At 40.9% G+C, this 72,089-nt stretch overlaps 1 protein-coding gene and 1 long non-coding RNA gene across 3 annotated transcripts in view; both read right to left on the bottom strand.

Annotated features, from left to right (window-relative positions):
- The window catches only part of LOC147830189 (uncharacterized), a 44,967-nt gene extending 27,861 nt beyond the window's left edge, over positions 1-17,106 (bottom strand). The window contains exon 1 of the long non-coding RNA XR_015440620.1: positions 16,480-17,106. This is a non-coding gene — a long non-coding RNA (uncharacterized LOC147830189). The remainder of the gene's footprint in view (positions 1-16,479) is intronic.
- Positions 17,107-44,036: 26,930 nt separating this feature from the next.
- On the bottom strand, positions 44,037-70,925 carry Alkal1 (ALK and LTK ligand 1). Of its 2 annotated transcripts, none has more exons than XM_087185689.1 (5): positions 70,569-70,925; positions 50,315-50,368; positions 48,777-48,857; positions 47,627-47,713; positions 44,037-44,859 (listed from the first exon to the last, which is right to left on the bottom strand). In XM_087185689.1, exons 1-4 carry the CDS (start codon positions 70,750-70,752, stop codon positions 47,649-47,651), a joined length of 384 nt encoding a protein of 127 aa, XP_087041815.1. In that variant the 5' UTR covers positions 70,753-70,925; the 3' UTR covers positions 44,037-44,859; positions 47,627-47,648. The 2 variants fall into 2 exon arrangements, with proteins under 2 accessions (XP_087041815.1, XP_004837574.1); XM_004837517.4 differs by having other exon boundaries at positions 44,050-44,859; positions 47,631-47,713.
- Between the last annotated feature and the right edge of the window lie 1,164 nt (positions 70,926-72,089).

Below are 72,089 nucleotides of genomic sequence, written 5' to 3'. Positions count from 1 at the left end.
GATGAGTTCATTGATGTCCAGTACCAAACAAATAATGAGTACCAGGACATAATTTTCACATCAAAATGCACTGAGTATGAAATTCCCCAAGTTTCAAAACAATCAAATACAAGGTATAGCTGTAGTCAAAAGGGGCCTTCATCGTGGTTTTTTTTCAAAGTGCAAGAACAGTGACTACTTTGACAGAGACATTTTGAAATGGTCCAACTTTTAAGGAAATATGGAAATTAAAATAATGACACCTAAATAAATTTAAATGAGTTAAATTTGAACAGTGTTTCAGATCTTCTAATATACTGCAGATTTTTTTTAACATTCAAATGAACTTGGTAAAATTGTCACTAGACCATATAGCTAAAAAACAAACAAACAAACAAATCTATTTTATGTTCTCTCCAAATTTAAAATGCTTAAAGTGTGCCCAACCTGTGGAATCAATGATCACATCAATGAGTGAACATTGCCTTATGATTATGTCTGAATGAAACACCGACTATTTGGTTTCCCTACCTGAATGCTCCCGTTATCAAATTCAGAAACACTCTGAGAACAGCACTCTTAGCAAAATTTAAATAGTATGTAGAGGCTGGGGCTCAGCTGTAGAGCACATCCTTAGCACACAGGATTCCTTAGGTTCAATCTCCAGCACCAAAAGAAAAAAGGAAAAAAGAAATTTAAAGATTGCATAAATACCAAAAGTCAATAAATTCTATCCAATGGCAACAAAGAAAATATTATGTGCATTTCTTCAACAAAAGCTGCTGGTGAGGTTTACTAGTCTCGTAAGATCTGAGCTAAATTTCTACAAGATAGATCTATGAGATTTCTAAATTATTAATCTAGATGGAGTGAAAGACAATGTAGGAAGTGGTCTAGTGCTGACTGCAGTTTGGATAGTGTTGTTAGACCTCATTGGTTGCAGAATGTAGCATTTAAAACTCTATGGTCCAGTGGTACACTGCAGTTTTTGGTGATTTTTCACATTAATATGCCACTCACCCCAGTTCTATGAACTGCTGTGGTTGATAACATCATCAGGTAGCCAGAATAAATCTCTCAGAAGCTTTAACCCCTCTTTTTATTCAATCGTGTATTTGCCATACAATCCCACAAACTTAATCCATGAAGTGAATTTCCCTTACGCTATGCTTCCCCGTCTCTCAACTGCTTTGATTCAAGCCTCATATTCTCTCACCAAAACTTTGCCAGAACCTCATAATGGACCTGCCAATCTCCTTCTCCTGGAGCTAATGATGATATGGATGTGTCACTCAGCTGGAGAATAAATCTACACTTTTTAATCTCTTGGTAAATCTATTCCATTATCTAGATCCAGCTTACCCTTAGGCTTTTCTTGAAGGACATATCACCTGCTCATCACACTGCAGCTCACTGATCCCAAACTCTTTATCCCTGTGCTTTGGTTTGGATGTGGTTTGTCCCCTAAAAGTCTATGTATTGGAGGCTTGGTTCCCAGGATGGCAGTATTGGGAGAAAGTGCAGACCTTTGGAAGGGAAGAACTGGTGGGAGGTCCTTAGGTAAATTGGAAATGTACCCTCAAAAGGGAGTCAGGTTTTTTCTCTGGTTCTTTCTCACAAGATTATTATAAAAGCCTGAGTCTGGCCCCACCCAGTTTCTCTCGCTCCCTGGATGGAGATGGGCTCCTTTCGTTCCCCACTTCCTCCTCTACACACGTCTGCTGGTGCCATCCAACACAGTAAGACACAGCCAGAACCGAGACGATGCAGGTGCCGTGTCCTTGCACTACAAAACTGTGAGCTAAAGGAACTAATTTTCCTCATAAGTAGCTTGCTTTGGGTGTTTCATTATAGGTACAAACAAATGACTGGTACACCTTGCCTCTAGTGTATGCTATGCGAGGGCCTCACAAAGCAGAAAATACACTTAATTTGTATGCAAGCCATTTGTTTCTGCTTGAAACTAATAAAGCAAATAAGGTGAAATTTATATAACACACAAAAGGTTATATAATGCAGATTTTTTTCTAAATAGTTCATAAAATTTAGACTGGAGGAAGAGAGACAGAGCTTCTAATTTTTAGGAACGTTTCTGTTATTTTGGTCCATAAAGCCCACCCTTTTTCTCTGCAGTGCTGGGCATCCAACCCAGGGCCTGATGCATGCCTATCAAGTGCCCTACCACTGAGCTACATCCCCAGCCTTGAGGCCACTTTGTTATCTGTCCTACACAGATATTTTCAGAGAAAAGAACAAGGTAAAAATAGAATTAAATTGTACCAAAATGCAGTTGGACAGAAGGAAGAATGTTCAAGAATCAACATTGAATAGTAAATCCTTCAACATTCCATAGTAAAATCAATTGCCAATTGCCTACCCTGAACAAGGCCTTGGGTTTAATCCCTAGCACCACAACAGAAAAGAAAAACATAGATAAAAAGGAAAGGAAAGGAAATCAGTAACGATTAGAAGTATAACATGTAAAAACTCATAAATTGCATTAATAAGCCAGAAATGCATTCTGCCCAATTATCAAGTCCATTATGTAAAATCACCAACAAACTTTAGAATGAAGATGTCTAGGTGGATTTGAAAGATCTCACTAAAAACTATTTTCCTCAGCAGTTTTCTCTTTAATTGAATATTCTTAGGAAACTGACAAAATTTAAGTAATTTTACACCAGTTACCAAATTGTCTTTTGTCACTTTCATTTGATAAAGAAGTTAGGAGGCCGGGGATTTATCTCAGTGGTTCTGGCGCCTGCCTCGCAAGCTCAATCTCCCAAGTTCGATCCTCAGTACCAAAAAAAAGTTGAGGCAAAGAAGTTAGGCACCTAAAATATTAATCAACTAACTAAATTTAGATATATGTTCAAAGCAATTTTTTATAATTTTCCCAGCTTATTATCAAATTATAATTGAGCTAATATGATCAGTTCACATTTGCTCATATTATCCCATATTATCAACATCAGATAATTTCCAAAAGGAATTAAGCTCTAGTGACAACTCTGAAGTTTGCATTCCTTTGGGTTCTTCTTTAAATTTAGGTTAATTTCCAATCAAAATTTAGCAGAAGTTCATTATAATTTGAAAATGAAAACTATCTTACTTTTCATTTGACCAACCTTGCCACTGCTTCCTCCAACAGATAGACTTGCTTCATCAAGTCTACAGTGCCACAGGCTTTCCGTGGAGATGGACTAGGTCAAGCTCTCAGTCATTCTATCAACTGCCTTCAGAAATTTTTAAATGTTTTATTTTGAGAAGAGGAATGTTAAACTTGCCATGCAGAGTACAGAAATTATTAGATGTTTGATTGTACCTATTTTAGCTTGTAAAGTTATAGACTGATAAATTATGTATACCATGGCCATTCTATAATATTCTATTTTTTAAAAAGGTTTGGGCTGGGGGTATAGCTCAGAGGTAAGGGGATGCCTAGCGTGCGTACATCCTGGGTTCAATCCTCAACATTGCAGAACAAGGAAACAAAAGGAGTCTTCTTCATTCTTTAAATTGTAGCACACTTTAAAAGTTAAACAAAAGACATTCTCAAACTGTCCTTGCATTGTTCTTTAATGTAATAATGTATGCTCTGCTCAACTTAAACTCTGCAGATTTTTCTGTACCCTTCTTTTTAAAGTAGTTTATTTTACCCTACTTTGAAAGTGGTTATTTTCCTTGATGATAGAAATGGAAAAAGAAAGCAAGGTTTTTGTTTCTCCTGAAACAGCTGAACACTTAGTCATTTGCCTAAGAAGCCACTTCACTGCAGAACAAAGGAAAACTTTGGCCTGGACAGATGGCTTCATTTACTTAGGTAAAGTTCCGGTCCGGAAAGCTTGCCCAACTTGTAAATCCACATTGTCCAATGAGGTGGATGGCAATGACACATATTCTTGCTGTGTAAACAGAGGCCATTGGGTGAGTGTCTGCAAGGGGAGAAGGTGCACTGACACGCCCACTTCCTCTCGTCCTCCTACCAAGCCTGTGTGGTCTCCTGAATGGGGAGGACCGACCGCCAGCCATTGTGCTAGGCAGAAGGACTCATGTAACCAAAGCTATCACCTCCTGTATTCATGAAAAACCTCGAAACTCCGCCTCTCCAAGACCCTTTAGTTTATGTCCTCCTGACCCCAGTTTCCTTTCTAACAGCTTGGCATTGTTTTTCAAGGAGGGCTACCTGCTGCTGCTGGGGGTGGGGAGCAACGGTGAGTAAGAAAGGGCTTTCCAAAGAGCTGACTCCAGTACCACATCCAGGAACTGGAACGAAAGATCAATTATGCACACCTGGTGTTGCCCACGTGCCCAGAGACCAACAGGTTCCCCTAGGTGTTTGCAACGCACTTCTCACCATGTTGCCTCAACTCCCGTGCATCCTCACTCCAGAGAGTAGCAAACTAAACTGAACGGACATGAGCAAACATTTTTTTTCCCTTTTCTCATAGCCATGTCTTTAATTATATGTATTTGACATGTATTAACTGTGGTTAATTATTTAAGTAGCAAGTGTTTCTATTTCTAAATATGCCCTTGTAAAAGGAGAAAATTACAACAAATCTAGTTTTGCTGTGCTTCATTGGCTTTGCTTTTATTTCTAGAGTCAGGGAGCACCCCGGACCAAAAATGGTTCAGAATGCCCCACTTCACCATGTAGGTGGGTTGTATTTACAGTCAGAAAAAAGAAAGCGGCAGATGAGGTGTAGAGACAACCCAATGGTTACAGCTCCCATCTGTTTCATTTGAAAGCGATTTGAACACTTGGGTGCTCCTGATTGGCTGAGACTCTGCTACTCACTAGGAGAGAAGGTTGCAGTCTTCTTATACATGAAATTAGGTTGCAATTCACTATTTACTAAGAAATTTTTAGGCCAGCCTTAACATGTTTACAGAGGCAGGTTTAGTTTTAAAAATGATAAAAATCATGGTACTTTGGGGGGTCAGGGAATAAACTTTGTTTTTTGATTCTTTTAAGCTCACAGCAAAACTGAGTGGAAGATACAGAGATTTCCCATACATTTCCTGCTCCCATGCATGGACATCCTCCTTCATTGTCCACATCCCTCACTAGAGTGAGACATTTGTTAAACCCTGCATGTATTGACCCACCATCTATAGTTTATATTCGGGTTTACTTTATGTGCGGTACATTCTATGAGTTTGGACAAATGTAGAATGAGATGTATCTACCGTAATAGTAATGTGTTTTGGCTGTTCATCCCTCCTCCCTTTTAGATCCTGGGAACTATAAATCTTTTCCTATCTCCATAATTTTGCATTTTCCAGAATATCATATAATTGAAATCTTAAAGTCTTGGAGGATGATCAATCCTCCAATTGCCTAGAAAGGGGGACTGCAAGAGCTAAAGAAAGAAAGTCAGTAGAGACTTGCATAATTTCAAAGTACATGGAGGGCTAAGAGCCCAGTGCCTCAGAGTGGGCAAAGACTAAGCTAGCACTCCCAAGCTAGCCACTACTTATTGGGTACGCACAATAGCTGGAGGGAGTATTAGGTGAGGACTCAGAGGAGGGCAGTAATCTTGTGTTGATGAGGGCAGTAAGGACAGCATTCTTACCATAGTAGGTGGGACAAGATAGCAGGCTAATAAAGAATGTGTCCTTCCCCCAGGTGAAAGCTTTCTCTGTTTTTATTACTACTCAATTCTCAAAAAACCAGGATGTCTTCAGTTGATGTACTCTTGCCCTTGAGTGTCACAGTATCATGGGACCATTGAGGTCTCAACTTGTGACTGGACGCAAAGTAAAGTTATGTTTCTGCAGGCCATAGCTGGCTTGCAGGCAAGGTGACATTGGGCCTTAGAAAGCTATAGTCACACTTTAATTATAAAATGTTTTTCCCCCAAAATTATGTAGAATGGCTCCTGACATTAAAGTAAGATATTTTTTCAAATTGGCTACTTTCACTTAGCAATGTGTGAATTTTCCTCCATATTTTTCCATGCTTTGATATTTTCTTTCCAGGGCTAAATAATATTCCATTGTCTGCATGTACCATTGTATTTATCCATTCTCCAAATAAAGAACATCCTGCTTGGTTCCAAGTATTGGCAATTATAGACATCCATGCACAGCCTTTCTTGTGGACCTAAATTTTCAACTTTTTAGGTAAATACCAAGGAGCACAATTGCTGGAGCATACAGTAAGAGTATGTTTACTCTTGCGAGAAACTGACAAACTGTCTTTCCAAAGTGACTGTACCATTTTGCGCTCCCACTAGGCATGAATAAGAGTTTCTGCTACTCCACATCCTCACCAGCATGTAGTGCCCTCTTAGCTAAGTAGCAGTATATCACTGACAGTTTGATTGGCACTTCCTTGATGACATCGTATGGAGTCACCTGTACAGGTACTTGGCTTACACTGCACCCACTCATCCCATGGATTAGCTATCTTGACCTTTATTGCCTAGAGGAGGAAGAACACTGGAGAAGGCATGTGCCTGCTCCAGGTCACACATTTGGCTAGTAGTAGAGCCTGAGCAACCCAGAAAAATCTTGGGAAATCTGGTTTGCATCATATTTCTTCATCAAACCTCCTGTGCACAGTAACATCCATGATCCCAACTTGATTTCTCACCTAATGTATTAGTAAACTCTAGCAGCTTTGCCTTAGAAATGTCTATAAAATTCAACTCCTTTTTACCGTCTTTACTGCCACCTGCTGATTCCAGCCATCGTGGTTGGTCTCTCACTGGTTAGAGCAGAAGATTCCTAGCTGTCCCTTGCTTTATTCTCTGTAGGTCATCCTGTACACACCTGCCATAGGATCTATTAAAACAAAGACCAAGCCTACATTCTGTTCAAGACCCTTCGGGGGCCCCCTGTTGCTTCCAGGATGCAGCCCCAGGTCTTTACCATGGGCTGGAGGGCTCCACCCATTTGTTCCTTTGTTACTCTTGTTCCAGCCTCCTCTGACTTCTCCTCTCCTTCCTTCAGGTCTGATCAGTCCCTCCAGGCTGCTCCTGGAGCTTGTCACCAGGTTCCATTTCAGGGACTCTACAGAGCCTGCCCTCCCAACCTAGACTGCTCCTCTAGGCATCCTGGGGGCCCACTCCCTTCTTCTGCTTAGCTTCGCCTGGCAAAAAAGAGCACACTCAAGATGCAGCTTTATCTTTCTATCTTTATCATCTTTTGCCCATAAGACATCTGCATGTTTGATGTCTGCTTTTTCAATGGAGCAAAGGCTCCACAACAGTACCCACTGTATCTGCTTCATTCACTTTCCTAATTCCAGTGCCTAGAAAGTGATTGACACAGGATAGACTTCCAATTCAAACTGACTGATTGAATGAGTAAATCCATACTTCTGACCACAGGGCAACCCCAAGGGCTCACTAGCTACTGTAGGCCAGTGACATCGATGGTGGAGCCCACAGTGTGTCACCACAATGCTGGCCTCATCCAGGCGCCCATGATTCTCAGCTTCTGTGGGACCTATTAAGTGGCCTATGGCCAAATAAATTTGGGAAGCTCTGGCTTAAATGCAGTTAAGTAGATGTATTGACTGCAGAATTTCTCAGCAATTTTAATTAAAGTATTTTTTGGCTCATTTTGAACAAATTTTGATTTTTTTATTCATTTGATTTCAATCAATAAAGATTAGGTTCCATTCCATTAGTAATAATCATTCTACAAAAAGAGCTGCCTAAGGCTTCTCAGAAAAGACCACTGACGTGGAGAACCATGGTGTGGGTTGCTGTGTGTCATGAGGCTTCTCCTCAACCTTTGTGCACCAGGTGACACCCCACCGAGAGACTGCCCCGATCTGCTCTCCATTTGGGTCTCAGTGCCTACCCTCAGGACCCCAGCTCCTCTGGGTCAGGCTTCCCTAATACTGCACCGTTTAGATTCCCATACCAGCAGAATCCCCTTCTCTCATCTCTGAGTCTCAGGCACCTGAGAAGAGCTGCACCTATCCAATTGGTATTCCTAACTAATACCTGGTCAAAATCCTTCCCTTTCTAGGTCATTTCATTATTTTTCTCAGCATGTTTCAATGTCTAACAGAAAGGACTCCACCGTGTAACTTTTTAAGCTCAACAGTAGGATGGGAAGGGAACCTTGGTTGGAGGCAAAAAGGATTCAGTAGTTCCTCAGTATCCATAGGCCATTGGTTCCATAACCCCCACAGATATCAAAATCTGAAGATGCTCAAGTTCCTTATATGAAGCAGTGTAGCATTTGCATACAAACTATAAACCTCCTCCTGTACGCTTTAAATCATCTCTAGATTACTTATATCTAATACAATGTAAACACTATGTAAATAATTGTTATAGTATATTGTTTAAGGAATCATGACCAAAACAAAGGATGCACATGTTCAGTACAGACACACATTCCTTTTCATGTTTTCCATCTGAGACTGGTTGATCTTCAGATGCAGAACCCAAGGATATGGAGGGCCAGCCACATTCCACCTTGCTCCCAAGTGGTTACTATTTGAGTCCCTAATCTCCTGCCAGCCGCTGCACAAAGCTTTTGCTCTTTACAGTCTAATTCCCACAAGAATCCTCTGTAAATATTATTTTATCTATTTTTCAAAGAAGGATACTAAAAAACAGAGAAAACTTGTTGGAGGTCACACAGTCAGTTTGGAATTCTGAACCCACTACCATCTCACTCAAAACTTGCTCTCTATCCTAAAGATATCCAGGTCCTACTGAGGGAGATTCCACCAGTAGGAGAGCTTACTATGTGCCAGGTCCTGCACAATACACTCTAGCCATTCTCTTGGCCAGTGTGATTCTTCCAAATAGTGAATAGTGATAGCTGGAGAGTAAAGATAGCACCTTCCCTAATATAATTTCCTATTTCACATATGAGGAGAAACTGAGACAACAGACAGCTAGAGGAATTTGACACCAGGCACATGATGATATTTTCATGGCCTCACAAGGTATGGCCTCTGGAAAGATGAACTGCATGTTTGATGAGCTAACAATGATGGATGGGTAGCTAGATAAATGGATATATGTAAGACTACTTCTGCATTCTGCTCTCAGAAATATGAAGAATGATTTATTTGGTGATAAGCTGAAATTAAAAACCAATGGAACATTTAGTGAAAGCAATAGAGATTCTTCATAAATAAGCTTCATAATAAGCTTCTTAATGAATGTTCATATAATTATCCTCATTCCTTTTTCTTACACACTTTGTATCTGTTCTCCTCCCATCCTTGGTATATGAGAATTTTTCTCACCATTCCTGTTCCCTGCTGTGTTGCACTATGGTATTTCAGCTATTAGGGAATTTTGTTAAAGTACATCAAATCACATCTTAGAAAATGTGCAAAAATAAAAACTATTGAAAGGAATATGTGGAGGAATTGTGTGTTCATATGATCAAATTGCTACAAATAGAAGCCTAGAATTAATATTATATTTGCCAGGAGGCCCTTTGATTGAAGCCTGGGGTTTCAATACCTTTGAGCTTTGTTTGTAAGTGACAATTGGGATTCCAGGTGGCCAGGATGCACAGCAGAAGCGAGAGGGATATATATCAGGGTGTGAAGGATACCTATGTCAGGGTGTAAATACAATCCTACCATTCTCCTCCTCCTGGTTTCTGGATGATGGTTTGCTGCTGTGGAGCATATCTTTTTTCTAAGTAGAATTCTGTTTTAAAAAATAGACTGCCAAAGAAAATTCAATGCTAGTGTCAAGAACAATTAAATCAACCTCTTCTCTTATGATGAGGCACACCTCTCACAGCTGCTACACATTTTGAACATCCTCTGCCACTCAGAATCCACATCTTCAATCTGGACTCAAACACCCCTGAAAGCCCAGGCGGACCAATCTCCTGACTGCAGAGATGCTGTGGATATTTGCCCTATTCCACTCACAGCCAGCACATGTGGTAAGCCGAGGCATCACTGGACTCAAGTGTCTCATGTGCACCATCAAACATCACCCGCACATTTAAACTTTACCGTCTACCTCAGCAAAGTAATGGAGAATCTTTTTTAAATGACGCACATGTGACAAAGCCCCCACACCTCCCCTCATAATAAAACAAAATTTGTTATGTAAGAGCACCTAATAAAAGTACAAAATGAAGTTGCTACATAAAGTTATTTATCTGGTAAGAAAATAACCAATTTCTTTTGTTTTTCTTTTCCTTTTTTTTTTTTCTTTGGTACCGGGGATTGAACTCAGGACCTTGTGCTTGCGAGGCAGGCGCCAGAACCACTAAGCTAAATCCCCAGCCCGAAAATAACCAGTTTCTAAAGTAACAGGTCAGAGCAAAGGCAGCTTAGGTAAAGCCAGTGCTCAGTGTCCCATGCCCAGTGCAGATGCACCCCTCCTAAACACAGCCTCCTCCCCTGTACAACTCACTGGGGAATGCCTGGTTACCCTCCAACCAATACCAGTCCCCACACCACCTGCTGGAGCAACTACCCTTGCAAAGCCCTGCCATTCCCACCAGAAGTTCCATCCTCAGGAACAAGGGAGCTGGAAGCTAGAGGCTGGGGATTTAGCTCAATCAATGGCAGAGCGCTTGCATAGCATTCATCATGCTGGGCTCAATGCCCAGCACTGCAGTAATAATAATAGTAATAGTAATAGTAATAATAGAGCTGGAAGTTGCTTAGCATAAGACCTGGCCTGTAGTGAGTCCTCAATAAATGACATTCAATATCAAGCTCTCTCTAATCAATTTCCGGTTGTCAAGGATATAATATTAATAACAGTATGAAACCCAAATTTGACTTTTCTGCTAAATCTAGTTGTAATTATGAACTTAAAATATATAAAACTGCCAGGTGCAATGGTCACACCTGTAATCCTAGTATTCTGGAAGGCTAAGGTAGGAGGAATGGAACTTTGAGTCCCTGCTGGGCAAATTGTGAGATACTGTTTAAATTTTTTTAAAAAAACAGGGCTGGGTGTGTAGCTCAGGGGCAGACTGCCCTTGGAGTCATCCCCAATGCTGAGAAATATACATGTGATATGTGTGTGTGCATGTGTGTGTGTGCATGTGTGTATCTGAGCCATTACCACAAATGCCCTATGCACAAAGGCTCCTGCTTGTGGGAAGTGAAAGTGTGATCTGAACATGTGTGTCATGGGTCACTGTGGCAGCCCAAGCGCCTGAAAACCTTTCTGGCACATCCTGAGTGTGCGGTAACTACTTGTTAAATGAATGTCCTCTTGAACACACTACATGCAAAACATCCAGGACTTGTTACTTCAAAGATTACCAAGTACAGTGGCCTGAAATTGATTCTGATATTGGCAGGACTACAGCACATGGTACATGAACTTATTAAAAGTGGACAATTTTCCACAGGACTTAACAAAATGATACAAACCAAGAATTTTCAAGTCACATATATTCTCAAACCATTGAATAATTTGCCAAATATTATGTAACAAAACAGGTCCAACTCCAGAATGGATTGTTTTGCTTGGGAGACTATTCCTCCATTGTCCAGTAACCGCCAATGAACGTTTCATATATAACAAACACAGAACCCACATGAAATAGAGTGTCAATTGAGGTGTGCAATATTTAAAAATTCCCTGTGAATCCCCTCAGTAGCCATTTCTCTTTCTCTCTGTCAAAGATTTGTTCTAACAACTTCCCACCCAGTCCATGTGACTCCAGGAAGACAAATCTAACCCCAGACTCAGGGTGGACCCTGATGAGTCTACTGTAGTTTTTTAAGTCCACTTAACTTGCTACAATGGCTGCTGGTTATGGTGTAATTAGAGCCCATGAGGCCTAAGGGCTTCTAGGAAGATCATACTAGCTCTTCTGCACAGGGACAGGGACAACTCTCTCCTGGATGCACTTGGAAAGCATGGAGCTTAGCGAGCAGCCTACAAAGATCCTGGAACTCACAGGCAGAGCCATGTGGGGATGGCAGAGTGGACAGTAAAGAAGAGCCAGGCCTCTGTCACAGCACTGAGCTGCTGGATGAATGAATGGCTTCTAGAGTCCTCCTCTGCCTTTGGATTTCAAATTTTGTGAGCCAGTGAGGAGCATTAATGTTTAAGCCATTGTGAATTTAGTTCTGTGTTACTTCCAACAAAAGCACCATAAAATACTAGACAGAATTTTTAAATTCCATAATTTGACTCTTGCAGGGACTATTAATTGAACAATTACAATTTAGAGATTATTGTACTGCCCTGGGGGAGAATAAACACTAAAGAAATATAACAATTTAAGAGCTTTTAAATATTCCCAGAAATGGATTACTTTGTTTATAACCAAATGTAACTCTGTTTGGTGAAATAAAAATTGAAGTAGTTGAAATTCTACTTGACAAAGCAGGTAGAAATTAAAATTTAAGATTACCATGTATACAAATATAAAAATAGAAATGGGAGATGTAGGTGAGTTTTGGCATGTCACCATGTTCCTCTGAAACTCCAGCTGGGTATGCTGATGACACTGCTTACTGGGTAGACCAACAGTCCTGGTGCCCATGTCCTGGGCTCATCACTGACTGACTGATCTGGAGTTTGCCTCACCTGAGAAGTAAGGCCAAAGACACCTGTGCCCTGTCCTGGATGGACTGAACTGAGGATCAAGAGTGTCTGTAAGCCGAGTGTGGTGGCACACATCTATAATCCCAGCACTCGGGAGGCAGAGGCAGGAGGATGGCCATGAGTTCAAGGCCAGCCTGGGCTACATAGTGAGTTCAAGGCCAGCCTGAACTACAAAGGGAGACATGAGACCCTGGCAGGGTGGGGGTGGGAGGAAAGAGGGGAAAGAGAAAGAGAGAAAGAGAGAGAGAAAGAGAGAGAGAGAGAAGGAAGGAAGGAAGGAAGGAAGGAAGGAAGGAAGGAAGGAAGGAAGGAAGGAAGGAAGGAAAGAGTGTGTCATGTGTGTCTGCAGATCTATCTGTAATTGAAAGGGTCTCGGAAATATCAAGCCTCGCCACAGAGGATTCTCAGCCATGCTTCCCAGGTCCAAAAGTCTGCCCTGTTTCGTGTTAAGACTTTATTCCTTCCTGGTAGCAAAGATTTGAAGTCCAGAGAATCTCAAAAGCTAAATCCTCTCAAGACAAAGCCTGTGGTCACTCTCTCTGAAAACAGTAGCCCATGAGTCTCTGGCAGCAACAAAGCTAAGGGCTGCTTGGAGTTTTGTTCTTTTCTCTTTCTCCCTTGTCACTGTTAGGCAAGTCCTGATGCAAAATCAGCAAACCACGGGTTTGGGTTTGTGCACAGGACAAGGCACAAGGTGAAAGACTATAGCTTTGAGGAAATTATATGTTTTAGTTGTGATTTCTGCAAGTACCAGTCCCGTTGGTACACAGTAAGTCACAAAGCAGAGCAAACAGAATAGAGGCCAAGGGATTTCCTCAAGAACCTGACAGGAATAAATGACCCAAATGTAAAGTTTCTGATTTGGAAAAAATGTCAAATAATGTTTTATGTTTAAAACACTTCATCTGGGCCGAGGACTTAGCTCAGTGGCTCCGCCGCCTGCCTCGCAAGTGCAAGGACCCGAGTTCGATCCCCAGTAGCAAAAAAAAACCAACAAAACCCTGAAACACTTCATCTGGGGGTCTTCACAGGGCGCAGTGACCCCTTGGCCCATGGGGAAGAGGTGCTCTGCTGCGTTCAGATCCAGCCTCCTCTGAGAGCCAGAGACAGCCCTAGGAATGGGCCCACTGTCAGGTGGTCCCTTTGATCACACAGGGTCATCTCAATCTGTTTGTCTGCATTCTGATGCGGCAAGTGCAGAGCACAATTCTGTACAAAACTGGGCAGGGAAAGAGTGTACCTAGGCCGCTGAAAGATCACTTCTCTGATCGTGGACAATGCAATTGTCCCTGGGAAGACCAAAAGCAAACTTCACAATAGAAAAATGCTCCAAACAAAACCAAGATGCTCTTGGGGATGGCAGTGAGGAGGGAACTGATCTTACCTGGGTGGCACTGATCATCCCCGAAACCAAAATGCAGCATTTCTATTGTATGCTGTCTTCTTTTTTGCCTTATGTAAGTAGCATCATCCCCATTCTTCTGGAGATAACAACTAAACAAATAACCCTGGGAAAATAGGACTGGAACTTGACAGAAACACCCACCCCAGCAGGGATCAGGGGGCTGGCATTGCTGCAGCCCTTTAATTTGTATTCTTCTATTTGATCTTGTTCAGTCTTTACACCAACCCTGTGAGAAGAAATAAAAGCTTAGAAGGAATATCCTTTTATAGGATGGAAATTGTCTTGAGTCAGTAAAATTCAGTTCTTTAACTCTTTCTGGTTCTAAATTTGAAAATAGAATCCAATTTTTTTAAAGTACCCCTTAACCCATTTTAGGGATGAGAAAACCGAGGACCTGGACACTTAGAAGCCTGCCCTAGATTATGCAGCTGACACACATCACTGGTTCTAGAACCACATGACTCCAAGTTCTGGTCTTCGCACTCCCTGCCCTGTAACTTCCCATCGTAACACTAGAGAAATAGCCATGCACACGTATACACAGAAGAGTGCTTCCCATCAGGGTGGGAACGGCATGGCCAAGAGTTCTGCACCTTTGTTTTTTCTATGTCATTTGAATGATTTATAATTAGAATACATTCATTCATTACTTGAGTTTTAAAGGGGTAAAAAATATTTTTCCAGCTTTATTGAGGGACAATTGACAAAGAAAAATTGTATATATTCAAGGTGTACAATGCATACCTTTCACACCTTATGTACTGTGAGATGAGTTCACAGTCAAGTTCATGAACATATCCGTCACCTCACATAGTTACTACTGTGTGTGCACATGTGGGCACAGTGAGAACATTTAAACATCTACTCTCTTAGCAGATTTCAAGTGTACAATACAGTGTTACTAACTCTAGTCGTCATGCTTTCCATAAGATCACCAGAACTTTGAAAAAGGTTAAACATTTTAGTTTTTGAGAACTCTCAGATACCAGGGGTTTATGCTCATTTTATGATGTGCATGTTGCTCTCTTTTTCACATACTCCACATGTGTGACTTCATTTGATTCACAAAGTAGCTATAAAACTCCACACCCAAGATATAGAAAGCAGCAAAGAGAACAACTATCCAATTTAGTAATTGGGTAATCCAGCTCAAAGATTAGTAGTAGTCATTTATTTTGTGTACTCATTGGGGACCTAACCAAGTTCATGTCTCTCTTCTTCTGCTATACGTTCTGGACTACATAGTTGACTGCTGTAACTACTCATTCACACACATTTGTACTTCCTTCACATCGTTTTCTTTCCATCTATCCCCAGTGGAGGAAACTAGAAAGTCACGTACAATGGTACCATTAAAATATGTGGTCTCCAACACAACGAGACAAGCATCACTACTGGTCAGACATTTTTCTTATTCTTGATTTGTTCCTTTCCTCATCTAAATATTCCAGACTTTGACGACTTTCCTCAAGTTGTCAGTGTGACCCCCTACTTTCTTCACCCCTGAAGATGGACTGTCTCTGCAGTAATTTTGTCAACAAGATAAAAGGCTTTGGAGGAGTCACCCCGTACTTGTACCCCATGCCTTACCCATTGCCAAACCCACCCCAGTGCTCTTTGGCCCAGAGGATCCTCAGCCCTCCTCTGCCTGCTCACCTCCCTGGCCCCAGAACCACACCCAGCACCTTCCCTACTGATACCTTCTTTCTCCCAGCCCTTATCTTTCACTCATAGATACGCTTATTTATCTCCAGTCTTCATAAAGAATTTTCTTCTAGGTGCTGCCTAATTTATTCCTTCTCCTTCTTATCCAAAATTCCAAAGAGTCGTCTTTCACTCTCTCCTCCTTCCTACCTCAATTCCTGCCTTCTCACTGTCTTCCCCCAGCTCCACTGAGCCACGTGTTTGTTCAACGAACCTGTCAAAAAGCCAGAGAATATCTTCCAGCGCTAACCTTATTTCTTTTCTCTGCCACTCGGTCCATAGTCCTTTCTTGGAGGGCCTGCCTGCCTGCCTCAGTTCCTAGCACAGCCCATCTTCGATCTGACTCAGCCCTTGCGCTTCTGCTGCTCCTTCTAGGACAGCTGTCTGAGTTCCCTCCTCTGCGCATGTATCTTGACAATCTATTCCCTCTCCCCAGGTGCTATGGTCAGATTTCCAAATACATGTGCTGTTTTCAAATCTACACAGGGTCTCCAGATCCAAATATCAGACATAAGCTAATTACTGAATATCCCCATCTAGGTGACCGCTAATCCCACAGACCCAACTATTCTACCATGTCTAAAACTAATCTCATCTTGGACAACGCCGTGTTGGTACAGCCATCAGCATCGCATGCCCTAATCTAGAAACCCTGACTCGTTTCTCTCACTCCCTAATGTCAATCATTACGCTTTGCCAATTTTAATTCATAAATGTAGTGAATGCTACTTTTGATAGATACTCTCCCACACGCTCTCCCATCAAGCTGCGGATTCCTCCCGACCTGAGTGGAGGTCTTCCCTGGGACTCTGACCAACAGAACGCAGCAGGAGAAGGAGTGGGTTCTGGGCTCCACCTTACCCGGGCCTGGGGCTTGCACTTCAGCCAGTGGACGGCGGCTGGCAGGGATGTCCAGCCAAACATTATGGTGCCAGGCAAGGCCCAGCTACCCACGTGCAGCCAGGGCCTTAGCAGAGGAAACGTCACAGGTAGAAAGAAAAGGGCGCAGAGCAGAGAGAGCACCTGGGAGGAAACCGTCTTGCAGACGGTCTTCTGTCCCCAGCTTCCCTGGACGCGCCCTTTTCCAATGGTCATCCCCACTGAGTTTTTCTAGAAGAGGTAGAGGAGCGTTCAGTCCAGGGGAGGTAAACAGCCCGGCGTTTTCACCTGAGACGGCTTCACTAACACAAAGCCGGGGGGCCCTGCGCTTGCACTCCTGCCGCGATCGCCTCTGCCCGCCGAGCCTGCGCCGTCTTGAGGGAGCGCGGCCTGGCTGCAGCTGACCTGCGCGCACCGCCTGCCTCCCCTGCCCCGGCCGCGGCCAGAAAGCGGACTTGCGCTCGGGGCTGGGAAGAGTCTCTGCGCTGCGCGCTGGAACCTGCAAAACCGTCTCCACCAGCCCTGGGAGGCGAAGGAGAAGTTCCAGGTCTCCACTTGGGCGGCTTGAGCAAGACCAGGCCTCGCGCCTCGAGCCCTCAGCTTCCTTAGTCTGCTAGAGAGGCCGCTCCAGGAAGGCCAAGCTCCTTCCTCCGTGAGATGCTGCCACCTGCTGCCCGCGACGGTGTTTCCGGGCCACGGTATCTTGCTCACCGTGCGCAGGAGGAACCTATAGTGTGGCCTAGGTGCCCACTTTGGAAGCCCCTTCCTTTCCCTCTTTTCCGGGGTGCAGCCCAAGAACATGCTTTTCAACAAACTTCTCAGGCAAGGTTGATAAAGGTACTTGATGACCCACCCTGTGAGATACACAGTTCAAATGAAGTGTCAGTCGTGTCCCCTGCTTTTTAGGGGTTTGCAGTCAGATGGAATATAGATAGACAGACAGACAGACAGAGAGATATATAGATATGTAGATATATATATATATATACCAGGGCAATCTAGTGGGCACTAAAAACCAAGAGAGACATATGAATGTCAACGAAGAAAGTGAAGAAACTGAGCCGCATGTGGATATTGTAGAATTTATCTTGCGCATAAAAAAGGTAAGATTCGAGTAGTTCAGTGTTTCTCAAATTGTGATTGCCTTTCAGCAACATATGCAATTCCTGGGCATTTGTTAGAAAGGCACATTCCTGGGCCCCACCCAGGACTCCCGGGGTGCCAGCCCAGCTGCGTTTTGACAAGGCCTCATTGTTGTGATGCTCCTGGGGAGAGGCCTAGGCTAGGAAAACGTCCACGGACCAGACTACCCGTGATACTTTCAGAGGACACTGGGTGCATTATTAGAAGTACAATGCGTTCTGCCGCCTCAGCCCATGACCTATGTGTGCTGGTCACCTGCAGTGCACCAGCCCTTTCCTCTGCTGCGACTGCCAGAGCTGCTGTCTAGATCACACCACGCTCTGTGCTGGTGGAAAATGAGTCTGAGCGGAGCAGGTCTTCTGCTCGGTTGCATATTAAGCATAGCCATCTGAATTAATCATGGCGGATATATAAAGACCACCATAAGACAGTGTTATGTTTTACAGTGTTTGTTTAGTTTACATTTAGCATTCCATCTGTACCAATTAAATCATAAATTTGCTCAGATACTGAAAATAAGTGTGTTCTTTGAAAGTGGTAATAAGCCAACAGGTTTCAAAGCAGTAATGCTTAATAAACTATATGCACACCCAATATGTTCCACATACAGAATGATAGATCATGATTAAAGAAGAGTCACAGTTAGTAATAAAATATATGAAAATGCGTTCACTGAATTGCAGGATAGAGGTACATTAATCACTAAAAGCTTTATTTCAAAAGCCATTTGCACTGTTTGAACTACTAATAAGAAATAATTGGAGGCAAGAATGTGGCTGACAACTTCTCTTATTACAAACATATGGGATAATGTCATGCTCTATAATTAATCTGTTCTCAAGAACAGAAAGAAGAAAGTACTCTGCCCCTCTGAAAGGCCTGTTTAATTTTGTGAGCTAGAGGCATAGAGCTCTTCTTCTAACACCTCATTTTACTACTTGTACCATAGAGTAAGCTACTAGATGAAGTCTGTCCTTGGTCACCTTGTGGTAACGTCAAATCTGTTTCACTGCTCGGGTCAGATACTACAGGGGGAAAGAAGATGGTGCTGTAATGTGGCAGTAAATGCAGGCAAAGTAAAATTTGTAGCCAAGGATCCACAATCCCCTTCATGATTTTACTTTACCTGTCTATTAAATAAACTGGAATTTGGATAAAATACCCAACAGAGAGTTACGGGGAGAAGCTACTCATGATCCATCCAGCGGAGTTAGAAAGAACAAGATCTGTGTCACTCTGATAACTACAGCTGTGTTACCTTCTTCCACTACATTTGTTGCTTTCAAATTAAAACCACTCAAATTTATTTTATATCTAATATTTCCGAAATTATAAACAGTGGTTGATTGCTTTTATGTTAAAGTTCTATAATTTGACACAAATTAAGGGAAAAACCTTTTACAATCTTTGCCTGACGGTAAGAAAGTGTCCAGAGGGTAGGTTTTTGACTGAATAAGTATTAGCAGGGGCTAAGCATGTAGTTCAATGGTACAGCAGTTATCTAGCATGTGTGAGGCCCTGGGTTCCATCATCATCCCTGGAAAAATAAATAAACAATTTTTTTAAAAAATTGACAGCTACACGTGTACTCTTTAAAAATCAGATATTAAGCATTCATCTGGCTCTATAATTGTTTAAAAAAAACCTCTTAAAGCCATTTTCCAAACATCAAGAATGCACCTAAAAAGAATGCTCATGTATTCATTTATTCATCTGAATAATTCTGTAATTAGAATTATGAGTGTGTAACTTTCCCAAATAAACTAACAGTGTAAAGTAGGTGGTAGTCATAGGTTCGATCTAGATTGCTTTGATTACCAGTAGTTGCTTCATATGCCTTGTATGTCCTTTCAATTTATTCCATAATGGCATAAATAAATGTCTCTACATCACTGGGGAAAGAGAGCAGCTATTAGAGTGTATCAATTTTATGTCTTAACTATGCTCATGACTTTCTCTGTGAATGTAGTAATTCTGAGAAACACCATTAGGAAGAGATCTTGCTACAAAATAAAACAAATTATCCGGCTGTTTGCTGTCAACCCTTAGAATTTCCCTTACCTTTTCCTGTATATTCATATTGAAAAACAAGATGCAGCTTCCACAGGCAGCAATAGGAAAATATTCAAAAAAGTTTACCTAAAAAATAAGCAAAGATGGTAATGAAGGCTAATTCTTATAAATTTTTATTACCAGAATACCAAAACCATGTACATTGGAAGATAATTAAATTTGACTTAATATTCTTCAAAAGAATAACATATTTTAACAGTAAGATACAATGGTAAGATCTTTTATCATCAATTAAATATTTCCATTTCCCAAATATTGTATTTCTAATTGCTAATAGTTCTTAAACTATGATAAAGTATGCTCCTGCCAAATGCTTCCACAGAATTTAAAAACTGACTTGTAAATTAGTATCACTCATCAATCATACAACCTTGATGCTCCTTTATTTTGTTCAGAGATTGAACCCAGGATCTTTCCACTAAGCTACATTTCCTGCCCTTTTAAATTTTTTTTTGTTTTGAGACAGTCTCACTGATGGGCCCAGGCTGGGCTCAAACTTGGAATCCTCCTGCATCAGCCTCCCGTAGTGCAGAAAATATAGTTGTGTGCCACCATTTGTAGCTCTATGTTTTGAATATATTGATTCTCTTCATCTCTTGAATGAGAACTGCTTTTTTGTTATGAATTTTATGTTGACATTTTTTAACAGAATAAAAGTACACACATAGATGGTCTCACCCACATTTTTAGTAAAATACATCTTTGAAAGGTCTCTGAATCAGAGTGTGCTTGTGTGTTATGGTGTGTGTTCGTATGTGCATGCACATGTATGTGCCCACAAGCACATGGCATGTGTGTAAAGTGTTCCTGTGTGTACATGGGCTAGCATGATCATGATGGCCCAGTCATATTACAGGAAGATCCTCCTTATTATTTCTTTTCACTTATTTGAGTATTACCAATAGACGTGGCTTCATTTTAAGGAAAGATCGCATCGAGTCATCTGTGACAGGGTAGACAAAAAGGTAATAAACGACCACACAAGAGAAAGAGTGAAGCCACATTTTTAACCTTTTCTGGCATTGTGAGTCTGACTTCCAGGCCTTGCAAAGGAGCCAGGCCACCACGAGTGAGGAGCAGATGGAACAGGCAGTAGTAAGACATTATAAACATTTTTGAAAATGATTCTACAAAGCCAAGTGGCCTGTGGAGTTGCAGTAGGGGAGGGAGGGGGAGAGAGCAGCAACCTGACTTTGAAATTTTTCAGCAGGTGGCAAACACTATCGAATGATGCCAGTATTGAAGCCGTGGAGCTGGGCGAGGGGGCAGAGCACTGAGAGGAGGAGCAGATGCTCCTCTGTTCCCTGGTCCGGCGTCTGCCTGAGTGTCTGGCAGCCATTTCCTACACTGCACCCATTGGTTTGACTGAAACTCTGAGCCAAGAGCTAGAGCGAATCAGCCTCGCCAAAGGCAGGATGTTCCATAGAAGTACCCAAGATGCTACTCAGACTGGTACTAAAATCCTCATTACCTGCAGGATGGAATCCAGCTCCTTAGGCTGACATTTGGGGAGTCTCCACAATCCAATCTGACATCGACTTTCCAACATGGCTTCCCACTTCCTTTCCTAAAAGCCACACTTCACCTAAGTAACCGTCATGCTGTACTCTTGTCCTGGCTCCTGGCAATCCATACATGCGACACTCTCCTGCCCACCCATCAAAATCCTCTGAGGCTCAGCTGAAAAACCATCTCCTGAGACAGTCTCTCCAGTCGTCTTTACCAATGCAATTGCTCTCTTGAGTGCCCCAATGCACTTTGACTATTTCTTCATTACATGATTCAGCTCCAGATATTTATCTTTCCTATTAGTCTGCAAGAACTTTAGAGGAAAATTCCCAGCCTTGCTCCCTGCTGTATTTGTGTCCCATGCAGGGCCTTACTGCAGCCACCTTTTCTACTTATCATCTGTTGAACCTTTACTATGTGTATCACCTCATTTTAATCTACCTAGGTTTGAATTCTTGATTCACCAGCCTTGTAACTTGGGTGTGTTGCCTAAAATGCCTATGGCTGTGATGTGAAAATCACTGGCATAGGCATTTGGGTGAGATTTTATATATATATATATATTTTTTTTTTAATATATATTTATAATGCCTGCCATCCAAGAAGTTATTGAACCCACAGAATATTTTCAAGTCACCTAACCTTAAGGGACAAGCTGTGCTGAACTCCTTAACATGAGAATGTTGGACGGAAAAATGTTGTGCTTTTAACAACTCTACTATCCGAGAAGCTCGGCTCTCTTCTGACAAGCTTGATGGTCCTGAACACGCCTGGAAAAAGTAACATTTATAGATTTCAATATTGAGCCAAGCCTCAGCAATTAGTGACAGAACGAGGCTCTGCCTCAAAATAAACAATTTTTAAAAAGGACTGGGGATGTAGCTCCGTGCAAAGGCTTTGGGTTTAATCCCAGTACTGCAAAAATAAATAAATAATACCACCTTCCCTTGTCTTTATACCTTCTGTGATTTAAAAGATAAATGCATAAAACATCAACTATGAACCTGTCAATAGGTATGGAACATATAGAGATATAATCTGTGGCGGTAACAATATAAAGGGTGGTGGACAGATGGAGAGGAACAGTGTATACACCATTATTAATTCAAGCTGTACTGTTTAAAGGTTAAGAAGTTATTTGCAATCTCCAAGATTACCTAAGAAACTGACCAGAAAATACATAGTAAAAGAAAGGAGCATATGAAATAAAATTAATAAAAAAGCAATGAAATCAAGAGACTATTCTAATATTGAGAAGTGATTTTTGTTTTTTCATTACCGGGGATCGAACTCAGGACCTTGCACTTGCGAGGCAGGTGTGGTGCCACTGAGCTAAATTCCCAGCCCAAGAAGTGATTTTTAAGATAAGATCAAAACCAGTAATTCATTAAGAGAAAGAAATAAATTTCAAATAAATCAATAAATCGGCTTCTTCATTCTATGTGTAGAGAGGTGAATAATAAGAGGATTAAAAGAGATCTCTGCATGCTTTGCTGATTTGAAATAAAGCATGAACATCCGAGAGCATGTAGGCAAAATAAGGGCCCCTAGATCCCTGGAACTGCAAGGCCTGAGCACCGGTCACAGAGCGAGAGATTCTCCAAGTGTGGTCCCAGGACCAGCTGCCTCTGATCCCCCGGGAATTGTTCCACCTGCTGGAACAGAGCCTCAGCGCGGGGTCCCGCAGTCCTTGGTTTGACAGCCTCTCCGGGTGATCCTGGTGCATGCACACCAGCATTTAGGAGCCGTGGCTCTGGAACAGAGCCCGGAAATGCCATCCACTCCCTGCTTTCCCGCGCGCACACAGTAACCTCCCAAGGAATTATACTTTCTGTGCGCTTACTGAGGGTAAAGGATTATGCAGAGTACCAATCTACTGGCTAAGGATTGACGTTCTGCTCTGACCTGTATCTAGAATATCACAGTTACAAAGACAAGTTGGAAGGCTGTTCACATGCAAAATTTCTCCCGGTTTTTCAACAGCAACTCTGGTGGCGAGGCGCCATCTTGTGGAAGAATATGGCCACTGCATAAAAATAAGAATTTGTGGGTCCTAAACAAATTTACTTGCTTTTTGTTTTCTTTTTGTTTTGGCTTTATTTTTACTCCAATCTGTCACAGGCTAAACTTGCTTTGGCAAAAGACAATGACATTCTGGAAAAATTATATATTATACATATATTTCAAATGTTTCTTCTCATCTGTCCTCATCTGGGCCAGTAATAATGTACAGAAGAGCATGAGCCCACTGCACTGTTTACTCAGGAGTCCAAGGTGTACTGCTAAAAAAACCCACTTTTATTTTGGAAAGAGGGTTTCATGTTTTAGATGGCAAAAAGAACAAGCTTGAGTGTCTAAATGCAAACATGTATTCTGCATTGGTTCTGAACTAAGTCTAAAAGATGACTCTCCCTCTACCCCTGTGTGCCCATATGATTTTTGGTATCTATTTAAATTTGTATTTGTTTTTTTGCATTTTGTCTTGTTTTGTTTTCTTCTTATAAATATAATGAGTTTATATTCCTAAAGCAATCTGTTGCTATGAATTAACATGAGGATATTTAAAAAGGAAACTCTACATATGCTTTTTCCTTTTATTATTTACTCACATTTAACATTTTGCTGCCATTTACACAGTGCCACCACAACAATTAAGTGATGAGCAATTAAAAACTCAGTACAATGGCTAAAATAAAACCAGGTGCTTTGAGCTTTGTTTGTAAAAATCTAACTGAGAAAAACCAACAAAAACGTAAAATCCAGTCAACATTGTAATGATCAATTTGCATCGCCAAGTGTTGAAATGGTGTCTAGAAGAATGAAAAATTGAAACTTGAAATAAGGATCAATCATTAACTAGTTGCCTAAAATATATTTGAGCTGAGTATGGTGGCACATGCCTGTAATTCCAGCTACTCTGAAGGCTGAGGCAGAAAGGTCACAAGTTCAAGCCCAGCCTGGGCAACACTGTGAGACCCTGTCTCAAAACAAAACAATAAAAAGAGCGAAGGATGTAGCTCAGCACTCCCTGGGTTCAAGTCCCAGCAGTGAAAAACAGAAGTATTTTAAAAGATTAACAGAAGCAAATTGCAAGTAATCACATGTAATATTATTTAAGCAGAAAATTTATTATGACTCTGTAGAGATGATTTTTAAATGAATTTTCTCCCTTCTCATGATCTCCAAAATGTAATGATTCATCATTTTTAAAGTTTGCCTCTTTGGAAGATGACTGAAGCTCAAAGTTACTCATCTATGACCTAATAACCTTTTAAAATAGTTTTCTCATTTGCAGTTTAACAAATTTTAATCAAAATTTCTTCTACTTTTAAACTGTTAATAAATTTTAAAGAACATTTAATTCATCTTAATTAAATAATTTCTGGAGAAAAGTGTTTCTTTCTCTTATAATGCATTAACTATTAAAGAAAAAATTTTCAATACTTCTTGTTAAAGTATAATAAGGAAGACTATTCAAGGCCTTCTCAATAGCTATAGATCTCGATAGCTATAGATTCGGTCTTGAGTGGGGGAGAGAGATTGAGTTCAACTCCAAATACAGCATAGGAAAGTAGAAACCGATAGCTGAGGAGCAGGGAGGGGTCAGTGGATGAAAAATTATAGGAGGAAATGTCAAGGGCAGGGAGATTATGGCTAATGTGACCGGACCGGATTCATGCTGAAGACGGGCCATGATGGTCAGAGTCCTGGTGAATGGCAGAGGGTAAGGGACTGGTCAAAGACCAAGGATGATCAGGTGTCAAGGAGGGGGCAGGGCAGTTCTGGCTGAACTAGCTGAGCAGGGCTTTTTCTAGAACTGTAGTTGACACAGGGCACAGAGGAGCCTCGGAGAAGGTTGAGAAGCCCTGACAAAAGGATGGACAACCTGACAACCCAATTATCTCCCCTCTTGCTCAAGGGAGGAAGGAAAGGCAGAGAAGAAAGAAGAAAGGAGAGAAGAAGTAGGAAGAGAAGAAGTAATGCTACAGTTCCATGGTCTTATGGAGTGGCCTTTGCTCCTTAAAGACCTGCCATTTGGGAGGCATTAGAGAAATCTGTGGGATGGTGCCAGCAGTCAGGACTTCACTGAGAGGACTCCCTAGGAAAACAAGAGGAAAACAAAGATGCTAGCTGAGTGTCTGAGTCCAGAGAGCAGCCAGACTTGAGCGTCAAGCATCTGTTGGTAATGGAGTGAGGATGACAGTGACTGTCTGACAGGTTTCCTGCTTTGCAGTTTGATGTCTCTGGTGGTGGCATCCGCTACCCTGATGGCCTGTAGAGGAGGCCACACAACAGCAGATGTGATGGTCACTGTCTATACCTTATTCGTTGTGGTGGTTTCTCTTTATATCAAGTAGCCCATCTTCAGTTCGCAGGGCTTGAGGAAAAGGGCAGTCTTGGTTTTTAATAATGCCAGGTCAGGACACCAGGATAAAATTAGAAATGTTATTTGAGAGAGTTGTAGCCAGACATTGGAGAACTCTAGAAGAACTGAGCAGGATCCATTCCAGTTCATAGATTGCTCACAGGTAGATAATAAAATTTCAATAAACACACAGAGAACCTAATAACCCATAGGGTGTGCTACAGTTTTCCATGGAAATGATCTTTATCTCTACAACCGCCTCCATTTCTATCAAAGTAAGTGTTATGCTTTGGATCTTGAATGTGTCCCAGAAGCCCAGATGTTGAGGGCTTGGTTCCCAGCCTGTTGAGAGGCTGGGGGAACCTTTAGTAGGTGGGGCCCAGTGAAAGGAAGCTACATAGGTCACTGAGGGTGGTGTGCCCTCTGTCTCTCTCTGCCTCTCTCTCTCTCCCTGTTTCTTGACCACCGTGAGGTGAGCAGGTTTACACCAACACATGCTCCCCACATGACATTCTGCCTCCCCACAGGCCCAAAGCCACAGGGTCAACTGACCAGACTGAAACCTCTGACACTGAGTCAAAAGAAACCTTCCCTCCTTTCAAGTTGGTTTTCTTAGGCATTGTGTTACAGTGCCAGAAATCTAACATAACGCTATTCTGATTGCAAAATAAGCCCAGGCTCATTCACCTTGACCTGATGCTTTGCATAAATGCAGCAAGATTGATAGCTGACCTTTGCTTAGTTTGCTTTGTTGGAACATTCCTTAAGAATCTCACATCAGAGAGAAGCTGAGCGAGTCCCAGCACCTAGAAGGAAGCTCCCTGCCTCCATCCCAGGCTCCTAGGGCAAAGAAGGCGAGCCAGTCCCAGCACCTGGAAGGAAGCTCCCCTGCTGCCATCCCAAGCTCCTAGGGGAGAAGGTGAGCCGTGTGGGCCCTAGAAGCACCCCCACCCCATGGACATGAGAAGACATGTAAACAAGCCTCAAAAACAGACTTCTGGATCACCTACAGCAACCCCAAAGGGAAATGAGATGGAACACTCTGATACTCAACCACCTGGACCCACTGAACTGGCAACAAAGAGGGATCTGGAAAAAATGAAATCAGAAATAATTTCTCAGACAACAGGAAAAATTGTGCCCCTACTGCAAGACATGATTAATAAATCTAGAGAGGAGCTCAGGAACATGATGGAATCCCAACATAGGAAACAAATGGAATCCATAAAACAGATGCAAATAGATTCCCAGGAGATTAAAAACTCCATTGAAAGTCTGCTCAGCAGAATGAACCAATGTGAGGATAGAATTTCAGATATAGAAGAAAAGATTGCAATTAGCGACCAGGAAAAGAAAAATTGCATTAAAATTTTAAAGAAACACGAGAAATCAATCCAGAAGCTGAGAGACGATGCAAAGAAGAATAACATAAGACTGATTGGAGTCAATGAAGAAAGAGGAGAGAGTGCAGATGACATAAAAAGTCTGTTCACAGAAGTGATGGCAGAAAACTTCCCAAGGAGGGGAAAAGAGATTGACATACAGATAAGTGAGGCATACAGGACTCCAGCTAGCCTTGATCAAAAAAAATCTACACATAGGCATATAATAGTTAGGATTCCAGAAATCCAACAGAAGAACAAAATTCTACAAGCAGTGAGAGAAAGAAACAAATCACATACAAAGGAAAGCCCATCAGAATCACAGCAGACTTCTCAATGCAAACCCTCAAGGCAAGAAGAGCTTGGAGTGATACATTTCAAGCCCTAAAGGAAAAGAGCCTCCAACCCAGATTGATGTACCCTGCAAAACTATCTTTCAAAATTGATGGAGAAATAAGATACTTTCATGATAAAGAGCACCTCAGGAACTTCATGGATATCAACCCGGCACTCCAAAAAATTTTAGACAATGCCCTAGGAAAAGACAATGAGGATCACAACCCCAGGAAACCCAGCAGGATGAATCCATTGGGCATAACAAACTAAACCCAAAGGGGGAGAATCCAACAAAAAGAAAAAGTCATGGCAAGGCTTTTAAAACTTTTAACTTCATCTCCCTAGTAAGTGTATAATTCAATCTTGTTATTGTACTGATTAGTATTTTTCTGATTCTAGAGTTGCACACCTTTCCTTGTGCTATACTGGCTATTTATCATCTTCTTATGTCTACTTTTTAATTGGGTTGTCTCTTAATGAGCTCTAAGAATTCTTTTTTTTTTAAGAATTCTTTATATATTCTGGTCATAGGTTATATGCATTGGAAATATGGTCTGTTTAAGGACTACTTTTCATTTTAATGATGTCATTTAAAGTTCTAAATTTTGATGGAATCTCATTTGTCAATTTTTTTCTTTTATACATCATGTCTTTTGTATCCTAGGTAGTTCTTGCCTACCATGAATTCATAAATATTTTCCCTTATAATTTCTTCTTAAAGTTTTATACTTTTAGGCTTTCATATTTAGGTTCATAGATCCCTTCAAGTTATTTTCATGTATGGAAATAAAGGGTTGAGGTTAATTTTTTATATACGGATACCAGGTGTTCTAGTCCCATTTGCTGAAAACACTATTTCTTCCTTGGCTCTTGAATTGAGTTTATATTCTATAAAATGCTAATATTAAATAACTTTTCAAAACTCAGTGGACCATATATGTGTGGTTCTATTTCTAGATTCTCTGTTTTATTCAGATGATCTATATGTCTTTTCTTACACCAACACTGCCTTGATTACTGTAGCTTTAGAAGAAGTCTTAAAATTAGGTACTAAACATCTTCCAACACTGTTTTTGTTCGTTGTTGTTTTTTTAACTTTTCTAGGTCCTTTGTACTCCTACATAACTTTTAAATTTCAATATCCAAGTCTTAATTTATAGCAAATATACACAGACCTGAATTTTTATATATACCTTGTGTTTTCTAATCCTGCTAAATTAAAATATATGTTCTAGGGGCTCCTAGAGATTTCTTAGTATTTTCTCTGTAGATGATCATTTCATCTACATATAAAGATTTTGCTTCTACCTTGCCAATCCTATCCTAATTGTGTCATTTTATTGCCAGCCTATTTTGGTGGGGACTAGGTTTCAAAGTGTAATGGACAGATGAAGAATAAGCATATCTGCCCTTGTTCCCCACCTTAAGGAGAAAGCATTGTATCTTCTCCATTCATATAAGACATTCTCACTGGAAGTATGGAGTACATGTCTTTCATCTGTTGAGAAGGTTCTGTTCTACTTCTAGTCTCCTGATAGCTTTTACCATGAACAGCTGTAGAATTTAGTCCAATACTTTTTCTCCAACTAATGACAGGATCATATGGCTTTCTCCTTTCCTCTATTAAAATGATGACTTTTGGGGGTGGATCTTCCAATGCTGAACCAACACTGTCATTCCTATAATAAAACCACTTTCTACATACTGCCAGATCTGACTTCTAATAGTTTGTTTTGTTAAACAAATTTCTATCTATGGTCATACCTTTTTCTTCTGTTATCTTTATCCAGTTTTAGGATTAGCACAATGTTGAGTTCCTAAAATGAGGGGAGAAGTGTTTCTTCTTTTTTCTACTTTAATTGTTTGATATAATTTATCAGTTAAAATGTATATGAGCCTGCTGTTGTCATATAAGTAGGTTTTTAGGGTAGGAATATACTTTCTTTAATAGGTGCTATTCAAATTTGATATTTCCTCCAGAGTTAGTTTCATTAATTTGTCTTCCAAGGTACTTCTTAGAAGTTGTCAAATTTATTTGAAAACGTATTTTTGAAATATGCTTTCTATATCCTTTTAAATTCTGTAAAATCTGTGGTAATGTCTCCTAGATCTTGATTTTGTAATTTTAAAAATGTATAATTGATATTGTGTAACAGGAAGAAAAGGTCTAAAGGTGCGGGAGAAGTGGGAGGGATAGGGGAAAGGAAAAAAGGGAAAAGAAAAAATATGAGAAAAGGAAAAAAATGGAAACAAAGTCTTTGCAAATAGGGAAGGGTGGAGGGGGTGAAGGGAGGGCAGGGGAAGGGGTAAAAAATAAGAAGCAAGATACTCATGTAATGGTACAAGATCCCAACAATGAATGCAACTGTATTCTATACCTAAAATGTACCAATAAACTTAATGGGGAAACAAATAAAATAAAATAAGAACCAAGATACTCATGTAATGGTACAAGATCCCAATGATGAATATAACTGTATTTTATGCCTAAAATGTACTAATAAACTTAATGGGGGGGGAGGAAGAATCTCACATCACAAAGCTTTTGTAAATAAGGAGGGGAAAAGGGGTTGAAGGGAGGAGAGGGGATTGGAGAAAAAAGAATCAAGATATATTATGTACAGGGCCTGGGATTTAGCTCAGTGGTTTCGCCGCCTGCTGCGCAAGCACAAGGACCAGAATTAGATCCCCAGTACCGAAAAAAAAAGATATATTATGTGCACGTACACGTATAAATTCCCTATGATGAATGTAATCATTATGGATATGTAGCGTGTACCCAAACAATTTAAAAATTTACATATATGCCAATTTAAACTTTTTTAAAATTTTCACATTGGACATTAAACGCCTCTAACCCACCCTAAATGCTGGTGACTGGCTCACTTCCCTGAGCACGGGCGTCGCTCCCAGCACTGACTGTTGTGAGTGATGCTCTTCTTTCGTGCTGAATTTGGCAACATCTGTCCCTGCTCTGAAGGGTCAGGCTGCCCATCCTCCTTTGAAAGCCCGTGTTTCAACCTCACATCTGGAGTCCCACCTGCCCTTCGCTCTCTGGCAAGAGAGCCTGGGTCTGCCGGCCACTCTTCCAGGCAAAGTGAAGTGGCGGCGGGGCCTCGTAAGGAAGGAGGCTCAGTGCTGGGCTCCGCTGTGGCAGGCTACATGACAACAGTGGCTGTGTCGTGGGGCATCGGCCGGAAGTTGGTGCTGGCTACAGGATCGGCTACCAGGAATCTCTCCGGGGTCAGCAAAGCGCAGCTTCCTGTGCACAGCACAGGCAGCGTTCCGGGCTGAAATGTGTCTTCTCAAAATTCATGTGTTGAAGCCCTAACCCCCATGACCTCAGAATGTGATTGTGAGGCACTCGGAGAGCAGTCCTCAGGCCTCAGTTCAGGGCCTGTGACCCACCAAATGCGCTGCGTACTTTCCCAACCCCCTCATCCTTCCAAACAGTCCTACTGACCGCAGAAAGTAAGTGTGGCATTAAAATCCAGATGCCTTCGCCATAGCATCTCTGGGAATAAACTAGATGAGAAAATAAAGCTCTTGGGGGTTCACCGTAAAAGGAAGAAGGGCAAGCAAAACTCTCAGGACAAAAGGAGAGTGCTGCTTACCGTAAGCATGGTTCTCGCCCCCACCCCCACCCATGTTCTCTTAACAGTGACAAGGACACATCCTCAGCATGAGGCCAAGAGGTCTCTACAGAAGGGAATGGGGTGGAATCAATGTGTAGTTCTGGGATAAATTGGCTGCCCATTCCCCAAGGCCAAGATGTTTGCATAGGACAAGAATACACCTCTTAGAGATTTTTCCCAAGGCCAGTAAAAATTCCCGAGACATCAGCCTATCCCTGCACCCCACACAGGAATACAAAGCTTGTGCCCTCCTTTGTTGATGGGCCGGCCACATTTTCCCTGTCTTGCTCTTCTCCTGCCAGCTCAAGCTGAAGCCCCTATCCCACTGCTTCCTTCTCTTCTCAACCCCATCCTTCTGAATTGAACGCATTGCCTGTGTTCTCATACTTCTTAGCCTGGTTTTTAATTGCTATTACTACTGAGTCATAGGACTTCACATATGATATTAATTGTATTTGGAGATAGGGCTTTTAAAGAGGTAATTAAGTTAAAATGAAGCCATTAGGATTGACTCTGATCCAGTTTTACTAGTGTCCTTATAAGGAGAGGAAATCTAGGCTCAGACACTGAGGGTGCTCGTGCACAGAGGGAAGACGATGTGAGGATACAGGGAGAAGCTGTCATCTACAAGCCAAGAGGCCTCCAAAGACACTGAACCCTGACCCAATACTTCCAGCTTCCAGAACTACGAGAAAATACATTTCCAGCCAGTAGTGGTTGAGTGCATCTGTGATGCCAGCACTCTGGGAGGCTGAGGCAGGAGAATCCCATATTTGAGCCCAATTTAGCAACTTAGTGAGACTCTATCTCAAAATTTAAAAACTAAAAATGGGCTGGGGATGTAACTCAGTGCAAAGACTGTGGGTTCAATCCCAGTTGAAAAAAGAGGGAAGAAGTGAGAAAGAAAAAAGATTTATGTTGTTTAAGCTGCATGGTTTGTAGCATTCTGTTTCAGTAGCTGTAGCAAACTCATGCAAGCAGAAAGAGAAAGGATTTTTTTAATGAGGACAACAATGCAGCTTGCTTTCCTGTGTTGCTGGAGGCGTACCCTAGACTCCCATCAGGCTGTCTGCAGCTCATTGATGCATCCAAAATGCTTTTGCAGTCATGCATACTTAACAAAGGCACCCTTAGATGATTTCTTTGATGTGTGAACGAACACCTTAATCTGCACTGACATACATGGATGGTCTAGGGCCGTCACTCAGTTCGGCCCCTTGATACCATCAAGTGGTGCAGTAAATATGAATATATGGAACCGCTGATGGCTTAGCACAGCACACTGTTTCACAGTAAGCATTTTCTTCAATAAGTAGGAGTACATTCTAAAATAATGATAAAAAGTATAGTAGAGCAGATACATAAGCAAGTGACATAGCCATTTACTTTCATTACCAAGTGTCATGATTATGTACCACATACATCTGTGCTGTGCTTCTGTATGAGTTGCCATGCAGTAGGTTTTCTTACGCCAACATCACTATGAACTCGAGAGTAGTGTATTGTGCCATGATGTCAAGGGACATGGGGATTGCTCCTCTCCATTGTACCCTTACAGGGTCACTGTTCCATATGGGATCCTTTATTGACCAAAATGTCTTTATGCAGTACATGACTATTTCGTTCCTTTTCAGCTTAAATAAGCCAGACAGAATGTGTGTTCTGTAACTAAGAACAATAATTAATATATGCATTTTAGTATATATTAGGTACAAAAATTATTGTATTGCAAGTGATGGAATACTAGGAGGACCTATTTGCATCTTGAAGCAGTGGATAGGAGGTAGATCCATACACTAAGTTAAATGATGTTGTGGAAAACTTTTTTATTTCACAAATGCTATTAAATATCTATCATGTACCAGACACCATGGTCACTCATGAGTATTTCTGTCTTTAAATGCCTGTTCTTCTATTACTATTGATTGCTTTTACAACAGTAACAAAATATTATATATAAAATAGTATTTTAGATCTATAAAATATATGTGCTGGGATAAAAGCTAGACTATCATGGTTCTAAAGGCCAGGAAGTTCACTGCAGCCCAGATGCATCTGGTGACGACCTCATGCTGCATCTGAATGTGGCAGGAAATGAGAAGGATTTGAACACCGGAGGAAGTGAGCGGTGCCAGGTGCATGTGGAAAAGAGGACAGAGTGGCTTGGTGCTTTACAACAACCTCAGGAGAACTACTCTGCTCCCAAGGAAATTATCCAGTTACTTGAGAAAGACATTAACTTCACCTAAAGGTCTCACCTCCTAGCACTGCCACATTGGCAACCAAACTTCACCGTGAGTTTTCTGAGGACAAGCACATCCAAACTAAAGCCCAAAAGAAGCAATTGCAGTATCTGAACCACGTTGGCAGAAGTTCAAGACAGTATAACTGGTGCCCAGTTGACCACCTGCAACTGGCTAAACTTAAACTTTTCTTTCTTTAAATTGTGAGTTAGCTTGGGTTTGCTTAATTAGGAACTCAGGGTGTCAGAACCAACTCAGTTTAATGGCCTCTCATTTAATTATCTCAATAGGATCTAGATTAACTCATGCAGTAAATGTAGTATTTGTATTTAAAGAATTAAATATAAGAGCATTTCTAGATATTTAACTTATTTCCCTGAAAAATCCCTCAGCTTTTATATCTATGCACTATTTATTCCACAGCCAATGATTTCATTTTATTTACACCATTGGTTTATTGTTCCTTTCCCCCTTTAAAAATGTTTTGATAGTGAGGTCTGCGCACACACTACCGAGGTCTCGAGTCATACAGAACACACCGAATCAGCCCGCGCCCCAGCAGCAATCCACTGGACACCCCCCCACACCCTGTACAGCCACCTGGTTCCACACCACAAAGATGCAGAGGACACCAGACTACCAGACCACAGTACTGGGTCCTGCCGCTCCTGGCCCAGAGGTAGAGGCTTCTGAGCTGCCATCCCACTGCTCCTGGTTCAGAGGAAGGGGCTTCCCGGCCACCATTCCTCCCGCTGCTCCCAGCCCAGAGGAAAGGGCTTCTAGGCCACCATCCCTACCACTGCCCCTGGCCCCTGTCCCACCTCTCCCAGCTCAGAGGAGGTAATCCATGCAGGTGCTAACAGCCCCCCACCCCGGTCGAAATGAGAAAACACATAAATAAGTCTCAAAACCAGACTTCCAGATCACCTACAGCAATCCCAAAGGGAAATGAGATGGAACACTCTGATACTCAACAACCTGGACCCACTGAACTGGCAACAAAAGGGGATCTGGAAAAAATGAAATCAGAAATAATTTCTCAGATAACAGGAGAAATTGTGCCCCTAGTGCAAGATGTGATTAATAAATCTAGAGAGGAGCTCAGGAACATGATGGAATCCCAACATAGGAAACAAATGGAATCCATAAAACAGATGCAAATAGATTTCCAGGACATGAAAATCTCCATTGAAAGTCTACACAGCAGAATGAGCCAATGTGAGGACAGAATTTCAGATATAGAAGATAAGATTGCAATTAATGACCAGGAAAAGAAAAATTGCTTCAAAATTATAAGGGAGCATGAGAAATCAATCCAGCAGCTGCTAGCTGATGCAAACAAGAATAATATAAGACTGATCGGAGTCAACAAAGAAACAGGAGAGAGGGCAGATGACATAAAAAAAACTCTTCACAGAAATAATGGCAGAAAACTTCCCAAGGAGGGGAAAAGAGATTGACATACAGATAAGTGAGCCATATAGGACTCCAAATAGCCTTGATCAAAAAAAATCTACACATAGACATATAATTGTTAAGATTCCAGAAACTCAACAGAAGAACAAAGTTCTACAAGCAGTTAGAAAAAAGAAACAAATCACATACAAAGAAAAGCCCATCAGAATCACAGCAGACTTCTCAACACAAACCATCAAGGCAAGAAGAGCTTGGAGTGACATATTCCAAGGACAAAAAGAAAACAGCCTCCAACCCAGATTGATGTACCCTGCAAAACTATCTTTCAAAATGGATGGAGAAATAAGATACTTTCATGACAAAGAGCACCTCAGGAACTTCGTGAATACCAAACCAGCACTCCAAAGAATTTTACACAATATCCTAGGAACGGACATTGAGGATCACAACTCCAGGAAGCAAAGCAGCATGAACCCATCTGGCATGACAAGAAATTAAATGGAAAGGGCGAGAACCCAACAAAAAGAAAAGTCATGGCAATGACAAGTCAATACGTTTCAGTTATAACCATCAATGTTAATGGTCTCAATTCAGCAATCAAAAGAAACAGACTGGCAAAATGGGTCAAGAAGCAAAATCCAGCAATATGTTGCATACAAGAAACACACTTAATTCAAAAGGAAACTCACAGACTGAAAGTGAAAGGGTGGAAAACAATACTCCATGTGACGGGAAACTGAAAAAAAGCAGGAGTAGCTATCTATCCTCTTTGCAGGTCAAGTAGATTTCAAACCAACACTGATTAAGAGAGATGAAGAAGGACACTACATCCTTGTAAAGGGAACAATCCAAGAGGAAGAGATGACAATCATAAACATCTGTGCACGAAACACTAGTGCACCCAACTATATAAAACAAATACCAACGGACATGAAAAGTCATATATACACTAATACAATTGTACTGGGGGACCTCAACACCCCACTGTCACAAACAGATAGATCAACTAGACAAAAAATAAGTAATGAAATACTAGAACTCAATTGAACTTTTGAACAAATGAACTTAACAGATGTTTACAGAGTCTTCCACCCCACATAATCAGAATACACATTCTTCTCAGCTGCACATGGGTCATTCTCAAAAATAGACCACATACTGACACACAGAACATGTTTAAGTAAGTGCAAAGGAATTGAAGTTATCCCCTGTATATTATCAGACCATAGTGAGATGAAATTGGAGATCCATAGCAAAAGAAACTCAAAAAATTTCATACACACATGGAAATTGAACAACACACTTCTGAATAACCAATGGGTCACAGAGGAAATTAAAGAAGAAATCAGACAGTTCCTTCAATTTAATGACAATGACAATACAACATATCGGAATCTATGGGACACAATGAAAGCAGTCTTACAAGGGAAATTCATAACAGTGAATACGCATCTTAGGAAAACAGAATGAGCCCAATTAAACAACCTGATGCTGAACCTCAAGCTTGTAGGAAAAGAAGAAGAGGACAACCCCAGAGCTCATACAAGGGAGGAAATTACAAAGATCAGAGGAGAAATCAATGCAATGGAGACTAAGAGAATGATACAAAAAAATCAATGATGCCAAGAGTTGGTTCTTTGAAAGAATCAACAAAATTGACAAACCCTATAGCCAACTTTGTCAGAAAAAGGAAAGAAAAGGCCCAAATCCATGCAATTAAGAATGAAAAGGGTGATATTACAACAGACCCAGCAGAAATCCAGAGGATCAGCAATACCTACTTCCAGAACCTATACGCCAATAAGATGGACAACACAGAAGAAATGGACAGATTCCTAGATACATATGAATTACCAAAGTTGAGCAAAGAAGACTTAAAAATTCTGAACAACCCAATATTAACCAATGAAATTGAAAACATAATTAAAAACTTATCAACTAAGAAAAGCCCGGGCCCTGATGGCTTCACTGCTGAATTCCACAGGACATTTGGAGAGGAACTGCTGCCACTACTGTTTAAACTCTTCAATGAAATTGAAAGGGAAGCAATACTCCCAAATTCATTCCTGGAAGCAAGCATCACCTTGATCCCCAAAGCAGAGAAAGACCCAACTAAAAAAGAGAACTATAGGCCAATCTCACTAATGAACATAGATGCAATAATCCTTAATAAGATAATGGCAAACAGAATGCAGAAGATCATCAAGAAGATCATACACCCTGATCAAGTGGGATTCATCCCAGGGATGCAGGGATGGTTCAATATACGAAAATCAATCAATGTCATACACTATATTAATAGAGCCAAGGACAAAAACCATATGATTACCTCCATAGACGCAGAAAAAGCATTTGACAAAATTCAACATGCATTTATGATAAAAACCCTACAAAAAATTGGAATAGATGGTCTCTACCTCAAACTGATAGAAGCCATCTATGAAAAACCAACAGCCAATATCATACTAAATGGTCAAAAACTGAAATCCTTCACACTAAAATCAGGAACAAGGCAAGTATGTCCACTACCACCACTCTTGTTCAATATAGTTCTGGAAACAGCCATGGCAATTAGACAAGAGAAAGAAATAAAAGGAATGAACATTGGAAATGAAGAAGTCAAATTGTCATTATTTGCAGATGACATGATACTCTATATAGAAGACCCCAAGAACTCCACCAAAAGTCTTCTAGACTTAACCAAATTCAGTCAAGTAGCTGGTTACAAGGTCAACACACAAAAATCAATAGCTTTCCTCTACACCAATGACAGACTCACTGAGAGAGAAATAGGGCAAATAATTCCTTTCACAATAGCATCCAAAAAACTGAAATACCTAGGAATCAACCTAACAAAAGAAATTAAAGACCTCTTCTCTGAAAACTATGGCACTCTGAAAAGAGATTGAAGATGATATCAGAAAATGGACAGACATCCCCTGCTCCTGGGTAGGAAGGATTAATAGAGTGAAAACGGCCATATTCCAAAACTGCTATATAGATTTAATGCAATTCCAATTGAAATCCCAGCAGCATACTTCATGGACCTTGCAAATCAATCCAAAATTTCATTTGGAACAAGAAGAGACCCAGAAGAGCAAAAGCAATTCTAGGTAACAGAGACATGGCAGGGGGTATCACAATCCCCAACCTGCAACTCTACTACAAAGCTACTGTGATAAAAACAGCATGGTACTGGCAAAGAAACAGACCTGAAGACCAGTGGAACAGATTAGAAGATGCAGAAACAATGCCAGACACACTCAGCCATCTCATCTTCGACAAAGGAGTCAAACACCCTCACTGGAGGAAAGATAGCCTCTTTAATAGATGGTGCTGGAAAAATTGGGCTTCAACTTGCCAAAGATTAAAACTAGACCTGTATCTCTCACCATGCACTAAACTAAAATCAAAATGGATTAAAGATCTAAATATTAAAATAGAAACTCTGAACCAGTTGGAACAGAGGTTAGGTAGAACCCTTGAAGACATCAGTGTAGGAAAAGATTTTATGAACAAAACCTCAGTTGCCCGTGAACTACCACAAACAATCAACAAGTGGGATCTCTTCTTATTAAAAGGCTTCTGCACAGCAAGAGAAACCACCAGCAGTATGAAGAGACAACCCACAATGTGGGAAAAAATCTTCACCTGCTCTTCCTCAGACAAAGGTCTACTATCTCGAATTTATAAAGAACTTAAAAAGATCAGACCTCCCAAATTTAAAGACCCTATCCGAAAATGGGCATCTGAAATGAACAGACACTTCTCAGACAAAGAAGTAGAAATAGCAAATAAATACATGAAAAAATGTTCAACATCATTGGTCATTCGAGAGATGCAAATGAAAACAATACTGAGATTCTACTTCACTCCAGAAAGAATGGCTGCTGTCATGAAATCCACCAATAACAAATGCTGGTGGGGCTGTGGGGAAAGAGGAACCCTGCTCCACTGCTGGTGGGAGTGTAGACTGGTGCAACCACTGTGGAAATCAGTATGGAGATACCTCAAAGAACTAGGACTGGAAGTCCCATTTGATCCCACTATTCCACTGCTGGGATCTTCCCCAAAGAATTAAAAGAATCATACCACAGTGATATATGTGCACCCATGTTCATAGCAGCACAGTTTGTATTAGCTAAAACTTGGAAACAGCCCCAATTCCCATCAACTGGAGACTGGATAAAGAAAATGTGGGGGTTTTTTATAAAATGGAGTATTACTCAGCCATCAAAAATGAGAAATTAGAGACATTTATAGCTAAGTGGATGCACATTGAGGCAATACTCTTAAGTGAAATAAATAGGACACACATGTATAAATACCAAATAGTTTCTCTGGTGTGAGAAACTGAAAGTGTAAATAAGGACTAAATGTATAATAGGTAATGTGAAATAGGAAGAAAAGGGGCAAAGGGGAAGGAAGTGGGAGGGCTAGAGGAAAGGAAAGAAGGGAATGGGATTAATATGAGAAAATGGAAAAATAGGAACAAAATCTTTGTAAATAGGGAGGAATGGAGGGGTTGAAGGGAGGGCTGGGCAAGGGTGAAAAATAAGAACCAAGAGAGACTATGTAAAGGTGAAAATTTCCAATGATGAATGTCATTATATTGTATACCTAAAATGTACCAATGATTAGAATGAATAATCGATAATGTAAAATAGGAAGAAAAGGTCCAAAGGGGTAGGGGTAGTGGGAGGGGCAGGGGAAAGGAAAGAAGGGAAAGGAAAAATGATGAGAAATGGAAAAAATGGAAATAAAGTCTTTGTAAATAGGGAAGGGTGGAGGGCATGAAGGGAGGGTTAGGAATGGGGTAAAAATAAGAACCAAGATGCATTATGTAAAGGTACAATTCCCAATGAGAAATGTAATTGTGTTGTATACCTACAATGTACCAATAAAAGAATTTAATTTTTTAAAAATCACCTATAAAAGAAACTCCATTAGAATCATAGCAGATTTCTCACACAAATTGTCAAGTCAAGAAAAGCTTGGAGTGAAGTATTTCAAACCCTAAAGCAAAACAACCTCCAATCCAGATTCATGTACCCTGCAAAACTATCCTTCAAAATTGATGGAAAAATAAGATACTTCAATGACAAAGAACACCTGAAGAAATTCGTGAACACCAAACCAGCACTCCAGTGTTCTGAAAGATGTTCTAGAAAGAGACATTAAGGATTACAACTTCATGAATCTCAACAGAATGAATCCACCAGGAAAGACATGATATTAAACAAAAAAGGAAAGAAAGAAGCCAACAGCAGGAAAATAACATGACAGAGATAAGACAATACATATCAGTTATAACCATCAATGTAAATGGTCTCAATTCACCAATCAAAAGAAACATATTGGAAGAATGGATCAAGAACCAAAATCCAACAATATGCCGCATATAAGAAACATATTTAATTGAAAAACAAATTCATAGATGGAAAGTCAAGGGATGGAAAACAATATTCCATGCAAAAGGAACCCAGAAAAAAGCAGGGTTAGCTATTCTACTTGCAGACAGCGTGGATTTCAAGCTAAGACTGATTAAGAAAAACAAGGTCACTACATCCTGGTAAAGGGAACAATTCAAGAGGAAGATATAACAATCATAAATATATATGTACCAAATAGAAGTGCAACCAACTATACAAAACAGATATTAATGGACATGAAAAATCATATAAGCACTAACACAGTTGTAATGGGAGACTTCCATACCCCACTGCCACAAATGGATCAACTAGACAAAAAATCAAGAATGAAATATTAGAATTGAACCAAATTTTTGAACAAATGGACTTAGTAGATGTCTACAGAGTATTCTACCCCACAATAACAGAATACACATCCTTCTCAGCTACACATGGGACATTCTCCAAAATAGACCACATACTAGCTCATAGAATATGCTTAAGTAAATGCAAAGGAATTAAAATAATCCCATGCATATTATCAGACCATAGTGGAATGAAATTGCAAATCAATGGCAAAAGAAACCACAAGAACTTCATAAACACATGGAAACTAAATAACACCCTCCTGAACAACCAAAAGTCACAGATGAAATTAAATAAGAAATCAGACAATTTCTACAATTAAATGATAATGCCAGTACAATATACCGGAGCTTATGGGACACAATGAAACAGTCCTGATGATTCCTATGAGGGAAATTTATAGCGGTGAATTCCCATATCAGGAAAAGAGAGTGGGCTCAAATAAACAACCTAATGTTGAACCTTAAGCTTCTAGAAAAAGAAGAGCAAGTCAAGCCCAAAGGTCATACAAGAGAAGAAATTATAAAAATCAGAGCAGAAATCAATGGAGACTAAGAAAACAATACAAAGAATCAGGGAATCACAGAGTTGGTTCTTTGAAATATTAAAACTAACAAACCCTTACTTAACCTTATCAAAAAAAGGAAAGACTCAAATCCATGCAATTAGGAATGAAGAAGGTGAAATCACAACAGATCCTACAGAGATCCAGAAGATCACCAATACCTACTTGAAAACCTGTATTCTAATAAGATGGAAAATACAGAAGAAATGGACAGATTCCTAGACACATGAATTACCAAAACTGAATCAAGAAGATATAGAAATTCTAAATAAACCAATATCAGCCAATGCAATGGAATATGTAATTTAAAAACTACCAACAAAGAAAAGCCCTGGCCCTGATGGATTCATTGCTGAATTCTACAAGAAATTCAGAGATCTAATGTCGCTACTCTTCAGACCCTTTAGTGAAATTGAAAGGAAAACAATACTCCTAAATTCATTCCTGGAAGCAAGCATTACTCTAATTCCAAAACCAGAGAAGGGTCCAACCAAAAAGAAGAATGACAGGCTAATCTCCCTAATGAACATAGATGCAAAAATCCTCAGTAAGATACTAGCAAAAAGAATGCAGCAAATCAACAAGAAGGTTATACACCATGACCAAGTTGGACTCATCCAAGTGATGCAGGGATGGTTCAACATACACAAATTAATAAATGTAATACACTATATTAACAGAGCCAAGGACAAAATTATATGATCATCTCAATAGATGCAGAAAAAGCATTTGACAAGGTCCAATACCCATTCATGATAAAAACCCTACAGAAAATTGGTATAAATGATGATTATCTCAATCTGATAAAAGCCATCTATGACAAACCAACAGCCAACATCATATTAAATGGACAAAAACTGAAAGCTTTCACTCTAAAATCCGGAACAAGACAAGGATGTCCACTATCACCACTCCTGTTCAATATAGTTGTGGAAACATTTGCCAGACCAATTAGACAAGAGAAAGAAATAAAAATAAGGATAGGAAAGGAAGAAGTTAAATTACCATTATTTGCAGATGACATGATACTCTAATAGAAGATCCCAAAACTACACCAAAAGACTTTTAGATTTGATAACCAAATTCAGTGGTGTAGCTGGATACATAGTCAACACTCAAAAGTCAATAGCCTTCCTGTATACAAATAACAGACTCATAGAGAAATTAGAGAAACAATCCCTTTCACAATAGCATCCAAAAAAATGAAATACCTAGGAATCAATCTAACAAAGGAAGTAAAAGACCTCTACGTTGAAAACTACAGTACTCTGAAAATGGAGATTGAAGAGGATATCAGAAAATGGAAAGCTATCCCTTGTTATTGGATAGAAAGAACCAATATTGTCAAAATGGCCATACTTCCAAAATTGTTATACAGATTCATTGCAATCTCAATCAAAATCTCAACAGTATATTTCACAGAATTAAGGCAGGGGGTATCACAATCCCTGACTTTAAATTATGCTACAAAGCTATGGTGATAAAAACAGCATGGTACTGACAAAAGACCTGAGGATCAATGGAACAGACTAGAGGATGCAGACATACTCAACCACCTTATCTTTGACAAAGGAGCCAAACACTTTCACTAGAAGACAGCCTCTTTAATAAATGGTGCTGGGGAAAACTGGCTTTTCACATATCAAACATTGAAACTATACCCATATCTTCCAACATGCACTAACCTAAAATCGAAATGGATCAAAGATCTAAATTTTAAAACAGAAACACGAAATCTGCTGGAAGAGAGAATAGGTAGAACACTTGAGGACGTAGGAGTAGGCAAAGTCTTCCTGAACAAAACCCAGACCTCAGGAGAAATACTACAAAGAATCAACAACTGGGACCTCATCTTATTAAAAAGCTTTTGAACAGCAAGAGAAACCACCAACAGAGAGAAGAAACAACCCACAGAGTGAGAAAATTTTTTTACCAGATATTCAAATGAAAGACTATTACCAAGAATATATAAAGAATTCATAAAATTCAGACCCCCCAAATTTAAAGACTCAATGCAAAAATGGGCATCTGAAATAGAAAGACACTTCTCAGATAAAGAATTCAAAACAGCAAATAAATATATGAAAAAAATGTTCAACATCGCGGTCACTCGAGTGATGCAGATGAAAACAACACTGAGATTGGGGCCGGGATGTAGCTCAGTGGTTCCGCTGCCTGCCTCCCAAGCACAAGGACCCAAGTTCGATCCCTGGTACCAAAAAAACAAAACAAAAACAATGCTGACATGCCATTTCACTCCAGAAAGAATGGCTATCAAGAAATCAACCAATAACAAATGCTGGAGGGGCTGTGGGGAAAGAGGAACCCTGCTCCAGTGCTGGTGGGAGTGCAGACTGGTACAACCACTATGGAAATTAGGGTTTCTCAAAAAAACTAAAACTACAGCTCTAGCTATACTTCTTGGTATCTTCCCGAAGGAATTAAAAGCATCCTATCACAGTGATACATGCACACTCATGTTTACAACAGCACAATTTCTAATAGCTAAATCTTGGAACCAGCCCAAATGCCCATCAACTGACAAGTGGATACAGATGTGATTTTTTATACACTGGAGTAGTACTCTGCCATAAAGAAGGATGAGCTTCAGACATTTATAGCTAAATGGATGGACCCTGAGACCATACTCTTAAGTGAAGTAAATCCGGCACACGTTTAAGTACTGCATTGTTTCTCTGGTGTGAGAAACTGAAAGTGGAAATAAGGACTGAGATGGATAATGGATGTTGGAGAACGGGAAGAAAGTATCCAAATGGGAAGGGGAAGGAGGAAGGAGGGAGGGAGAAAGGAAGGAAGGGAGAAGACAAAAGTGAAAATAGAAGGAAAAAACGGGAACAAAGCTTATGTACATAGGGAGGGGTTGAGGCTTGAGAAGAATGAGATAAAATAAAATTTATTAAAATGCCAAAAAATATATATTCATATTTCATTGGATGAATGTGTATTTAAAACAATGAAAACTGAAAAGATCACATAAAAATACAGATAGAAACTGAATTTCTGGTGCCTCTCTCTCCCTTTGGAGGACCTGTACTCTCTTTCTTTGAAGGTGTATTTGTTAAATTCTATCTAATAAATCCTGTTATGCCTCTTTAAAAAAAAAAGGGGTAGCCCTTTCAATGTTTCATTATTGTGTTTAAATGAAATAGGATATTTTGTATCAAGGTATTTCGTTATATTCTAGGCAACACTCATTCTTCTCACTCCCTTACACGTATCTCCCCAACCCGAGGACTACTGGATGCAATTCCATGTGACTATCTTCACAAGACAAAAATTATCTCAGGATCCTGGTTATCAGTTCAGAAAATACGTATTTCTACACCTATACAAATATAGTAAGATGTTTCAATATTATAACCTTTGTCACAAGTATCTTTTATTCAAAGAAAAACAACATAAATTGCTCATATTTCAGTTTTAATAAAATTCACGTTTCAAAGTAATGTAAAAAGACCACAAATTTTTAATAGATGCATTAAATATTATTAAATAAAAATTATAAAAAATGGACTCTGTACATTACAAAATCATATACAAAACAATCATTTCTTACTGGCACTCTCAGACATAATTTACATCATTCAATGTTTACTGTGGAATGGTAACCATATAAGAAAATAATATCCCTAGCAAAATAAAGTAGAACACAATTTTAATATTATATTTGCAGTATGCAATTTAAGCTTTGTTTTCAAAAAACTATAAATTATCGTATACACAAAGATAAACCAAGAACTGCATTCGATGGCAGAAAACAGCTAATCTCCGATTTCTGGGAGGTCTCTTATTTAATCAGGTTAATATCCCAAAAGCAGGAGTTTCGTTTCTCTTTTACATTTACTATGATTCCAGGCACTTTTTTTTCAAAATACATTTGCATCCTCAAGAAATGCCTGTGGGAGAAAAAGAAGAAAATAGTAATGACCTAGCATTAACAAACATAAACATTTATGCTATATTGTATTTATTCATGTATTTATTTATATTTGTTTGTTTATCTTTGCTTGCAGGCTCTGTGGACTCTTACTATAGTCTAATCCTAATAGTGCAGACTAATGTGCTCATGAAGGAGGTCTTTTAAAAACATAAGATGATGACTTCCCTCTTACAGCTCTATGATCTCTGAACATACCAAAAACATGAATGGACATCATTCAAATAACTCATGATATCGTACTCAATTTTATTAATTTGGAATACTGTTATCATAGTATCTTATTAAATAAGTAAGCAGAAACAGATACTACCAAAGGGAACTACAGAAAAAATACCACTAAATCTCTAAACTCCACAATTTCAAAAAGTCACATTTATCACATCTGTCTTCTATATCTCTAAATAATGTAAGTTTGTATACAATATTTTATTTTTTATTTTTACTTTTTGCTGTGCTGGACATTGAACCCAGGGCCTCATGAATGCTAAGCATATGCTCTACCACTGACCTATATCCCACCCCATATTTTGGATTACCATATACTACTTATTTGGAGGAAATTTTCCAGTAATTACATGGACTTAAGGACTTTATATTCACATAAAACACATTAAAAATTTTAAAAAGAGATAGATAAATTTAGGTCATCTCAATACCCAAATGAATTTTCTTGATTTATTCCCATTTTGCATCATTCACAACCTCTGAGACAGGGTAAGTATAATTAATCCAAGCCTCTTGCCCCTAAATATTGAAACACTTGATCTCATTTTCTTAATCTAACACAAGGGAAAGTTTTAAATTTAGCTTCTTAAATATTCAGAATCAGCAGTGCTAATTATTATTAATCTGTAATATAGCTTGTAAAATAAGAATAACAACAGCAGCAAAATACCCAACTGAATTATAACACAATTCTAATCATAATTGGGCATTTATTTATTTATTTACTTTTTTTCTCTGTAGGTATGTTTGTTTGTGTTTTTTGTTTTGTTGTGGTATCTACAATGCTGGCAATCAAACCTAAGGCCTCACTCATCCTAGGCAAATGCTGTACCTCTGAGCTACCTCCTCAGCCCCTATGATTTGGGCATTTTAAATTATATCACTCAAATCTTTCGTTTGTAATTGTTATTACCTTCATTAATTTAGGTTTCTAAAAGAATTTATTAGGGCAAAGAGTGATGATCATTATTCAGAAAATGAAGTCACAGGATTGTTTCAGTAATGGTCACAAAAAACTCGTGAAATGGGTTAAGTTAATCCCTTGCAGTACTTGGGACAGACTGATGTTATGGCTGGTTTAGAAGTCCCCTCAAGGCCTCATGCAGTCACAGGTGGGGCTTTTCCTGGAATTGATTCATGGTGCAATGCTAGGCTCAAGGGCACTAGGATTAAGGGTGTGAGTGCTGCCCACTCCAAGTAGTCTGCATAAAATAAAAGGTGCAGAAAGACTCTGTTGAGGGTCCCGCCCTTGCTTCGTTGTTGCTTTTGTTACCTTGTGGCAGCCATGAACTATTTAACTGTAAGCTAAATAAACCTTTCCTCCTTTAACTTTGGGTGTCTAGTATTTTGTCTCAGCAACCAGAAAAGTAACTAAGACAGCTGAGTTCCACAGGCTAATGCAAAATGTTTCTGTACTATGGATGTCCTCATGACTGTGACTTTCATTCCCAACTGCATAACTTAACAAACCAGTTTCCTTAAAGGGACTTGTCCATGGTACTGAAATCTGACCCCAAAATGTTGACTTTGTACCAAAAGGGGAAGAACTAGTAATTAGAAAAATACATTTGCAAAGAAATTAGTATCTTTCAATATTTTGTATAGATTCTACTTTTGTAAATAAATATTATAATTTACATTAAGATTTTTTACAATTTATTTTCCTAAGGCTCCTAGGATAATTAAGCCAGAATAAAAATGTTGATTTATCATTCCTCCTTTGTGAATAGACTAGAGCAGATGATGACTACCTGATCATTATATATTTAAATTTTTGCCTTTTTTCTTTTATTTTTCCAATATCTTCCATCTGCTTCTTACACTATATAAAATAGAGTTTTAACGCCTTGTTTTAACTTTATTATATCTGCTAGCCAGTTAAGAAAAGACAGACCTAAGCCAGGGATTTAGCTCAGTGGCACTGCACCTGCCTCACAAGTGCAAGTTTCTGAGTTCAATCCCTGGTACCAACCCCCTCCCCCCCCCCAAAAAAAAAGAAAGAAAGAAAAGATAGACCTATAAATTCTTTGGTTCATCTAATGTTTATCGGCATAATGTTCCCACACAATAACAGAGTAACACCAAAAACTGTTGAATTAGCTTTTTTAATCCCTCAAGACCAGCAAGAGTGCCAAAAAGCTATTTTATCTTAAGGCAATAACTGCAAAGAACATTTTAAATTCATTCAATAAAATAATCAGTGTCTTTAGGCCAAGTTTGAACACAGAGTGAATAATCCACAGATTAAGCTCACTAGGTAGTGCTAAGATCAGCCTTCTGGTCTCCTACTTTGTTCAAAGTTTTGTCAAGAGAGTTAGACTGTTAGGGCTGGGGACAGAGCTCAGTGGTAGTAGAATGCATACTCAGCTTGTGTGAAGCCCTAGATTTGATCCTCAGCACTACTAAAAAGAAAAAGAAAAAAGAAACAAAAAGCAAAAAAAAAAAAAAATCCAAGAAATTAAGTAGTGTTAAACAGAATAAGAAGAATAAATACATACTCACACTCATAGGGTGAGGATTTTAGGTCTGTGAGCACAGCGGACTCACTGACAATCTTGTTAGCAATCTGGCACATCTTTTGTAATCTAGGAAAAACATTTAGACAAATTATGTATGCAGTTATAGTGTCGGGAAAATCATGTTAGTTGTCACCAATTCATCTAGCAATAGCTACAATTTAATGAGCACCTAATATATCAACTGCTTATCATGGATTTTCTCATTAATTCCCCCAATAACACAGTCTAGAAAGTGTGATTTTTAATCTTCATGTAGAGATGAGAAAAGAGCCTCAAAACAGTACTTAGCTCATAGCTCGTACACAGTGGGTCCCAAAGCCTGCACTGTCTCCACCGCACTGTGCTACCATTTAGAGATTTTTCCTTGACTCCAATGTGCTTCCTTCTCCCTAACCATTCAATACTAGTAATTTTTGAAAAAGAATTACAATAATCCTGATTCAACATTCTGAGTAAAATTAAATATTTCTTAAAATGAACAAGCCAGATAATAAGGAACAAAATGCTTAAAATTCATTTTCTTTAAAAGGAAAGTTTAGGCCTGGAAAGGAATTTAAAAACAGGCAAGTGAGTTATTGCACATAATCATAATTTGGGCATTTTAAATGTTAGCACTTTAGTATTATGTTTGGAATTATTATTAACTTCAGTAACTTAAGTATCCAAAAGAATTCATTAGAACAAACTGTTAATAACACATGCTACCATTATTCGGAAAACATCCAGCACCCCATTTATAAGTGACATGATATAAAAATATTTACTTTAAAATAACTTACAAGGAAATTTTGACTTACATTTCATAGTCACCTCAGTTTTTCATTTATATGAGAGAATACTTTATTTATGCCAAGGAATTTGAGTAATGATAAAATGCTTCAATCCAGGCAACCATTTTGATATTTAAGGAAATCTGGCTATTTTCAGATTTGGATATATTTCCAACTAGAATGTGATTTTATTCCTTATAGTTTTAACAGCATATACAAATCTTAAGTACTGTCAGTGTTATAAATAGCATCCCATGCAGTGTTTAGTCTATTATGTCCCGTTCGAAGACAGTTGGAGCTTGAAACTACATACATTCATTGCTGTACAAGGATTTTTTTAAACTGCCCAAGTGACTTACAAGCTGGCATTGAGCAATCTCTGGTATTGTGATAGAGGCGATGGAAATGTTTGCTACATTCAGCTGAGAATGTGACTGGCCCTGGAAGACAGGAAGAGAATGCTTATTATAAACCTAGGCATGTCTTCCAAACAAATTGCTAGCACTTTACGGATGATATAATATAACTGTACTTTCACACCCTTCCTGCCTTAAAAGAACTTGCCTGAGAGCGCTTCCTCTCACTCAGATTCTGCAGGAGGGAGGGAGTTGTGATCTGTGGAAAATAATCTAAATTCATTCCACATTCTCAACATCTCACATCACGGAACCTTCATTTCCAGTAGAACGCTTTAGAGCAATGGGAATGGAAAAGCCCCAGATAGAAGAGAAAAAATGCATAGAGAGCAAATTAAGTGGATGTGAGAAAAGAAACATTATTGATTTCCACTTTGTTCTCTAGTTTTTTTATTTGATAGGAAGAGACATTTATTTCACTTTTCAATTAAAGTGACAGGTGTCATCTTAGTGTTCAAGACTGCTGTAAAGTAGGCATGCCCTTGAGACGTCCCTCACCTTTCCCTACAAATCCAAGGCAGACTCCATGGAAACTTTCAGCCTTTCACCTGGGGCCTGCCTCTTACACAAATGGAGAAGTAGAAGAGCCTTCGGTCTGGCCAGTAATACTACGCATCCTTACACATGAGGCAGATGGATCTCCACTCAATCCTCATGACCACAATTTTAAAGTTCATTAACAAATATGGTGCTTGTATTTGATTACGTAGGAAAGCCATATGTGAAAACTACATCTTTCCCACCATATAGTCCTGGAATGTAAAACAATAAATGGTAGCTGGAATGATTAGGATGAGAGAGGCAACAGTAAGTGTAAGGGACAGACTGTTCATAAGAATTTAGTGATTTTTCTATAACTTGGAGAATAGGATGATCTGAACATGATTCACAACAGCATCATGACAGAGCATCTCATCTATGCCTAAGACAATATATCCAAGTCTGTTTCCCCCCTGCTCAAAATTTCTGTTGACCCTGTTGGCTGGGAACACTGTCAAAATTCCTCAGTATGCCATGTAAGATCATTCACAATATGATTTCACCTACCTTTCCAGCCATAAATTTGCCCTGACCAAATGCATCCTTACCTAAATTCACTCACAGTTCACACCATCCACCTGTCCTTCCCCTAACCACACAGTGAGCCATTATGCTTTGTTCAATGGACTCCTAACTAGATGCTGCTCTCATCTTGGAAAAAAACCTTGTTCACCCTTAAAGGCCAATGTAAATGCCATGTCCACTACAAGCCTTTCCTCATTCTGGGCCAAACTGTTCACTTCCTGTGTGTCCCTAAAACTCTGTTTATACTTCTTTTACTTATCACAGTCTGATGTACATTATAGTTTATACAGGTGAGTAGCAACTGGCTAGACTGTGAACCTCTTCTACACATTTATCTTCATATTCCCAGTTCCTAACATAGTGCTCTGCATGTAATCTTTTTATTTAACTGAATCACTAATAAACTGTGGGCTTACCTGTGAAATGCTTTATGAATTTGTCTTTCAAGTTTAAATCTCTTGGGAATATTTCTGAAAAGAAAAAGAAAGACTTTAGAGTTCCTAGAATGCACTTCTACTATTTAAAAATATTCTTAATGTATCAAAATTACAAGCCCTAGCCAGATGGATCAATGGCAGTTTATGAGCTGATCTCAGATCTCTCTCTTCATCCCTCACCACCCCCTGGGACTCCAGAACTCCAGGAGAGCTCACTGCTTGCTTTACCAGAGCACCTACACACCTCTCAGAAGCACACAGTCCTAACCAAACATCTCACTTCCCCGAACCTGTCCTCCCACCTAATGTTCCCCTGCCATCATAAATGGCATCACTTTTTACTCCCCGCTCAGTCTGAAAATCAAGAGGTTACACCTGATTTCCTCTTGCCCTCGCCATTCCATCCAACCAATAAACTAGTGTTGTTATTTCTTTTCCAAAAACATATCCCAGCCCTGTGCACTTCCGTCTCCTTCCATTAGCACAGCCTGGCCCAAGTCACCACACTTCTGTGACTTTGTTTTGACAGCAGCCTCCTAACCTGTTTTCTCCTTCTCATAATCCTTTTTCCCCTGAAGCAGCCAGAGCAAATGAGCTGAAATATACTTCGGATCATGGGACTCTCTCACTTCAAAGGCACTGAGCTTAAAATAAAATAGAATTTGACAATCAAGCTGTGTCTCAGACTTCAACTGGCATTCACTAAAAATACGCTGTACAGATAATGCGATTTATAAAAGTAAGTGGGCACATATATAACTCATTTAGAAGAAGAAAAACCTTAACCTTAATAAAATACTTGAAACTCCAAGGTTTGGAGGAGTTGTACATTTAAACTTATAATGCTTTTATTATAGATGGACTCCTGTGTATGTCAAACATATAAGAGGGAGATGAACATGTGTCACTTGCCACAGGTGAGTCTGAGCTTAGACCAAATGAAGATGCAGGGGTTCAGTTGCTCTTTACATCCTGAAAGCTGACAAGGGTGTGAGATCCCCTCCCCCATCAGGCAGTCCCCCAGCTTCTGATGGCCAGTGGGAGCCCTGGGCACGAATGGGAGCAGTGGGCAGGAGTGCCAGGGGCGGTCACTCCCTCCTGTTGGGTGACAAACACATGCTCTTTACAATCAAAAGTCATCCTGAAAAAAAATAAAGCAAGAGTGCAACTGAACGTGTTTCTATAGATCTTTTGGTGTTCTCGTCAATGATACTCCAACTTACACAAGACTCTTTCCCTCGTGCCTCTCTGAAACTGAGCAATGCAGCTTGGCCTCTACGACATCAGCACTTTACATGGTATCTGGCCAGGCAGCTACACTGGCACTTTCTGAAAGATGAGCCAACTAAGTGCAAAAAGATGTTAAAGTGTGTCCAAAGGCTTTAGAAATAATTCTACTTCCGAGAGCATTTTAGACTACAGTTTTAATCTGTAGATAATTCAGGTTTGTAAAACTTTACACATTTTAAGTAAGTTATCCCCTATTCTCTACCCTTATAACATATTTTCTAGCTTCTGTCAAAGCAGTTGCCACATTCTGATTAGCGTAAGAGTGCACGGGGTGTGTGTCTGTCCCTGCTACAACTCTGTGGGCTCCTGGAGGAAGAGACACTGTCATGTTCTCCTGGAACACCAGCAGCATGCACAGCACCACTTTCCCAACGGGAGACACCTGTTACCTTTCAAATGGAAATGACCCACGCCTCACCTGCACGCCATACAGGCCACCAGAGCATCACAGTTTTAGTACACTTGGCTAAATTTCAAAGTACAGACTTTGTACACGAACAAAAGAATGCATAACAAATGGACTGAACTGAAGCCGAGAAGCGGTATTTAAGATGATCCCCAAAGTACTGAACAAGTGATACCTGAGCAAAAAGAGACAAAAGGAAGCCCTGCCTGTGTTTCAGGGTTTGATTGGCTAAGGGAGAGCGGAAGTGAGCAAGAGGGACAGAAGACAAGGATGCAGGTGGACCGGGCCTCACTCTCCTTCACAAACACTGTGCTTAATGACAGGGACTATGAGGAGGCAAAGGGTTTGGGGCAAGAGAACGACATGGTCAAGCTCCATTAAAACTAAAATTACTATGAAGGAGGGGGAAATAGGAAGACGTTGGTCAAAGGATACAAAGTTGCAGATATGTAGAATGAGTTAAAGTCTTGATGTACAACATGAGGATTATAGCTTTAAAATATGCTATTGCATGCAGGGTAATTGCTAGGAGAGTATATTTTTAGGTGTTCTTACCGTGAACAAGTACCTCTGAGATGATGGATGTGTTTATTTGCTACACTACAGCAACCATTTCACTAAGCACACATTTATCAAAGCATCATGTGGAAGACATTAAGTATAAAAAATAAAAAATTAAGTGACATGTACAGTTCAAAAGTCTTTAACAAATAAATATTAAAAATAAAAATTTAAAGATCATTATGTCTACTATGGAAGAGCAAGAATAGATGCAAAGACTATTTTAAATGTTTACAAAGCAGTAAATGTGTTTGAGGACGGCACAGGCCTGGCCCTGGATTAGCAAACAACTGCTCAGGAGCCATATCTAGCCTCACATCTGTGTTAACAAACAAAGTGTTACTGGGGCACAGGCATTTCCACTGCTCACATGTTATCAGTGGCTGCTTTTTCACTAGCATGCAGAGCTAAGCCATTACAGGGATAATAGGTCAGAAAGCCAGAGTCACATACTTTTTGGCTCTTCCTATAAAAAATTTGTTCAACAGTACTCTTTTCTTTGTATTAAACTAAAACAGCAAGAGGTGCCAGGAAAGAGAGTTGAGAGAAGAGATTTTTCCATGCTCACCCTTTTGATGACTTTCAACTTTTGAACATAAGTCTGTATTAGTTCTTTCAGTAAAAAACTGATCAATTGAAAATAAATTTACATTTCATAATGCAAACTTTGATGTACCCTTGTCATTGTGTAATTCGGTTACTTATTGTTACTATTGTTCTGTATTTTTATCACTTCTTTATATCTGGCTTTGCCAGATACTCCAAGACCCATCTTGTATTACTCTCTGTCTTAGCTCTAATACCAGGGATTTCTCCAAGGAGCCCTGATTCCTTTTATTTGGAAAAAATACATGAAGCTACAGACCAGGACCTCAGTGGGCTCATTCTGACTGGGGTGTGGTACTTTCTGGAGATGTAGCTCACTAGGCCCGGAGTTCAATCTCTAATACTGCAAAAAAAAAAAAAAAGTAAAAAGTAAAACAAAAGAAATGACATACAGTCAATACTCCCTATCTGTAAGTTCTACATCTTCGGATTCAACCAACTGTGGACAGAATATACTCGGGGAAAAAGAAAACTGCATCAGTACTAAATATCTACAGACTTTTCTTGGTCATTATCCTCTAAACAGTACCATATAATAACTGTTTCTATTGTATCTGCATGGCCTTAGATTTTATAAGGAATCTAGGGATGATTTAAAGTACACATCAGGATGTACATAGGTTATATGCAAATACTAAACCATTTTGTGACAGTCTTTGAACATCTGTGAATTTTGGTATCTGGCAGGGGGGTCTAGAACCAATCCCCCATAGATTCTGAGGGAAAACTGTTTCGCACTTTAGTTTTCCAGGACTGCCACGACAAAATTCCATAAATTAGATGGGTTACATCACAAGATACTTATTGCCTTGTGATTCTGACGGCTAGAAATCTGAGATCAAGATGTGGAGAGGGCCATGCTCTCTGTGAAGGCTCAGGGGAAGGACCCTTCCTTGGCTTCTCAGCTTCTTGTAGCTCCAGATCTCCCTGGCACTCTTTGGCCTCACTCCCACTCTGCGTTCATCATGACATGGCTCCTCCTGCATCTATATATCTTCACGTGGCATCAGATTGGAGCATTGCAGAAATATTTAACTAAGGGCCTTTCTGCTATATTCTGACATTATTTTAACTAATTACCACATTTGGAGGCCCTAGGGTGTGGTGATGGAACATTTCTTTTTGGTGCAACAAAATTCAACTCATATGGAAATCTGAATCTACTACAAATATACTGGATTTTATTAGTTTGATTATCAACATTATTTATTTTCACAACAATTTGTTCAAAATTATTTCTCAATGTTTTAACCAAGATAGCAAAAATATAACTTACAAAATCTCAATGTATGCATAACTTTTACATAAATAAACATAGAAGTCCTGTTAAATCCCCTGCAAAAGAGATCAGCTAGTCAGTTTGGTCAATACAAGTTGTTAAGAACCAACTGCAAAGACTATTTCAACTAAAACGTCTCAAAACAGAAAATAGTTTTGAAACACTCACTCCAGGTAATTTAGATGGCTTAAAATTTGTTGCTGGAGTAGCATTTAGATTTTTTTCTAATTGTCTAAGTAACTTTTGAAAAAGTGAATTATTATTTAAGTATTTATTTTTACCCTCAAAGGTTTTAGAGACAGGATTCATATCCTAATATTGAAAATAAGAATATTTTTGGAAGATTTCAATTGCTTTCAAGACAGATTTTTTTTAATTATTTTTCATTATTGAGCAGTTTCAGATATACAGAAAAATTATGTAACAGAAAATAATCTCACGTACCCAACATCTACTTTCTCCTTAAATAGCATCTTACATTAGTACAGCACATTTCTTGCAATTAATGAACCAGTACTGACACATTACTCACAAAGGTCCAGATTTTATTAGTTATCAGATTTCCCTAGTTTATGCCTAATATCCTATTTTTTCAGTTGTCACATCTCCCAAGATCCTTTTGGCTGTAACAGTTTCTCAAACTTTCTTTGTTTTTGATGACTTTGACAGTTTTAAGGAATGCCGGTCCAGTATTTTGCAGACGGTCCTTTATTTGGAATTTGTCCTTTTTTCTCATGACTCGATTGGCGTTATCAGTTGGAGGGGACTGCGCAGGTGAGATGTCATTTTCTTGACATCACACGAAGGGCACACAGTACCAACGTCATTCATAATCAGTGCTGTCGGCTTCGGCTGCCTGGCTGAGGCAGTATATATTTCCATTGTAAAAGTTCTCCCTTCCCTTTACCTTCTTCTCAGAGGTCGCTGTGTTGTGCTGTCTACTAGGAGTTACATTCCTTGAGTCCTTGAGGGTACAGTAGCTTTATGAATCATTTTAGAATTCATCTGCATCAAAGATTTGTCTCATGTACCCCAGGTGTTTATTTATTAAATGATTTTATTCATATTGATGTGCACTCATAGGTATGTATTTTATACACTGAGGTATTATCTAACACTACTTTATTATTTAAATGTTCCACTTTGGACCACTAGGAACTTTTAGTGAGCAACTGCAAACTTCGTTATACCTGTCATTATGTAATTTTGTTACTATTGCTACTGCTCTGTATTCTTACTACTGTTTTCATTTCTGGCTTTACTAAATACTCCAAGACCCATCTTGTATTATTTTCTGTCTGAGCTCTGGTATCAGGGATTTCTCCAAAGAGTCCTGATTCCTTTTATTTGCAAACAATACAAGAAACTGAGAACTGGGACCGGGGATTTAGCTCAGTGGCGCCATGCCTGCCTTGCAAGCGGCAAGGTCCTGAGTTTGATCCCAAGTACCACAAAAATAAATAAATAAATAAAAAACAACTCTCACACTTACACAGGTTAAAAAAAAAAGAAAGAAAGAAAGAAACTAAGAACAAGTCCTTGGTGGGCCCCTTGTTACAGAGGTGTGGTGGCTCCTAGGCCCATTCCTCAGATAGAATAAAGAAATACCTATATGACATGAATGATCTGATTTTAATATGTCTAATGTTCAGATTATTTTTAAATTGCACATGGTGTTTGATAGAAAACAATTTTGTCATGTACAGTATATTTGACTGATGCTCTAAAGACTACATTAAAATAACTTTAAATGATCTGAGTTACAGCACACAGTCTTATTGTGCTATTCTGCACTTTACAGTCACACTCTGTCCCAGTAGTGCGGTGTCCTCTCCTAACATCTGACAGTTATGCTTTGTTTTCTCAACCAAAGCAAAATCCTCTTTCAAGCCAGACAATGCCAAAGAGGCCCTGGGTTTCTTCCTATATAAATCAAGTTAGATGGACAAAATATCTCTAATGTCCCTTCCTTCCAAATCCTATGAAAACATGATGATGAAATTCTCACATTATATTGTATGTTTACCAAAGGACAAAACATTAAATGACTCCAGAGAACTCCATGCTTCAAAGTAATTTCTTTCTGATTTTAAACCACAGAACAAATTATGTCTTATAAAAACATTCACCATTTCTTTGAGGACTGATATCATGGAAATGATTTATTCAGTTACTGGTTTAACTTAGTTAATCCTTCTTCTGATTTAAAATTATCATTCTCATACACTTTTAAAAGGAGTCTTCTAAAAATGCTAAGACATTTCAAGAACAAATAACATAAAGTGTTTTACACTGGGGTGACATGTTATGTGCAGTTATTTAGAATGACAAACAAACAACACCAGAAAACTGTCAAGCAGAAAACACAGAATCCAGTGCTAAGAGAGTTTCATTAGGCAGCGAGAAGCCTTATCAGTTGACTGAGCTACTTCAAGTCCACAGATTGCTGTTGATCTAGTAGTAAGTTCACTCCAGCCTAGAAGCACAATCTCCAAGAAGCAAAAACTTGCTTTTACTGAGGCCAAAAACAAAGGAAGAGAGCAGGTGAGAACCACAGGTTGTATGGGTAAAGGTCAGGTTTGAAATTCTTATAGTGAGGATATTCAGCACAGAGTGGTTATGTGAGCTTAAAAAAATAAAGAAGGGAAAGAGAAAGAGATGCATTCCAGAATCAGCATTACAGAGGCAACTGGAACTAGAAAGGTACCTATGACAATACAAGGGAACACTCTGAACGTGAAAAATCCTTGGATAAAAACGATACCAGGATGGCTGAAAAAAGGAATTCAGGGAGAAAGAATGGTAAGAGAAACAGCGGAACAAGGTGAGCATAACTGGAAATGTAGGAACTACTTGAAGAGGGCAGGAAGGAGTCAGCAGCAGCAAAGCATCCAAGAGGAAAGTGTCATGGTTTGGATCTAAAATGTCCCTTCAAGGGTGACCTGATGGGCTTTAGGGAAGTGATTGGATTATGCAGGTGATAATCTCATTGATCCACTGATGAGTTCATAGCTGAATGGGATACTAGGGGATGGGGCCTAGGTGAAGGGAGTGAGCCATAGAAACATGACCCTAGAAACTATATTTTGTCCTTAGTGTATCTGTCTACCTCCCTCTCCTCTCTCCATTTCTCTCTCCCTCTCTCTCCATCTTTCTCTTCCTTCCTGGCTGCCATGAAGTGAGCAGCTTTCCTCCACCACATCCTTCTGGTAATGAAGCTAGCTGAATGAAAGATGCTTCTGAAACCAGGAGCCAGAAATAAACTTTTCTCCTTTAGCTTATTTCTCAGTTATTGTGTCACAAGGACAAAAAGCTGGCCAACACAAAAACTTAGAACTAAGAAATGGGACTGTTGATGTAGCTATACCTGATCATGTGGCTCAGCAGCCTCTGGAACTGGTTTGCAGGACAAGTTTGGAAGCTTGGAGACACAGGCTATGAAAGCCTTAGAATATCACAGAGTTCAGTGGATGATTCAGGTGGGAGTCAGAAGACCAGAATGCTGCTAGGCATGTGGGCAGTAAGAGAAGTCTCTTGAAGTTTCAGATGGGAATGAGGACCCTAGTGGAAATTGTCACATTCTGGCAAATAATTTGTCTACATTTTGTCCATGCTCTGAGCTTTGCATGAGGTTGATCTGACAGAGGAAATTTCAAGGCAGGATAATATTTAGACAGTGGTATTGCTCACTACATTTAGTCAGATTTACAGTGAGAATTGGGAAGAAAGAGCAGAGCAGGTAGATTTGAAAAACCTACACTCTGGCCAGAGAAGAAACATGTGTAAAATTGGGGTCAAGGGAGGTACGGTTGCTGAAAAGATTCGTTACACTGAAGAGAACCTAAGTACTTTGCAGAAGGATGCTTTGAAGGCATCTCAGGAATCGGCCAGACTTCCACCTATCATAGGCTCTAAGGTATAAAAGTGTAAATTCATTTGAAGGACTTAGGGTTAAGAAAACAGTATTGGGGTACCCTGCTCACTCAGGGCCTCCTGGATGTTTCCCCAGGATTCATCTCATTGTGCTCAGCCTCCAGTCACCCAAAAGCCACAGCAGCTGAGGTCCAAGCAGGCCTGGCCACTGCTCAGGCTGGCCACAGACCTTGGCATCGTCCACAAGATGCTGGTTTTGCAGGCATGCAGAAGGCAAGAGTTGTGGAATCATGGAGAGTTCCACCCAGAGTTCCATTCTGCGTGACAGAATGAGCCTCCCTGCAGGCAGCCCCTGAGAGAGTAATGCATGACGCTGTGAGAGTGAGGACAAAGCTATGGTAGAGACTCCAGGAAGTTGAAGATGCCAAGAACATGTAACTTTTGCCAAAGCAAGCCACAGGCAGTGAGTAGAACCAGCCCAGAAGTCAGGTCATGTGCGGTGCAAATTGCAAGGCCATAGGAGCAGGGCTGCCCAACACCTTTGGAGCTTACACCGTGCCACCAAGTGACACGGGGCTATAGGACTTACTGTGCACCCTGTTGGTTTTGGTCTTGCTTTGAGCCCATCCTTCTTTTCTATAGCCACATTTTCCCTTTTGGAATAAAATATTTATTCCATGGCATTGTATGCTGGAAGTGCCTAACCTGCCTTTTAATCTGTATGGGGGTTCACAGCTGAGAGTTCCCTTTGAGTCTCAGAAAACTAGATTTGCCAAGTCTTGTGTTCAGAGGTAAGGCTTTCAGTTACTGCTTGCATCATGCGGGCTCTAACTTCATCCGATTAATCCATTGATGAGATCATGATTTGGTGGCATTACTGGGAGGTGATGGAGATTCAGGGGGTGGTACGTGGCTGAGCAGACAGTGTCATTGGGGCATGACCTTGGGGAGCAAATCTTGTCCATGACCCCTTCCTTTCTCTCTTCTTGATCTCTCTGCTTCCTGGCTACCATGAGATGAGCAGCTTTGCTCCACTATGCCCTTCTGCCATGATATTCAGCCTGCCTCAGGCCCAAAGTAATGGAGCCAGCTAACAAGGACAGAAGCTTCTAAAACTGTGAGCCAAAATAAATACTTCCTCCTTTAGATTGCTGGTGTCAGGTATTTTGTCATAGTAAGAGAAAGCTGACTGACACATCAGGTAAAATAAAACACTGTCTACTGCCCATAGTGGGTGGGCTGAAGTCTAGGCTATGCCATGGAAAGAGATAATGGAAGGTGAGAGTGGTGAGTTGGCAAAGGAAGTCAGACCTTGTCCTGTGGGTTTGCATTAATCATGACTTTTCATGTTTTGTATTTCTGGTAATTTGACATCTTAGAGCCTTCCAATCCTGAATGGACCAACCCTCCTTGTGTTAACTAACTGCTAGAGATGGCAAAAGACTCATCTGCAAGCTTGCCTTTCAGGTGCCAACCAATCTGTCGAGACTCCATCCCCAAACATCATCTACTGGGCTCTCAGACTCAGAGCCACTGTCCTCCTACCCTGATCACTCCACATCCAGGTACAAGACAACTAAAGACAGCCCCTCACACCAGAGTTCACTGAAATCACTCAAACTAAACAATCCCACGCCCGCTGAACCTGCTTTACAGTAGAAGCTCCTGCCTCTGCTTCCTCTGCTTCCTGGCCTACCCAGCACTTCATGTGTCACACCTTCTGTTCCTAGGGACCTGTAGAGACAAATTCCTTCCATCGTGACAACCTTTTTCATGTCTCTGTATCTCACTATACCTGCATAAAACAAATCCCAGGTATATCTTAAAACACAGTCGATGGTAGATCCTGGGAGGAATGGTAATCTAATTATGCTTGTTTTATATTCTCTAACAACAATGCAAACAGTAGTTACAAGAAAGCTTTTATTTACCCTATAACATTCTATAAAGACTAAATTTCCTAAATATATTGCTTCCCAGTTGAAGCAGTGGAATCCTTTGAAGCAAGAATTTTGCAGTATACTTCAAAATATCCTACTGTGAACATTTTTCAAATGTGTAATCTCATCACTATATCTGCTACAGTTTCAATGTGTTCCTCAAAAGTCCGTATTTTTAAAGACCTGGTCCCCAGCCCAAGGGGATTTTGGGAGGTGGTATAACCTTTTTATTGGGTACCAAGGATCGAACTCAGGATCTTGGACTTGCAAGGCAGGCCCGGCACCACTGAGCTACATCCCCAGCCCAAACTGATCTAAATGCCCGGCCCCTGATACAACCTTTCAAAGGTAACATCTAATAGCTGGTCTTCTGGTCCCGGAGGTGTCCCCTTGAAGGAGACAGGCCCCAGCCTCTTCCTTTCCCTGTCCTTTTTATCTCAGCTATGAGGTGAGCAGTTTTTCCATGCCCTGCTGCCAGGATACACTGCCCCATCACAGGCCCAAAACCCGCAGGGCTAATTAACCATGGACTGAAATCTCTGAAACCGTGAGACAAAATAAACCTTTTCTCTTTACAAGGTGATCGTCTTAAGTAATCTACAGTAATAGAAAGTTGAACGACACAACCTGATTACCATAATGTTAAAAGATTCCAAAGTTATTGAGACTACCTAATTAGATAGGAAAATGGAATAAGGAATCAGAGGAAATGTTTTTTCCTAAGTGAAATACAGATGAGTTTAGAAGAACAGATGTATAAAATCACAAACAGTAATAAAGTAATAAAACTGAACAACATTTAATTTGTCAGCATATAGATAAACCAGTTTACTACTTATTGTCCACAAAACCTAGTCTGTTAGGTTTCTTTTCTTTTTTCTAAAGTAGTTTTTATTTTCACTCTATAGAAAAATTTTTCAAGGACTTGCTATTTAACACTTTATTAATGTAGTAGCAATGAGTAATTATTTAATGCAATGATTAATTTTTATTCTTTAGACTTAAAATTCAAAACTATAAATCTTGCCCCATTTAAACAAGACTTTTAAAATCTACAAAGAAACTCAAGTGACAGTCACAGGAAAAAGTTACACAGAGATAGTTTTCCTAATCCAACAAGCACATGGTTTTGTTTTTTGTTTTTGTTTTTTTTTCTTGCAACAGGCACAACTTCTGACAGTAGAAAATCTCTCATAAATAAATATAATGAAGTTTTGATGCCGCCATGGTGACATTCATCTTTTCAGGCTCACCACGACTCTGATGCATGTCCCAGTGCAAGACATGCGAGAGAGAAGCCACAGGCCTGTGCACCTGCCAGACGAGAGTCCTGCCAGGCACTCCGCACCACACACTCCAGCTGGCCTCTTCCTCAGGTACAACTGTGACACATGGAACTCAGAGACACACCTTGTGCAGGGCTGCAATAAGCCTAGAACCCATGGTCTGTCTCTATAAGAGACCTATATCATGGAAATGATCAAGATCCAATTGATAGTATCAATAAACTTTTTACTAAACTACCAGCTAGAAATAATCATCTTTTGAGGCTTTAATTTTTTATTGTTTTTGTTTTTGCACAAGTAACTATCACTTCATAAAGATAATATTTTTAGGTTGGCTCATATAATTTGTCTTATGTCCACAGAAAAAATACAATCTACCACATGTGAACTAGATAGACATCTCAAGTGATTAAAATGAACAGCAGTAATGGACTCTGTATAATTCAAGCAGAGATGTACTCTTTAAGAATAGCCTTTAAATGCCTGCTTCAGCAGCACTTACACTAAAAAAGAACAGCCTTTAAATTTTAGATGAGTAACTTGCCATTTTACCAAGTTTATCGCTAGACATTTAGCAGCTGATGTGTCACTGTTTTTTGTGGCTCCTTTGCAGACACCTTGAGCCACCTCTCTGGCTCCTCCACATAGCCTTTCCTTCTCTCTTCCATACCTAACTGCAGCCCAGCCTTATCTTCCCAGTGTCCACTGGGTGCTGAAGAAGGCCGGCTGACCTACAGTGGCTGAAACATTTCCCCAAGTGGGACCCTCAAAGACTAATCCCATGAAATTTAAATAAATCCTAAAATTTTCTAAAAGTGTGGATAATACTGATTTACATACAGTTTCCTATTCTGCCGGACATCATGGTGCTTATATAGTGATTTTCCAAGAAGGAAGGTAATGGCCATGTTTCTGAAGCCAGCAGGCTGAAGAAGCTTACTTTATAGACTATCTTTCAAAATGCACTGAAATACGTGGCTATCAAGTGGTAGGTGCAGAAAGGAGTGGACAGACTAGACAAGGAGTGCGGCTGGAGTCATGGTGGGTGGTCGGCAATCATCTTTATCTAGAAGAAAATTTCCAGAAGATTTTGACCACCCTTTTCCTTCCCATACCCCTCAATTTAAAAATGAGGTGGTTTCAAAAATTCAATGTGCATTAGAATTTTCCAAAAGTCTGTTGAAAGGCAGACCTTCTGGTTGCACTCACAGAGGCCAAGTCCGAGAGTCACATCTGAAACTTGTGTGCAGTCCCATGAAACTTATGTTAAGAACCACTGTTCTAGGATAGGACAGATCATTGTCAAAGGGGAAGCAGATGAAGAGATGGAGGGAGACTAGAAAAAGGGAAGGGATAAAGGATGAAAAAAGGAATTAAGATGTGTCATGAACATGGACCAACACCTTACAAAGAAGGGAAACAGTATGTACTGCAAACATGCACACAAAAAAGAGATGGAGGGAGGTTAGGAAGGACGGAAGGGAAAGAGGATGAAGAAAGGAATTGAGATGTGTTGTGTATATTTACTAACTCTCCACAATGAATGTAATAATTACATACTGCAAATATGTACTAAAAAGGAATTATTTAAATCCCAGTTTTGATGGCCAATATAGTGGTTGGAAGTAGTGCCCTAGGACTGTGCTATCCTAAGAGGGAAAAGCAGCACCGGGTGACTCTGTCCACTTCCTGCACAGAAGTTCGCTAGCCTGAAAGCAGGCAAAGTTACTTCCAGAAACACTGTGAATGGGCAGAAGCTCATGCATGTAAAAGCCTTGGTGGTTCACTTGTTAGTCAGGTGTTATGGTTGGCGCTGGCAAAGGTTACTCTATGTTGTAAGAAAGGGGTTGGGTGTGGTAGTTTGGGGGAAGGAGTCCTTATACAGCCTCTGGGTAGTTTGGAGGAAGGAGTCCTTATACAGATGGTCAGCAGAGGTCAGCAGCGTTTTGGGAACCTGCAGTTTGGCCTGTGCGAAGGTCAGCCTGAATGCAGCCCAGTTCAAAGTTCCAGGTGTGGATATACCTGAGATTAGAGTAATAATGGCCTATAAAGAATGAGAAACTAGAGACATTTATAGCTAAATGGATGCATATTGAGGCCATCCTCTTAAGTGAAATAAATAGGACACATGTGTAAATACCAAACAGTTTCTCTAGTGTGAGAAACTGAAAGTGTAAATAAGGATGAAAATGATTAAAATGAATAACTGATAATTTGAAATAAGAAAATGTCCAAGGGTTTGGGGATGGTGGAAGGGAAAGGGGAAAGGGAAGAAGGGAAAGAAAAAAATCATGAGAAAAAAAATGGAATCAAACTCTGTGTATATAGGGAAGGGTGGAGGGGGTGAAGGGTGCACAGGAAATGGGAGAAAAAATAAAAACTAAGATGCATCATGTTAACAGCCAATAATAAATGTAAATGTATTTTATACTTAAAATGTACCAATTAATATATATAGTTAAATTAAAAAAGCAATAATGGCATGACTTAAATGTATAAAATACAATTTTTTACAAAGTTAAAATACCCACCTACCTCCTTCTTTGGTGATATGCAAAGTAGCAAACATTGTTATCTTTTATTCATGTGGGAGAAATTGTTACTCACCAGGTATGACTATCTAAGTGGGTGGATAGAATGGCAAGAGACTTGAACGGCACAAATAAAATTCCATTATTACCCAAGTCCAAACAGTACTCAAATACACCTGGGGTTTTTTGTAAAGATTATATCAGAACTGTGGGATATCTGCAGAGTAAATTTGGGGGTTAGATAGTTTTGAACATGGAGGCATCTCACAGGTAGAGGGCTGTAATATTGGGAAATATACATTTGTTCTTCATACCTGCTTCCTGGCATACAACTCCTAAAATCCTTGGAAGCTCCACAGTGATCATATCTTATTTCATGCTAGCGAGCTTACCAGCTGCTGGCAGCCCTTAGGTGCCTTCAAGACGGAGACTGATTACTAGAAACACCAAAGCAGCATTACTTGCTGTTGAACACCAACGGCCAGTGAAAATCCTACCTATGTAATAAAGCTTCAAGAGAAACCCAAAGTCAGGGCTCTGAGAGCATCCAGCAGCTGTAAAAGCGCAGGTTCATGGAGTATGGCTTGCCTTGCATGCCCCTTTCCCCAACCTCACCTTATGCCCCTCTTCATCTGTACCCTTGGTAATATTCTGTATAATAAACTGGCAAACAAGCACAGTATTTCCCAGAGTTCTACTAACTTCCCTAGCAAATTAAATGAACCTGAGAAGAGGATGATGGGGATCCCAGTTTGTACCCAGTTGGTCACACCAGAGAAGAAACTCAAAATGGGGTGGAACTGGGTCAGGACACTTAAAATGGAGTCAGGAAGCCATTATTACTCTAATCTCAGGTATAGCCACACCTGGAACTTTGAACTGGGCTGCATTCAGGCTAACCTTCGAACAGGCCAAACTGCAGGTTCCCAAACCGCTGCTGACCTCTGCTGACCATCTGTATAAGGACTCCTTCCCCCAAACTACCACGCCCAACCCCTTTCTTACAACATAGAATAACTTTTGCCAGCACCAAGCATAACACCTGACTAACAAGTGAGGGAATTTCCAACCCCTGTGGTTTAAAGCTAAAAATACAGATATGTTGGAAAACCTCGGAGTACATTTTCAAGATTACGTAAATCTGTTTTTCCATACTGAAATCCTAATTAGACCCCAATAAATATATTTGTCTTTGTTCCTGACAAAGTTGATGATATTCTCATTTGATGGTCAGAAATTTCAGAGGCCTGGACATGGCAAGTGGGTTTGAAACTGGAGCAGTGTCGGAGACTGAGCACTCCTCCTGTGGGGACTGACCTATCTCCAGGTAGATAATGTTGGGATTGACCTGGATTAGATGACACCTCGCTGATATCCCCTGCAGAACGGACTGCTTGCTTGAGGAGAAATCCTGCACCCATGCCTTTGGAGGTAGCAGAAGTCTTCTGTGCGGACAGATGAGATGTAAGATCAGAAGAGAAAAGTTTGTGTGGCATGGGTGTCGCAGTGGGCTGTTGGTTATCACTGAAAGCTCTAAAAGGTTCGCCATCGCTGGCCTTGATGAACAGATAGAATTCCAACAGGAAAAGATGAAAGAGGAACCTTCCAGAATATAGAACAGCATCTGTGAGGAGCAGGTACAAGACTTGAGTGGCACAGGGGCAGTCCCTGGGAGAGCCGCAGAAAGAGGAGGTGAGAAAACAAAGGGGAAGGAAGGGGTCAATCACCTCCTGCCTTCCGGTAGAGTCAGCACTTTCTTGGAAGCTCAAGAGAAGCCACTGTGACTTGTGACTAGGGAAGAACCTGCCTAACACTACTTATAAGTAATGTTTACTTGTAACTGCTCAGGATAACCTTACCAAAATGATCTTCACAATTTCTCTTTCAACTCCATCCATATCAGCAAAGTTTTACATGAAAACAACACAAATCTGACTCTAGAAAGTCTACAGAAAAAGTGTAACTATTTCCTGAAATCTCTTGAAAAGAGAGAGATTACATAGGGGCCAACTTCCCAGAGTCCTCCTTACACTCCTATCTCCCCGCTTTCCACCTCTTCTGAAACTCATCCAAACCACTTTTCCACTCCACAGTGCCCCGTCTCACAGCCTTCTGATTGTCTATATTTCAGTGGGTGAGTACCCAGTGTCCCTTTCTCCTGGCAGACTTTATGTGCTTCCTTCTGCTGACAGGATAATCAGAGAAAATGGGAAGGAAGAACGGGAATAAGAGGGTGAGAGTAAAGATTATGAAACCTCAACATTTCTAATTCTTATCCCAGTAAGATAGACTGGTTGGGTACTAAGATTTAGGGATAGAGACAGTTATAGCTAAATGGATGCACATTGAGGTGATACTCTTAAGTGAAATAAATAGGACACACGTGTTAATACAGAAGAGTTTCTCTAGTGTGAGAAACTGAAGGTGTAAATAAGGATTAAAATGAATAATTGATAATTTGAAGTAGGAAGAAAAGGTCCAAAGGGGTAGGGGAAGTGGGAGGGGAAGGGGAAAGGAAAGAAGGGAAAGGAAAAATGATGAGAAAAGAAAACAATGGAAACAAAGTCTATGTAAATAGGGAAGGGTAGAGGGGGTGAGGGGAGGACAGGGAATGGGGAAAAAATAAGAACTAAGATACATCATGCACAGGTACAAACACCCAATGATAAATGTAAATGTATTGTATACCTAAAATGTACCAATAAAAGAATTTAAGCAAAAAAAAAAGATATAGGGAGACAATCTCAGTCACTGTGACACTCTCATGAGGGCTTGAGCCAGGGTAGAGGGAAGCACAAGAGGAAGAACCAGATTCTAGACATTCGTGGAAGGATTTATTTGGTGAACTGACCTCCTCAGGAATGACAGTCAACAACACTTGTCAGTTTCATAACCGTAGTCCCATCAGAGTGACGTCAAATGTGTCCTGAAGGCTAAATGAGTGGGTGAATGTGGGTGTGAAAAACAGGAGGGTTATGGGAGAAAGGAGAGTCACAGAGTGTGGCGGCGCACACTTGAAATCCCAGCACTCGGGAGGCTGAGGCAGGAGGATTGCCTTGAGTTCAAGCCCAGCCTGAACTGCATAGTGAGACCCTCTCTCAGACAGAGAGAGAGAGAGAGAGAGAGAGAGAGAGAGAGAGAGAGAGAGAGAGAGAGAGAGTACCAAGAATGGTGAATTACCAGAGCTCCTGGGAACTATACGCTCAGTCCCACCCACTCACCCTCTGTAGTCCCAGAAAGGTGCCACCCTTGCTAGGCCAAGGGCTTTTGTTTACTGCTTCTGAGAGTAGTTCTCCCACTTCCAGCCTCACATCTGCATATGAAGAAGTTGCCTAAATACCAAAAAGGGAGAATGCATAATTGCACGTTATAATTCTGTGCAAGATATTTTTATCCTTGTACAAGTCCTAAATTCCCTGGCATCTCTGAAATAGTCATGTCATTTCGCATGTTAATGAATTGACTGGCAGCAACTAGCCCCTAGGTAGGCTCAGCATCACCAAGGCAAGATAGAGGATTAAGACTCCCTCTGAGGAGGGAGAGGGGCTGAAGGTTAAATTGATTACTACTGACCGATGATGCAATCAATCACATCTTTGTAATGGAACTTCCTCAATGAAAATCCCAAAGCACAGAGCTCCCAGACAGCTCCAAGTGCAGGCACTCATGGAGGGTGGCATGCTTGGAGAGAGCGAAAAGAAGCTCAGGAGCCTTCCCTCACACCGTGTCCATGCATATCTCCATCTGTGTATCCTCACCGTGTCCATGCATATCTCCATCTGTGTATCCTCACCGTGCCCATGCATATCTCCATCTGTGTATCCTCACCGTGCCCATGCATATCTCCATCTGTGTATCCTCACCGTGCCCATGCATATCTCCATCTGTGTATCCTCACCGTGCCCATGCATATCTCCATCTGTGTATCCTCACCGTGCCCATGCATATCTCCATCTGTATCCTCACCGTGTCCATGCATATCTCCATCTGTGTATCCTCACCGTGCCCATGCATATCTCCATCTGTATATCCTCACCGTGTCCATGCATATCTCCATCTGTGTATCCTTTGTAATATTTAACATAAATCAATAAATGTGTTTCTCTGAGTTCTATTAGCCACTCTAGCAAATTAATTGAACCTGAGGGGTGGATTGTGGGACCCCCAATTTATAGCTAGTCATTCAGAAGCATAGGGGAAAGACTGGCACCTGAAAAGCTGGGGCAGGGAAGGTCGGGTCAGTCTTAGAGATTTTCTCAACCTATGGGATGTCAAACACACACACACACCAGGCAGAAGGTGTGAGAGCTGAACTGAATTACAGGACAGCCACTGGTATCCTTTGTGGAATCAACTGCTTGTCTGGGGGGCTGGGGGGAGACCCCACACATTTGGTGTCAGAAGGGATCTGTGTTGGGGGAGTAGGAGAAACTGAGCCTGAGTTAGTTTTTTTTCTATTTGCATGAGCAGCAAGGATTTCAGAAACCAGGGCAAGAACATTATGCTGTGTGTTGACGCTTATTATGTTGCAGGCAGGGATGGGAGTTCTTGGCCTCCAGGATCTGGAAAGTGTTTCCTCGTGCATGTGCTATGACACTTGCCACATCCTGAGAACGTCCCATGAGAACATCCCCATGGGTCCTTGTCTTCTCTTTACTCATGCCTTGCTTGTCCCCGATCCCCATCCAAGTGCTCTCTCTATGCAGAGTCCACTTCAAATGTAATGAGCCTCCCTTTTCCTCCCCGGGTGAACTGAGCACAATCGTCAAAAGATGAAACCACCGTAAGCATGCAGAAAGCACTGGACCTCGATGGACCTGTAGGTCATTTTCTGTCAGGCTTTCTTGCTTTTCACAACTTCAGCTGTTGCCACTTCTAACTTTAACTGAAGTGTTCCCTCTTCTCCCTGTCAAGTCAGTAAGTCTTCGCTGTCTTTAACCAAAGAGAAAAGATCTATTAAAATGTAAATGAAACAGAGGGTCTGAATCAAGGTGCTACCATAAATACTGCTGTAGTTTGCGACTTCCTCTCATTCCTTTTGCATTCCAAAGGGACCCTGCCTCCTCTGAGATAAATATTTGGGTTGACAGTAATTGTAAATCAAAGTGTAGGATCAGTGGCATTACCCTGGCACCTCCGGTCATGGTCACCGCGCCCTTCCCGAGCGCTCTCCATCTGCCATCAGACCGAAAGGCTCGGGCTGGGTCCTCCTCACACCTTGCTCAGCACCCACCTCAGCCTCCCACACTTTCCCCGCCACCTCCTTCTGCTTCACATCCACCTGCAGAACAGAACACTGCTTTCCATTAGCATTCGGTGTAGGTGGCACCAGCTCCCCGCTACACACACACCCTGGGTGTGCTGGAAAGAGCTCTGGCCTAAGTAGCTTCGGTGTTCTACACGACGGTTGGGATGTAAAGTATTCAATAAGACTGTGGAGTGAATGAATATATGTTTGTCATCATATTATGAAATAAAAATAATGCCAAGAAGTATATACGAGGCAGAAGAGAGAGGCCTTTGGAGCTATGCCGTGAGAGCCAGGTGGAAGCTGCTGGGCATCCTGACGCACCCGAGCTTGGTCCTCTCACTAAATTAGATGCAGTGGCCCTGATGACGGTCTCTTTTACTCCCAGCCTCTGCTACCAGCCCCACCTTGCTGTGGACCTGAACAGAGACACGGAGCAGCTTCTGTTGTCTTTCCTCACCACCTTGCCTCTTGCCTTGTGTCCTGGACCCCCCCACACACAGCCTAACTGCCCCTGACCCCTTTCCTCTGCTTTCCCTCTTTTCCTCCTCATTCATAGGGCTTCTCTAAGTTTAGGTGTCTCTGAGCCACTACACTGGTGGCTTTTTCCGCCTCCTCATTCCCCTCACCTACACAGGCATCAAAGCAGCAGGAATGTGAGTGTCCAGCATCGATTTGGAAGCAGCTGGCAGCCTTTGGTCTTCACAACAGACTCAGGAAAGGTTTGAGCTGCCATCTGCCACAGCAGCCTGCAGAAATTTCTGTGTCAGTATCCTGCTCCCGGTGGCCAGCTTGAAGGGACAAGGAATGTGCACTCCTGAACATGTTCAAGTGTCTCAGGCCAGTCGTGTTACTTGATTCTCAAAAAGACACACAACCCAGAAACGAGGCTGACACATGCATAACCTGGTCACTATCCGGAGCCCGTGGGACTGAAAGCCTGATCTTCCATCTATTTCCTCGGTTTATTTCCAAAAAGGCCTGCCATACTTGGAAAAGGGCTTACAAAACTAGTTTCTCTGCCAGCCAGATTTTGTTATTTAAGCTCAGTTATGGTAAATCTAGTAAACCATAGCCTCTTTCCCCAGAAAGGGAATCTACAGAGATGGGAAAGTCAAGCTTCCCTACGCAAGTGCCCTGCTTAGCTCCAAAAGTGATCCTGAAAGAACCAGGCTCAGGCAACGGACGGCACGGGCCGGCCAGCCGGGCTTACCTGCGCTCCGGGAGGCACTGGGAGCCAGGCCCGCCCCCGCCGCGGGGAGGAAAATCAAGGGCTTCGGCTCTGCCACGCGCAAGGCTCTGCGCCCCCGGGGTCGTCCCTGGGTCTCCTGCGGGGAGAGAGCCAGCGCCAGCAGGAGAAGAGCGGGCAGCGGGCCTCCTGCCTTCGCCGGCCCCATGTCCTTCGCGGTGCAGGAGCGGACTGGATGCCCAGGGGGTCGGGGGGGGGGGGGCTGCGGCCCAGAAGAGGGGCGAGGGCGCCGAGGTCACGCTGCCCGCAGGGCCCGAGTCCGCACAGCCGGCCGCCTGGGTCTGCGCGGCCAGGGCGTCGGGCGACGGCGGCCCCGGACTCGGCGGCGCGCGGGTTGAAGTCTGCGGCGGGGAGCGCGGGGCGGGACGGGGGCGGGGCGGGGGCGGGGCGGCGCTGCCACGGGCGCGACCCCCGGGCTCCGAGCGTCCCTGCGGCGCGCGCCTCGGCTCAGGCGGGGCCCTGGGGCTGCCGCCGCCCTCCCGCGCAGGTCGCCCCGCGCCGCACGCGGATCTTCTCGGGCTCGGCCTCCCGCTGGCTCCAGCTGTGGGTTTTGCTCACAGCTTCCCCTGACCGACGGAGCCCACAGAACCCGCAACGTTCAAGTCTGGCCAGCGACCTGGAACCCGGCGGATCTCAGTCCTACGGGGATCGGCGCTCAGTCCCTTTCCGCGGCCGGGATCCCCGCTCCGCCCCGGGGCGTGGGCCACGTGGTCCCACGGCCGCCCCAGCCCGAGGGTGCAGCGGGCCTGGGGCTTCTCACCGCCGCTGCAGGGGCCTCCGAGCTCGGGACCCCCAGGGTCTCCTCCCGGGGTCACGGGTCCGGGCGCCTCTAGGGGCGAACTCTCTGGATGGACCAGAGAGCACGAGAACGCAGATGGCTGGAGTTTGGGTTTTGTTGTTTGTTTATAAGTTATGGAACTCCGATTCAGAAGTTTTGTCGGTGCCAGTAATAATGATGATGAAATTAGGTCTGCTGTTCTGATTAAAATAAAGTGTGCCTACCTGCCGAAACCGAGCTATGTAAATAATTGTGATTTTCATCGTTTTGTCACTTTTCTTGCTTTATATTAAATATGTTGAGAAATGTGTAAAGTGCCTGTCAACCGATTATCTTCTCGTATGCAAAGTGGCAAATAGGTTAAAGAAATAGGGAAGGAATAACCAAGGGAAAGAGAGGCCCCTTTGACCATTAGGCATTGCTCAGTGTCAGATTTCTCGGCAAAGAAATCTTGTCTGTCACAAACTGAGAAATAGTCCCAACTCGTTCAAATAGTTTAGGTGTGGCGTTTTCAAACAAAGCACCCTTTATAGGAGCCTTATAAAATTATGCCTTTGAATGAATGAAACTCTTTTAAGGAAGCTATAATACAGGTGAAAATTTCTGCTCTGATCACTTTGCTATTACAAGAAAGTATAAGATTCTGGTATTTCCTAAGCAAACACAAAAGCGGAGAAGATTGGGCTAACACTTAGGAACCATTGAAG

Source organism: Heterocephalus glaber, unplaced genomic scaffold, assembly GCF_053883595.1.
Source record: "Heterocephalus glaber isolate CG9 unplaced genomic scaffold, H.glaber_assembly_v1.0 deba00000281, whole genome shotgun sequence".
Classification (NCBI taxonomy): Eukaryota; Metazoa; Chordata; class Mammalia; order Rodentia; family Bathyergidae; genus Heterocephalus; species Heterocephalus glaber.
The sequence above is the reverse complement of the archived record's forward strand: the minus strand, read 5'-3'. Positions and strand labels throughout refer to the sequence as shown.

What these genes read in the sequence shown, in the direction of transcription:
- Alkal1 (XM_087185689.1), bottom strand. Translation starts at nt 70,752, where the DNA reads ATGGGGCCGGCGAAGGCAGGAGGCCCGCTGCCCGCTCTTCTCCTGCTG. An exon ending in CAGTGCCTCCCGGAGCGCAG is followed by an intron (nt 50,369 to 70,568) that starts GTAAGCCCGGCT and finishes TTTTCTTTTCAG; the next exon opens with AAATATTCCCAAGAGATTTA. An exon ending in AGATTGCTCAATGCCAGCTT is followed by an intron (nt 47,714 to 48,776) that starts GTAAGTCACTTG and finishes TGTTTTTCCTAG; the next exon opens with ATTACAAAAGATGTGCCAGA.